Source organism: Phodopus roborovskii, unplaced genomic scaffold, assembly GCF_943737965.1.
Source record: "Phodopus roborovskii unplaced genomic scaffold, PHOROB, whole genome shotgun sequence".
In the NCBI taxonomy this organism is placed as follows: domain Eukaryota; kingdom Metazoa; phylum Chordata; class Mammalia; order Rodentia; family Cricetidae; genus Phodopus; species Phodopus roborovskii.
The window spans coordinates 8,176,631-8,248,719 of record NW_026126514.1 but is presented as its reverse complement, the minus strand read 5'-3'; the positions used below and the strand labels follow the sequence as shown (position 1 = coordinate 8,248,719).

The following is a 72,089-nucleotide window of genomic DNA, read 5'->3' as shown; positions in this document are numbered from 1 at the left end:
TTATTTTCTCTCTAAATTCCATACACAATAAATGCATGTTAAATTCTAGCCCAGTTTAGAAATGTTTAAGTTCTCCCTAGAAGAAATGTAAGCTCTCTAAAATACTGCAGCATTAAATGAAAGAGAAGGAGGGAAGGATGAAGGGAGAAAGAGACAGAAAGAGGAGGGAGGAAAGAAGGGAGGGAGGAGGGAGGGATGGGAAAACAAAAAGGGAGAAGGAGAGAGAGGAGATAGAAAGGAGAGAGAGAGAGAGAGAGAGAGAGAGAGAGAGAGAGAGAGAGAGAGAACAGAAGATTCAAATGCAGATCCCAAGACTACAGGAGATGAAGTCAGTTACAGGATTCTAAGTGACCATCCCCCACACCCTTGAAAAAGAACTCCAGTACAGTTAAATGAGAACAGATCAGACAATATGGAGAAAACTGGGTTTGTAGGAAACTTGAAGGACTATCCTTGGGCCAGAATTGCTAAGGTCAGAGCCTTGGCCCTGACAGCCTTAGCAAGCTAGGCTCAAACAGTTGTCCTTCAACAAGCCAACTAAAGGGTCAAGTAACAGAGAAAAGCAGAAAAAGATTTACTCAGTAAGGTTACATTGGGAAGAAGAACAAATTAAAGTTGTATGTTGACATTCCCACTCAATTATAGCTTAGGGTCTTGACATGAGATTTAGGTTTGAGTGTTAGAGATATGCACAGCCAAGAAGTTCTGGTCAAGATATGATCCTACAGATCATTTGTTAACATATCATTGTCTGAGATGCAGTCTGTCTACTGAGGTGCTCTGAGATATTATCTCAGTGCTATGATTTTTTTTTTCCTAGGAGACCAGTTCCCCTTAGGCTCATAAGAGGCTACAGTCATTTTGTTTCTCCAGAATGGGATTCCTGAGAAATTCTGTTTCTGAAGTCAAGGGCAAAAATAAGAGTATCTCTGTTAAGAATAGTTTCGTTAGTGCCATAATGATTACATCCTGTCACTGTAATATAACTTTAAAATGCCAAGTTTATTAAAGAAACGACTATTTTGAGGTACGAGTCAGGTACATATATTAATGAAAGGGTGTTAGCTAAAAACAGCCCAGATTTTTATTTAATAAAATTTGGAAAAATGAAGGGGTAAAAAAGTAAACATGTTAATTAAAAACATGGAAGTCAATATCAAATCACAAATATGAGGGGAAGTGGAGAATAAAAAATGTAGAGTGATGTTCAGGGGAATACTGATTTAGTAACAATCCTTGCCATTCATTTTGACTAAAGTATATATGTGTATAACTCAATAGAATAAAGAACTTTGAAAGAAGATAGGAACCCGTATTTCATCCAGCAGTTGACATCAAAATTATGGGAAATTTTAACGTCAAACAGCATATCCTACTGGCCCTCTGCTCCCCATTTTACCTTGCTAAGACATATCAGTGTTTTTTCAACAAATAATTTGTTCACACAAATGAAACTACCCTAAATTAAGCAAACTCCCTGTTTTGGATCATCTATGTGGCTTGCAAATTAGAATTGGCTTGGTATAAATGACAATTTTGAAACTTTATCTGGAAATGTTTTTCTCCATTTATGCATTAAAGAAAAGTTTTCTTTACAGAATATTTACTTTCATTTTCTAGAGGAGCATGTTATACTAACTCTCATTTTCCAAAAGCAAGATAAATTGAAATTTAAAGGAGTTTTAATAATTAATATTTGCTTAATCTGAAATTCCCAGGTATAAGACATACTTGGGTTTATATTTCCAAAAGACTTCTACATATAAATTTTCTGAAAATTCTTGAAAATAGTTCAGGGAAACACTGTGGAAAGTTTAACTGTGTCATTCTGCTCACCTTTGACTATCTCTAAATCATAAGCATATTGGTAAAAGTGAAGATCCATAAGATTTCTTTCTTGTAAACAGCATAACACACAGTTAAATTATTCATTCTAATCACCTTACCTGTGATGCACCTAGGAGAGCATACACTTGCATATATGAATTGCACTTAGAACATTTTGTTGCTTGGCATAGATTCCTATGTCTTTGCCACTTTTCTCCCAGGAAACAATGTCCTTATGGAAGCAGCACCCCTGTCTATCAGTCCATCTCTTGGCTCATACCCTCTCTCTGGTATCAAAAACACTCATTTCTTACATTGCTTTAGTTATGCTCCAGTAACTGAGCCCCAGGATTTCTTACATTATCTCAAACACGCCTCTTCTTCAGATTACACCACACAGCGCTTTCCTTGGTGTCCTGCTGGTTCCTAAGCTCTTCACATGATTTCACAAAGGCTGAAGTACCATGAGTACACAGAAGCCTGGTGAGAGACCAGAAATGAATGTCAAATCAAGGTCAAATGTCATCCTGGCTTTCCAAAGGAACTAAGGGCTTTATGGCTTTAAGATTTTTACGTAATCTTGCTTCCAGATTAACTTTATATAACATGAATTTGTTATGTTGTCTTTGAAATTTTAACTTTTCTGTGAAGAACTATAAGGCAGTATGGCTAATTTATAGTGAGGCTTAGTATAAACAGGATGGCTTATGAACAGTATAATATTTTTTTTAAGTCCTGGAGACAGAGAAGTTTAAGATCAAAGTACCGGCAGATTTGGTTCCTTCTGTGGGGTTATTTCTTGGTTTAAATATGACAGTTTCTTGCTGTGTTCACATGTAGTGGAAGGGTCTAAGTGGTTCTATGAGGCCACCCTTAAAAGGACAGTGTCCTTAGTCACTTGACAATCATCTTGCCTTCTAATATCATCATCAAATTGGTAATTTGGTTTCAACACATGAACTTTAGAAGACAATTCAGACCATCCCAGATACAAAAACCAAAGCACATGCATGACATATAACATGTGATGAGTATGGAAAGTGAATTAAATAAGTAGTTTGTGAGACAAAGGCAGAAGGTAGTAATAACACACATTAGCAATGATCATTAGGTAAACATAGAGTGCAACAAATAAGATTATTACATAAACGTGTGAGAATGTGGACATGTCACAGCCCTACTGCCCCCTGAGGTAAGTACATCCCTTTGAGGATTTTCATTATTTTATTTGAACTTCTCATTTGCTTCCCTTTCCAAATGAAGTACAGATCAAATGTCTCCATCTACACTTAGAGCTCTTAAAAAAGGATGTCCTCAAACCTGCAGCCTTTCTTCCCAGGAGCATTGGGCTTCCAGGGTATCCCTAGGTGACAGCCATATATTTGCATAACTGATTGTGTAACCTGGGCATTATAGCTAGAAGTCATTGCTTTTTCTTTATTATCACTTTCATAAAATTGTTCATCTGTGAAATAACTGTCATCAAACTTTGGGCATAATTTTCATCAATTTAATGTCTTCTGTTTTTAATTGATGCTTAGACACAGAGAGAGACAGATACTACTCAGATATAATTACTGTTACCTAAAGCAAACAAAAAGTAAATAAAATGACTTCACACATGTATACTAATGTGTTGTACTCATACTTGTGGTATATTAGTGTGTAGTATAGAGGTGGGACAGTGTAACAGTTTAAGTTATTGCATGCTCAGCCATAATGCAGGGGAGAGGGGCTTGGTCCTGTCTCAACTGAATGTGCCAGGCTTTGTTGACTCCCCATGGGAGCCTTACCCTTTGGAAGGAGTGGATGGGGTGGGTCAGGGGAGATGAGCGGGACAGGAGGAGGAGTGGGAGAACTATGGTTGGAATATAAAATAAACTTAAAACAAAACAAAACTGCAGGTTGAGTCCAAGTATATGGTTTCAGACCAGGATTTACAATTTACTAGCTCCATGGCCTTGAGAAAGTTTATTTTATATCTGCCTTCTCTCACTCCTCATCTATAAGTGTTGGGAAAATAAAATAGAAATGGTTTCTAATATAGGGTTCTTGTATCAGATAAATGGGTTAAAGCAGGCAAAAATGCTTGTGGCAGTGCCTGGTGTATAGGAAGCTGTCAATGCACGTTAGCTCTTATTATTATCCTACAAATCCATTTTAAACAGATTTCTTTCTGTATACTCTGTCCAAATAACATTCCAGCTAAGACTGCTTGTGTTTTGAAGACAGACTCCTGTCGCACCTCCTCCCTTGATAAGCAGATATGACCACACTCATTACCAAGGCCAGAGAAAGCTGAGAGCAGTGTTGCTGACCATTAACTCTAATAATACTCCCTTTATGTTTGTTTGCTCCTATTGAGCTTATGAACCATTTTCACAGTGATTGCATCATTTGATTTTTATACACCTCTGAACGAGCAGCAGCCAGTTACTTTCATTATTGAAAGATACAGAAACCAAACCACAGAGGGGTTAAAATTGCCCTACTCATCTAAAAGGCATGCAGGAACTCAGAACTTTGGAACTCCTGGCCAAAGCATAGACTTTCTGCCACTGGTAGGGCAGGTTCTGTTGACAAATCATTTGTGAATCTTATACAAACTATTTAATAATATTCATTTCCCCTCATTTTTTCCCAGATCAACTCCACTTTCAATACCCATCCCATATTATGCCCATTTTATTTTTAATTTATCAAGTACAATTGGTGCTGTCAAATATATTCTCCAATATGTGGCCTTATATTAGAGCATGGCCAACCCACCAGGAGCCATACCTTTAATCAGAGAAAATCAACTCTTTGTAATAGTTCCTTAGCTATGGTCGGGACATTGTATCCATCCTTCCTCTCCATGCTAGGAATTTGTCTGACTTGAGCTTGTCTTGAATCCATAAGTGCAAGTACCAAGCTGGGTCTGGGAGATTATTTCCTTATACTCTTAACTACCTCTGGCTCTAATAATCTGCTTGCTCCCTCTTCCACAATGATCCTTGAGCCTTGGGAGGAGGGGGTATGATATACAAGTCCAATTATGGCTGGGCATTTCACAGTTTCTTATTCTTGGCTAGATGTGTCTCTATGCTAATCACCATCTACTGCAAAAAGAAACTCCTCTTTTTGAGGGCAGAGACACAGTTACCTATAGAAATAATGATAAGTCAGTTTATTAATATGATCATTTAACAAATAATGATAGTACTTTCTCCATTATAGTTTATGACCCATCTAGCCACACATTCTCTGATGTCAGTGCCTGATATGGGTTTCATTGTGGAATGATTCTTAAAACAGATCATAATGTGACTGTGTACTCCCGTGACATTTATGTCACCACTTCACCAGCAGACATACCTTGCCAGACAGGTCATTGTTGTAGCTCCCAGGGTCCACAGCTTGGTAACACTGGTGATTAATTTTGCCCTCAATTAGCATGCATAACACCTTGAATCACTTTGAAAACTAGTCAGTAGGGATGAAGATCCCAGGTGAGTAGTAGCTTGCTTTCTACAGTGTAAGCTCGTGGTGTTTTGAGCAATAAGAGTCTCACTGTCAAGTTGCCATGGTAATCATGAGAGCTATAATAGCCTGGAATGTTGGGGTGGAGGTCCATGGGACTTCACTTGCCAATAACTCCAAAACAGGTACACCATTCCAGGCATCTTTTCATTTGCTAGTCTATATTATCAAGCAGGGTTATTGTTACCCTATCATTTAAGCTCTTGTGTGTGTGTGTGTGTGTGTGTGTGTGTGTGTGTGTGTGTGTGTGTGTTTTAAGAAGCTTCTACAGTAGCAGGTTTCCAAATGACCCTTCACTAATTGTGTTACCTTATCCACTGATGGTGGTAGTGCAAATTGGTGCAGTTACTGTAGGTATGGATGGGGGTGGAGAGGGGAACAGGAGAGATCATGTGGGGAAAGAGAAGGAGTACTGAGAGAGACAACTGGAATGGAGGTGCATATCTTGGAAAAGCCAACCTAGTGCAATGGAAACTCTCAGGAACCTATGAGTGTGACCTTAGCCAAGACTCCTAGCAGTGGAAGAAATGAAGCTTGAATAAGCCACCTCATACAACCAGGCAAGACTTCCAATGGAGGGATTGGGACACCATTCCACCCACAAAACCTGCAACCTACAATTTGTCCTGCCTACAAGAATCACTGTGGTAAAGGTTATACAGAAATTGTGGAAGTGGCCAACCAATGATTGGCCTAATTTGAGACATAGCATGAAAGGAATTCACTTCTGGCACTGCTTGGAGGGCTAGGACCCGGAGGCAGGGGTAGTTCAGAGAACCAGGGTAGAACCAAACATGATTTGGAAAAAAAAATGTCAATGAAATGATTCCTAATGATTTCCTGCTATACTTGTAGACAGGAACCTAAAAAATCATCAAGAAACTTAAGGAAACAGATGCATAGACCCACAACCAAACATTAGTCAGAGCTCTGAGAATTCTGTGGAAGATGGGGAAGAAGGATTTTAGGGCACAGAGGGGTCAAGGGCATCACAAGAAGATCCACAAAGTCAACTAACCTGGGCTCATGGGGCTCACAGAAACTAAACCAACAATCAGGGAGCCTGATTGGGACTGATCTATGACCTCTGTGTATATATATATTACAGTTATGAAGCTTGGTCTTCTTGTGTGACTCCTACCAGTGGGATCAGAGGCTGTCTCTGACTCTGTTGCCTTTTGAGGGGCCTTGTTCAGCCTTCATAGGAGAAGAGGTGCCCAGTTTCATTGCAACTTGATATGCTATGTTTGATTGGTATCCATAGGAGGTCTGCTCTTTTCTTAAGAGAAACAGAGAAGGAGTGGATGGAAAAGGTAGGGAGGGGCTGGGAAGAGAGGAGGGAGGGGGAAATATGGTTGGTATGTAAAAACAAACAAATAAATAAATACAAAAAGAAGGAATGGACTCAGTATGCAGGTTCTCCAAAAAACCTGGAAATAGTTCTGCCACATGATTTGGTTCTACAACTCTTAGACACATATCCAAAGAACTCCAAACCCTACATAGTGTATCTGCACATCCATGTTCACTGATGCTGTGTTCATAATATTCAGGAAGTAGAAACAGCCTAGACTTCCAACAAGTGATGAATGGATAATGGAAATATAGTTTATTTACACAATAGATATCACTCTGCTCTTCAGTAAAATGAATTATGGAATTTGCAGATAGATTGATGGAACTAGAAAGAAGCATTCTGTCTGAGGTAAACTAAAACCAGAAAGACAAGCATCGTATATTTTCTCTCATTTGAGGATGGTAGCTTTGAATCTTCAGATATTCCATTTTTAATACCTACTGTGGTCAGGAAACTATTTTTACTTAAATTAATAACAATCTTATTTTACATACCAATCCAAGTTCCCTCTCCCTCCTGTCCTCCCCTTTCCCCCACCAATCCCCCATCTTACCCCTCATCCATTCTTCAGGGAGGATGAGGCCTCCCAGGGGGGATCATCAAAGTCTGTCACATCATTTGGGGCAGGACCTAGGTCTTACTCCATATATCTAAGTGTATCTAGGCTGAAAGAGTATCCCTTCATAGGGAATGGGCTCCCAAAGCCCATTCGTGCAATAAGGATAAATACTGGTTTCACTGCCAGAGACCCCATAGACTACCCATATCCTCCAACTGATACCCATGTTAAGGAGGCCTAGTTTAGTCTTATGCTGTTTCCCTAGCTGTCAGACTGGGGTCCATGAAAGAATGCACATTCATACCACAAGAACATCTACATTTTTTGTAATAGCCAGAATCTGGAAGCAACTTAGATGCCCCTCAACCAAAGAATGGATAAAAAAATGTGGTACATTTACACAGTGGGGTACTACTCAGCAGAGGGAGGGGGATGACATATTAAAATCCACAGGCAAATGGATAGAACTAGAAGAAACCATCCTGAGTTAGGTAATCCAGACACAGAAAGAAAAACATGGTATGTACTCACTCATAATTGGATATTAGACACAGAGCAAAGGATTACCAAACTATAATCCACAAACCTAGAGAAGATAGGAAACAAGGAGGATCCTAAGAGGGAATATATACATGGACTACCCCAAGAAGGGGAAAGGGACAAGATCTCCTGACAGATCTTAAGACCTGGTATAACTTTAAGCCAGAATGTCTTATCTTATCTTTCCACATCTTTTTTATATAAAAAATTCCTAACATTAATCATCTTAGGCAAAACAGAGACATGATTACTTATCTCAGAGAATTTTTGTGACTATTTCAAGAAATAATTTGTGTAAAATATTAGAAATCATTACCTAGTGACATAGATGTGAGTTCCAATGTATATATGTAAATATATATATATATATATATTCATATACATATATGAAAATTATCTTAATTTTTAAAATTTTGGGTGGTATTGTACAGCTATATCATGCTGATTTATCAACTTATTACTGTGTAATTGAAAATGACCAAACCTCATTCAGATCAAATGCTTAACCAAAGCATCATGTTGCCATTTCTCACTAAAGCCTTTGATCTCCTGGATTAGTTCTTCCTTATATATATTAAGTGAAAACGATCATTATCCCATATTGCCTAAAAATACATCTTGACAAGTTTGCTTTTTGACTTTTACCCTTATCACCATGATAATCTTCCTGTTTTGCCTAAGGAATAGGTTGCTATGGCAACATCCACCACCCACGGTCAACAGTCAAATTTCATTTCACTGATACAACTATTAGAAAATAAATGGTCCATGTAACATTTTCTGCATATGTTTTCATGTTTATTTGCAAATCTTCTACCTGTTTAAAACATCAATTAGTATAATAAAAATTACATTTTAAACAATAATTTGTTAATTCAAACAAAACTACTACTCAAATTCTCGGTGTTTCTGAAGTGGCTTTCTGTCGATAAAAGGGGCGGAGAACCACAATCATAAGCTACATCACTGTCAGATACTCAGACAAACTTCTTCTCATGTTCTAATAGGAATGTGAAATAAATCATAGCATATTATGTCAAGAACGACTTACTCAGCCATTTATGAGCCAGGAAGAAAGGCAAATTTACTTCTTCTTATAGCCCTCCCACCAAATCTGTATTTCATAAGGAAAATGACATGCACATACTGGCCATCACTGGAGACACATATTTCCAGGATACCCTTCAAGGTAGATGGTCACGAGAGAGAGAGAGAGAGAGAGAGAGAGAGAGAGAGAGAGAGAGAGAGAGAGAGAGAAAGAGAGACAGAGAGAGATTAAAATGACTGGTGATTGACAGTTACAATCAAAACAACATTTACTAAGAACAGAAATGGATATGATGGCATTTAATAAATTTAAAAAGTACATCCAAGAAATATTTAGACAGTGCTCTCATAAGAACTTTCTAGAATAAAACTCTGGAATTTTGGCTTCATGTCATTTAAAATAGTGACTTTCAATTATCAGAATTAATAGACCTCCCCCTCTTTCATATTTTAACTTTGCTGGGGAGCCTTAGTTGCTTTGTTGAAACAATGAATGCTTGTTAATATATGGGCAAAGGAGACAGGTACAGATTTCAGAAACACTGAAATTAGGAGGCATTTAAAAGCTCTGGTCTTATGAGGTTATAAACATAGCAGGCAATAATAATTGTATCGATTTAGCCTTGCTTTGTGTTAAATAACAGCTGTAACCTGAAGTTTCAAAGGAATATGCTATTTTTTTTTAATCCAGAACAATGACTAGGGATTCTTACAAAATTCTAAATATCAAACAAATACTTCCTGCCATTATGACATTTTCTATTAAAAGTGAGTAAATATTACAGCTGAAAAATCAATGAGGTAATTGCTTTTGGCGAGGTAATGTGGGTATGTAGTAGCAGAGTTAAGGGAACTCACTCTATATGAGGAATTTTGTAATCTAGTAGTGGATTTTAGTAAATGGTCACACTTTAAATATAAAGAAACATAATGGTTTATCCTACTAAAATTTTTCCTAAATAGATCTTTAAGATTTCCCAACGTATAATAAGTATTTATATTTCTTGGTATCCAAAACATTATACCTAATGGTAATTACAAGTTTAAGTAAATTAAGAAACAGCTAAAATTAAACAGTTGAAAAATTAAATATAATACAAAAAGTTAATTCCTATGGTAGTTTGAAGGTAAATTGGCCCCCATATTCTCATAAAGATTGGTAATATTAAAAGGTATGGCTTTGTTGGAGTGGGTATGGTCTTGGAGGAAATATGTCATGGGGGGGGGGTAAGGTTTTCCATGCTCAGGAGACTGTTCAGTATCCCTGTTGACTTCCTGTTGTATGCAATATGATAATGAACTGAACCTCTGAGACTGTAAGGGAGCCACCTAATTTAAATAATTTTCCTTTATAAGAGTTGCCATGGTTATAGTGTTTTCACATCAATACAAACTCTAAGATAATCTCTTACCTTCCAGATAGGGAAATCTATGAAATTTCTTGAGATGAAATTGAATAACAACAAATCAATTGTAAATTTTTCATGATGAAATTCAGACTCTTCCAGAACTTTGTGTCTTAGATGTTATCCTAATGGGTCTCAAGTGGAATTGACTGGTACAATAATTGGTGCCAATAAATACTAAAATTTGTTTGTTTATTTAAGAACATATTATATTTTCAATAAATAAAAGTTATCATGTCATATACAGCATGAAAATTTGTCAAGAACTTTATAGCCGTGGAATTATGCCAATGGTGGATACTAAATGTAGAAAATGAATAATTATCTTTATGAATTAAAGAAAAGTATACTCTTCAGATTTCTTTTGTGTCCAATACTCATAAGAGGTAACTCAATTTGAATTCCTTTAACAGCATAAGTGATATAAAACAGATACCATGTTTGTTTGCCTCATACCCAAAGAATTAAAAAAAATTGTAAGGCTCATTTTTGTTATTGTTTTTGTTGTTGGTGTTGTTGAACTGCCTTGAAAAAAAAAAAAAAAAAAACAAATATTCCAGTGAGCTGAGCACTGTGAACAGTATCTTTTGTAACTGAGTGAATAGTCATTTTGGAATTAATGTTTACCATCACAAAAATAACCTCCAGTGTGTAGTGACCTGGGAAAGTTAGCTACCCCAGTCTGTGGTTGGTCAAGTAATGCAGATGTTTAATTACTCTAATTATGAAAAGGCAAATTAGGCTTCCAAGGAACTAACAGCAATAAAACAAGACTCTGATGAGCCTAATTTAATAGGTGTTTATATTAATTACACAATATACTCATTGCTTTCTAGTTACTCTGGAGAGTACATATATGGTCCCATTGAAAAGTATTAATGATGTCAAGAAATATAGTGATAGAGCCAGGGTGTGTAGTGGGATATTCACTTTGTTTCCTTCTGTGGCACTGATCACGCCCATTGGGGGGGGGAGCCAGGGGGGGAAGTGACCTGTGAAACTAGGTCTGAGGAGTAGGGAGGAAAATACTCTCTTGCAACCCTCACCGGGACAGGACTAATTCCGGAGGCATTCTTGGAAGCAGGAACCTGCTGGTGTTCACCTGCCTATGTTGTGAGTTATTTCTCCCTGACTAAACATCTGTTTGGCCTAATTGTTTATCCAGATCCTTATTAAACATCAATAAGGGTGGATATACAATAACAAATAATGCAAGGCAATATATTCACAGAGCAGAATGCGTATTTCTGTAGAAGGAAACAGAAAGCCATGCATCATTTTTAAGAAGGCATGGGAAATGGGGCAGGTTGATCTAAATGCAAGTGTACTTTATGACAGCCCTGGAGGTTTGTAATATCCCTGTGTGGGATAAAAGGGGGCAGAAATGAGCTGCAGGAATAGACATCGGGAACCTAGTTTGTAGGTAATTACAAGTCTAGGTAACTTGAGACTGAGATGTTGAGAACAAGAAGATCACAATGGATAGAGCTGAGACATGTCAAAAGTTGGGTGCCAACACAGCATAAGTAAACAACATTGTAAGAGAGTACAAAAGTATGAAATTATATGTGGTTTTCTTCTTGATTTCAGATGTGAAGCAGAAGAAAAGTAGATGAAGTTGGGTGGAAACTTTATTCCTACATAGAGATTTAACCTACGGGTATTAAGCATTCTTATATTGATTTGGATTTTAGAGTGAAGATTTGGGGAGGAAAGGCTGATGAAAGATAAACTTTAAAAATAGCATAGGTGGAAGAGATGTGCTGAAGACTGTAAGAGACCCAGATGCCAGCTCAGACTAAAATACCCAGAAAAACTTTCAATCATCACAGATGGAAAAAATAAGTAATGATAAAGTCAAATTTAAATAATACATATCTATACCAGTCAATCCAAGAGAAGAGAAACACACACACACACACACACACACACACACACACACACACACACCACCACCACCACCACCACCACCACCACCACCACCACCACCACACATGCACACACATCATTATCACCACCATTACCAACACCAACACCACAAAGCAACAACAGGAATCAACATTGCTCATGGGTATTTCTCTATATCAGTGGTCCAAATTCCCCAACAAAAAGACACAGACTGACAAAATGTGTGAAAAACAGGATCCATCCTCTGATACATAAAAAAAAAAAAAAAAAAAAAAAACAGACCTCAACATTAAGGATGAACATTAACTCAGGGTAAATGTTATAAAAATATATTCTAAGACTGCTTCCTGAACATAATACCTGTAGCACAGACACTGAGATCAACAAGTAATAAATGGAACCTCCTGAAATTGAAAGCTTCTGTAAGGCAAAGAACACAGTCAATAAGACAAAAAATGCAGCCCACAGAATGGGAAAAGGTATTCTCCAACTCCACATCTGAAAGAGGGCTGATTTCCAAAATATACAAAATACTTAAGAAGCTAGTTACCAAAACACCAAATAATCCAATTAAAAAGTGGGGTGCAGATCTAAATAGAGAATTCTCAATAGAGGAATCTAAAATGGCTGAAAGACACTTAAGAAAGTGCTCAACATCCTTAGCCATCAGGCAAATGCAAATCAAAACAACTCTGCTATACCATCTTACACCCATCAGAATATCTAAAATCAAAACACCAAAGAGAGTTTATGCTGGAGAGGATGTGGAGAAAGGGGTACATTCCTCCACTGCTTACCAGTTCAAATATACCCAACAGGGGAAAACCTAAAATGCTCAAGACAACCCTTCATTCAAACTCCCCATTAGCACTTGCGTGGTCACACAAAGAATAGCAATAGAAAGGCCATTACCAAATCATATCTTATTCCCAGTATATTTAAGATTGTGAAATACTGTGAGGCACTGAAAGAAAATCAGTTGAAAGTATTCCAATTAAAAGATGAATTTCAAAGTCAAATCCTCAGTGGAACCACTCACAAATAGTATAATTCCACACAATTATAATAAAGACCTTTGATTTTTATTAGATAGAAGCCTGTGTACAAAACTACTGTATATATTGGAGGCTGTTTTTTTTTTCCTTTCTCCCCATTGCTATAAATCATATCATTTTATGTGACCTCAGCACCAAAAAAGGTGGTAGTACAACAAAAAGATATATGGCCTCGAATTTGATTGGTATATTTGCCTAAATCACTTCTGTTGGAAAACAAAACTTCTTGAAGCTAAATTTGAAGGTCAAACAGAATTCCCTTGACTGTGTCAGGTTTGTAATGCTTTATAATCATGAGAATAAATCACATGTCAGGAAGAGGAAGCCAATAATATAGAATCTGTTGTGCAGGATGTGTGAGCTTTCAGAAGAATAAGCCTTAAAAGGAACCACCTATTAAGTCTAGCTAATAGTAATTGCCATGTTCCACTGGCTCTACAAGGTAAATGCTAAGGGAACTGCTGATTATCCCTGCTACTTACAAAGTGATAGCAGATAAGCCTAATAGGATTTCTAATAAGTAGTTGTGATTTTTTTCTCTCCCCTTTCCAGTTCTGTGAAGTGGAAATTGTGCAAGCACCAATAAAAAGAGCTTGCTTTGGTTCCTACAGTGTGCCTTGATTATCAGGCATAGTTACCACATAAAGCCTCGTAGAGTAAATCATAACAAAGGTACAGCTGGGTCAGGCATGGTGAACTGTCCAAAAGGATAAATAAAAAAAATCCTGCAAGCTGTGTTATGAAGATTGTTTGTCAGTAAAATCTCAAAGCAGCATTTGCAATCAATTTATTAGGAGTCTTGCCAAATGACAAGGAAGACTGCCACTCCCATGGAATTTAATCTGATTCTTGACACAAAACTAGAAAAATTTCTGATGTCCAATTGTCAACATACAGGATTTTTCCAAGTCATTTTCACTTTGCCATATGCATGTACTATGTAGGTGTGTGCTTGCCCATATGTATGCTCCTATCTATATTTAACTGTGTTGTGTGCCTGTCCACATGTTATCTGTGTGTACCTGCCTATGTATGTACTGTATGTCCATCTGCCCAAATGTCAATTCTGTTTGCGTGTTTACATTTTAGAACCTGTATCTTTTCACACATGTATTAGTATATGCCTGCCTACATGCACACTGTGCATGCCTGGCCATATGTACACAGGAAACATGTTTTATAAACTTATTACTTGAGTGTTAACTATGTCCCAACTACACTGTTTGTTACCTAAAGTAAGGAAACCACTGCAATCCACAAAACTATTGTCTGGCAAAGCAGTGTTTCATAAACTATTAATGGAGATACAGACCATATGAGGAATCAGTTTACATAGGAATTCTATCTTAGTGCATCAGGAGTGTGGCTAAGATTCTAGTTTTCTAATATGTAACCTTAACTGCTAATATTGCTAGCACTTTAATAGCAAGATATTGAAGAAAATTTGTTGAATTGCAGAAATAACTTATTATATGCTTATATGTATGACAATGCAATGAAGAAAACACAACAGGGATGAACAGGTCAAAGGAACAACAGTCCTAATATCTACTTCAGGGATAAGAAACGGGCTGTTTAAGCAAAACCCTGAAGCAAAAATAATGGGAATGTTACAAGATACTTCAATTGTCATTGAAACTTCAAGTTTTCAAGCATTCAAATGTCAAACATTCAAAGTGAATGCTACTTACAGTCCTTTATAAACAGATAACTTCAGGACCACAACTTATATGTACTCATATCCACAGGTGTCTACAGGAAACCCACTCAGGTGTACCCATATCCATAAATGTCTTCAGGATAACTTCTCAGAGGTACTCTTGCCTAAAGGTGTCTTCAGAACATTCTGTCAGGTCACATCTACCTACAAATATTCTGAAATGTCAATGTTTCATTGACGTGAGCTCAGAAATTGCCAAAAATATCTATGGCTCTAAGACTTTTATCAATTGAAGGATAATAAATTGCCAATACCCCAGCTAATCCTGGGACATACTGAATTGAGTTTCATCTTCCAAAAAAGGTAGAGATGATTCACTATAGGTATACTTCTAATATTGACTTCAGCTTTCTTTTCTTTTCTTTTTCTATTTCACATTCCAGTGGAAGCATATAAGTAAGTAAAAGATATGTTGTAAACATTGGGTATACATATATATGTGGGCATCATTAGCATAATGATGATATCACACCATGACATGGTATTACATGAGATTTCCTGGGAGAAAAGAATGTCCAAAAGAAGAAGACCTCAGATCAGGTCCTGAAGAACACCAAGATTTATGGATCTGAATTTTAAGATTCATAAGAACATAGAACATTTGCAACATATCTAGTGAAAGGGAACATTTTTCTAAAGTCCAATCCAATTCTGTGGTGCTCTGATTCAGACTGGCCTTCATGGGCTCAAATGTTTCATCACTTGGTTCCTAGGTGATAAAACCATTTGAGAAGGGTTAGGAGGTGTGGCCTCTGGGGGTGGGCTTTGAAGTTTCAAAAATCCATGCTATACCTAATTTCAATCTCTATCTATCATCTATCTATCTATCATCTATCTATCTCTATTTCTATCTCTCTCTTATTGTCTCTTATACATTTGGAAAGATGTGAGCTCTCAGCTACTGCTCCAGTTCCATGTCCACCTACCTGCTGCCATGCTACCAGCCATGATGTTCATGCCTCTGAAATGATAAGCTTTAATAAACTATTTTTTTTTCTGTGAGTTCCCTTGGTCATGACGTCTTGAAACAGCAATAGAATAGAAGTCATTAATTCACTATCTTTATAACTCCTGGTCTCTACAGATTAGCTTCTGAATAGGATGCTTCACTGATAGAATGATATGGTCTTTAATATCTTCTCTGAAATGTTTTTTTTTTTTTTTTGTATTTGTCAGGTGACTCACAAACACCTGTAATTCAAGTTCCAGCGAATCTGACACTCTCTTCTAGCCTTCACTGGCACCCATACTCACATGCACATATGTCCTTCTTTCCCAAAGACAGACATTTGTACACATAATTAAAAATTTCAGAGGTATAATCATCCCTGACTTCAAGTTTTACTACAGAGCTATAGTAATAAAAACTGCATGATATTATCATAAAAACAGACAGATTGATTGATGGACTACACTTGAAGACCTAGACATAAATCCACATACCTATGAACATCTCTGATTTTTGATAAAGAGGCAAAAACCATATAAGGGAAAAAAAGAAAGCATCTTCAACAAATGGTGCTAGTCTGACTGAATGATGGCATGTAGAAGAATGCAAATAAATCCATAATTGTCACTCTGCACAAAACTCAAGTCCAAGTGAACCAAAAACCTCAACACAAAACCAGACATACTGACTCAGATGGAAGAATATGTGGAGAATAGCCTTGAACAACGTGGCGTAGGAGATGACTTTCTGAATTAAACACTGACGGCACAAGCATTATAATTAACAATTAATAAATTGAACTTATGAAAGTGAAAATATCCTGTAAGGCAAAGGACACTGTCAGTAGGACAAAGCAACAGCTTATAGAATAGGAAAAGAACTTCATCAACCCCACATCAGACAGAGGGTTAATTTATAAAATATATAAAGAACTCATGAAACTAGACATCAAAAAAACAAATAATTTGATTGAAAATTGGATACAGAGCCAAACAGAAAATTCTCAAAAAAAGAAGTCTCAAATGGCTGAGAGAAGCAGTTAAAGAAATGTTCAACACCCATCAGAATTGCTAAAATCAAAAAAACAAGTGACAGCTCATACTGGAGAGGATGTGGAGCAAGGGGAACACTTCTCCATTGCTGGTGGGAGTGTAAACTTATTCAGCCACTTTTGAAATATATATGATGGTCTTTCAGAAAATTGGAGATTATCTATCTCAAGATAGATAATCAGCTTTATAACTCCCGGGCATAGATCCTAAAAATGCTACACCTTATCATAGGGACACTTGCTCAACTATATTCATGGCAGCATTATTCATTATAGCCAGAAACTGGAAATAAACTAAATGTTCCTTAACTGAAGAATGGATAAAGAAAATGTGGTACATTTACATAATAAAATATTACTCAGATGTTAAATAAATGACATCATGAAATGAAAAGTGCAGGCAAATAGATGGAACTAGAAAAAAATCATTCTGAATGAGCTAACCACACCCAGAAAGAAAAAATAGCCATATGCATTCACTAATAAGTGGTTGTTAGGTATAAAGGTAACAATGCTAAAATCCACAGACCTAAAGAAATTTAAGTAGCAAGGAGTCTTCAAGGGAGATTGGGAGTACACACGAATCTGCCTGGGAAGAGGAAATAAAATGGACATTGCAGGAAGGAATGGAAAGGACTGGTGGGGGCAGGAACAGGCTGGGTCAGGCTAGGAGAGGATGGAGGGAGAGATTACTGGGAAAGACAATTGGAACTGGTTGGGGGGGGTATCTTGGGAACACAATAGAAACCTATTTCAATGGAAACTCCCAGGAATCTATGAGGGTGGTCCTTGTTATGACTCATAGTTATTACTATGAGGGGAAATATGGAGCCTGAACCAGCCATCTCTGTGACTAAGAAAGACTTTCAATGGAGGTACTTGTACACCAATGAGCTACAAAACCTTTGACCTACAATTTATCCAGCCTACATGATGTGCTAGGACAAAGGTGGAACAGAAATTAGGGGAGAAGACAAACCATTGACTGAACCAACTTGAGACCAATGCCATGATAGGGAGCCCACCCCTGACACTACCTAAAGGGCCAGGAACTAGAGGCTCTATAGCCCAGAGGAAAAAGTGTCAGTGAAATAGTCCCTATTCTGCAATACTCAAAGACAAGGGCCTAGCGTAGTCATCATCAGGGAGGCTTCATTCAGCAAATGATGGAAACAAATGCAGAGACCGACAAACAAAGTTAGGAGAACCCTGTGGAAGATGGGGAGGAAGGAATGTAGGAACCAGAGGGGTCAAACACACCAAAGAAAACCCATAGCATCAACTAGCCTGTGATCATAGAGGCTCACAGAGACTGAACCAACAACCAGGGAGCCTGCAGGGGACTGACCTAGGTCCTCTGCATATATATTACAGTTGCATAGCTTGGTTATCCTGTGGGACTCTTTGCAGCAGGAGCAGAGGCTGTCTCTGACTCTGTTGCCTGTTTGAGGAACCCTTTCCTCCTACTGGGTTGCTTTGCCCAGCCTTAAAAAAGAGGAGGTGCCTAATCTCATTGCAACATGATATGCTGTGTTTGGTTGTTATCCATGGGAGGTAGGTATGTCATTTTCTGAAAAGAAAAAGAGGAGGAATGGATGGGGGATTGGAGGAACTTGGAGGAGGGGAAATGCAGTGGGATGTAATATACGAAGGAAGAAATTTTAAAATTAATTTATTAATTACTAAAATAACAAATAGAAGAAAGAAAATAATTTGATTATTATGTCCTTCAGATTAATAATAACTTCAATTTTGAAGTGTTTACCTGTAAAACTATGGGGTTAAAAGAAAATAGGTTGAAAATATTTTTGAAGACATGGCCAACAATTTTATTTTATCTTTATAATTTGAGAACCTGGCACTCTTGGTCATGTCATCCTTCCATCATTTACTCAAATATAGCTACTTTTCTTTATTTAGCTACTGATTAATTTTAAGGACCTAGTGGTCATCCACAAAGCCACTACCTAAACAAACAGTTAAGACTCTAATAACACACCCCATTAAAACACCAGTCTGTTTGACTGATCCATTCTCTTTCCTCCAATCTATGGACTCGTTGCCCAGCTTTATATATTTGTCCCACCTTCTGCCTTTTATCTTGTTGAACTGTAACTATTTCCTAAAAATTCAATGTATATTTAAAAAATACATTCTGTACCTTTAAAGCTATAAAAAGTTGTATATATATATATATATATATATATATATATATATATATATATATATACACACTTTTATCACTTAATATTTTGTTGCTAAGATGAAGTCATATTATTTCATTAGTTGGAGGAAAAATATATAATATGTATTGAATGAATACACTACAATCTACTTATCACCTGTTTCTGTGCACTTTGGTATACTCTGATATTTTTTAATATGAATACCATCATAGCAAAAATCTTTTACAAATGTTCTGTTTTGGGTGTAAGAATTCCTCTTGACTACACATATCTGCACACAAACAGACACAAGGACAGACAGACAGACAGACAGACACACACACACACCTATGTATATATACATACATACATTCACAGAGGCATGTAATTTACTTGTGTCAAGTATTTGAACTCTGATGGAGGAGTATGTAATATGGTCAAAAAAAGTAAAAGCTTTCTTTCTATTCATTATTTCAGGAATTGTATACATTTTGAGACATGTTAGTTGTATGTAAAATAATAAGCAATTGATTAAAATTATATATATCTTACTTTTGGGTGATTTTCCCCATATTTCTCTCACATGCTTTCAACCATGGCCAGAGCTATGATACACAATCATTAAGGCCAGTTTGTTCCTTTCATTTAATATCCCACTACACAGAATGTCAGCAAGTGAGAATATGCATTTACAAAGCTTCCAGTTATCTACTCTTGCTTACTCTAGAACAGTTCTCATGCCATGCGATTTTCAAAATGTCTAAGAACCCTTATCCCAGTTCATGGTCATGAGATTGCAAAAACATATAGAACTGATCCAGGAGATTATGTATTATAGAAATTCACTGAATTCGAATTCGATTTTCTGTTTTTTCATATTTCTTTTTCTTTTTCTTTTTTTTCAGCATCCATATGATATTATTGATAGAGGGGAGAGAAGGGGGGGTATCTGGTGGCCAACCGAAAGCAGAAGAGGGAAAAGAGAGAAAGAGAGAAGGGGGGAAGAGAGCAAGAGAGAGAGAGAGAGAGAAAGAGCAAAAGAAAGAGGTGTGCTTACAACTGAGTCCCCTGGCAGCCAGGTAAAGCTTGAGTAGCCAGGTAATTCATGACATAGAGAGAAGACATAGCCATGAGCATCCCGCCCAGCATCAGGGGGCAGGGTCAGCACACTGCTGGTTCCCAACATTCCCACCTCTTATTGTTATTAAAAAGATGGGGTTTGGGAGTGGAAGGTTAGGGAATAATGACTTTGAGTTCTCAAGACTGCTTCCTACTGATTTGGGGCAGTAATGGTCATCTTTGGGGGAATGAGAAAGTTGGGGTGCTGCCACATCCTGATAGCTGGTTGTTTCATCGCAGTCCTGACAGTATGGAACTCTAGTGTCTTTTTGAGACCTGGCAAGATGTTAGCAGAACAGAGGACAAGGTTAAGTTTAGAAAACAAAGTTTTTTTTCTAGGTCCTGGTACTTGAGGGGAGAATTTTAAGATGAGGGAGGGGTTCTTGGGGTGAGGGAAGGGAGTCTTGGGGCCAGGGAAAGGTTGAATATTTATTTGGAGTGAATATGACCTGTTTGGATGGGTCCAATTCAGCTTCCTTGAACTTACAAGAATCCTTTGAGTTTGTGAAAACATAAATATTAAGACACATTAGCAGCATACTCATGTTAGAAATAATTTAGCTTAAAGAATTAACACATACAACTGGCAGATTTTTAGCACAATGAAAAGTACCTTAATTGTGAGCTTATAGCTACAGTTATGATCGTATAGTGGCATAGTATGGTTTTTAGTCCTGTCAGAATTGATTAGTAGCTCATTAAAACTTTATGATTAATGTTAAGACTATAAAGAGTAGCAACCTTAAAATACTTGTTTGTGAAATCTGTTTTGTTATAGTTGGAGCCTTGGCTGCTGCTTTAAGCTGACAAAGCTACCAGGCGTTAAAAGCATCAGAGTTCATGAGAAGGATAAAATTCTACCTGAATGATTAGAGAGTAACAGAGACTCACTAGCTGGCAACATGGACAGCCACCCCCAGGTCCTCCAGTTGTTGAGGTTAGAGGCTTTAAGGACATCTGCCTTCTGCTGATGGCACAAGACCTGTGGATTAGGAGCTTTTGGAAGACTTACCTACTGTTGCCCAAGCAACGTGGAGAAAGTTGATTCCACTGCCTTTTTGTCCATGGTCCTTAGAGCCCTTTGCAGCAGTTGAGATGAAAGGCAGGATTGCTCAGTGGCTAGCATTGCCACTTTTGTGGGTGGAGCTTCTTCAGTGTCTATCAGTCTTCTTGGAGGAAATGGGTGGTGCCAGCAGCTGGCCTGTCTCTCTGTTATAAAAGCTTTTTAATGAAACATTTAAAATGTCATATTCTCTAGATCTTTGAGCATTTGAGGGCTGTCTGACTGTTTAATATACCTTGGTATACAAAATTTGTCTTTAGTTACTTGCCTTAAGCACATAGGTGGCTAGGTAATTAATTATTCTGTCTGGAAAACTGGATCCAAGCTGAGAGGCTATGGAGGGATGTTATACTCAGAGCCCTGAAGCCTGACTGTAACTGGTTTTAACTTAGTAGGTTAGACTTATACCTGTAAAGGACAAAGAGGTAGAGAAAAACTCCCTTTGATAATAGAGGCTTAACCTTTATAAACAGCTTAAAGGAAGGACTGGGTAACATAAATATTTTGTTAGTTTGAAATAGACATTTATAACCTTAAATGTTTACCATCATTTAAAGACACATACAATTTAGAAATATTTGAGACAGTACAGTTGACTTTAAGTTGTATAGAGTTAGCTTACATTTACATATAAAGTTAAATTTTTTTTTTTTTTTTTTTTTTTTTGCATATAGAGTATTTTTTATTTAATTTTATATAACAAAGTCCAATTAAATGAAAACAAACATTTATACACAATATTTGGGAATTTGGGCGTCGTTCTTTCCAAACTACTTCCTGCTGGTAAGGGCGCTGTCTTGGGGGGATTCGAAGAAGATTCAGATATCCTAGCTGTAGTCTGTAGGGCTGTTTTGTCCAGCTGTTTGGAATGTAGGATCAGCTTGTACTCTGTTTCAGGCGGTCTGGTGTGATCAAACCACATTAGTCTGGAAGGAATCCACATCTTTTCATTTTCTGTGGAAACAAAAATAGAAATACTTTTCCCCAGTAACTTGTTCTTCAACTTAAATTTTGGAGTCAAAGCGTTTTTTTTTTTTTTATTATTATTATTTTACATGTCGATCCCAGTTCCCTCTCCCTCCCTCCCTCCCTCCCCCCAAGCCCTCCCTCCCTCCTTCCCTCCCTTTTGCCCTCTCTACCCTCTCCCATGCACTCTAAACACCCTCCCCTCCCAACCCCCCACCACAATACAATATGTAGGGGAATGCCATCCAGTTGGGGTCATGTAGATCTGACAGGTCCTGTGAAGTAGGGACTAGGGCTTCTCTCCTATCTCTAGAATAAGGCAGTTATCCCTCCATGGGGGATATGTTTGCAAAGTCCTTTTGTGCACCAGGGATACATCCTGGCTCCACTGTCTGAGGTCTCTTAGACTGCTCAGACCTTCTGGCTGAGACCCATATTCAGGGGAGTCCGAGTCAGACCTCTGTTGGCTTCCCAGCTATCAGTCTAGTGGCCCTTAGCTCCTCCTTGTTCAGGTAAGCTGTCTCTATGTACTTCTACCGCATGGTCTTGTCCTCTCCATCTGCTTCTGGGTTCTAGTTTGACTCAGTGTTTATGTATGGGTGTTTGCTCCTGTTTTCAACAGGCATTAGTTGAGGACTCCATGGAGAAGTTAGTTGTTGATCTCACTCTCCGGGAAGGGCATTTATGATAGCCTTTCCACGGAAGCTGAGATTGTTAGTTGGGAGCAGTCTTGTAGTTCCCTCGACCTTTCTTTGTGTTCAACATAAAGTTAAATTTAAATCACATGTACAGATATATTAAACAGGACTGAACCTATGTGTACATTAAAACAATACAGCCACTGGAACCTGGAGTGGCTGATTGAATCATCTCTCACCTACAGAGTATTATTTTCCAAAATAGAATGTGTTTTGTAATAGGATAATCTATTTTTAAAAAAGATTTTTTTTGAGCTTCATGTTCCTTTTATACTATTCTGCTATAAATACAGGCAGACAATTATGGGAGCAATGATATTTACATAGTTCAAGGTTAAAATCACACACAGTTGTTCTTAGCCTTAATAAGATCATGAATTCATTTGCATATAACCTATTAGTCTGAAGAATTTTTGAGGCCATTTAGTGGTGAGGAAGCTTAATAAACTAATAGGACCTGAAGCTATTTGTCACCTCAGTGTAAATGCCACCCCACCCACATCAACCATCATAGGTATTTTAAAGATAAACAAATGGGAGAAAAATTAAACTTTTTGGGCAAGTGCTGACCAGAGAAGCGGTTTCCCATGGAAAATCACAAAGGAATTTTGGCGTCTTAGACTGGCAATTAGCACAACTGGATTTCCTCTGACATAGTAAAGAAGACGAACCCCTTCTTTAACAGTGAGCCTCAGAAAGAGGCATGAGCATTTTCTCACAAGATCCCTTCCTTGCTCAGGAAACCTCCCCAAGCTTGGAACAGTCTACAAATCATACTGACGCCAACTCCACAGTCCCCGACACAAACACAATGGGCGGGTGTGGGCTCATGGTCACAGTCAAGTTCCTCTGCTTGGGTCCTTCCTGCCCATGATCATCATTGCATTCTGAGATCCAAAGTACAGATAAGTCATGAGCAAGGAAAGAGACACACTTGATCTCAGTGGCAACTTTCTTTTCTCCTGCTTATCTAAGCGGGGCATTGGACCCGGTTGGCCCAGTGTTTTCCCAGGGCTGAGGCGCCAGCTGTGTTCCTGACCCCTGAATAAATCAGGGCCACACGGAGTCTGGCAGAGCTTGGACACATTTCCTGTCACGGCCTAGTGGAAGCAGTTGGCCAAAGGAGTCTGGTTTTTTGGCTGCTGGGGGATGAGAGTTCAGGAGAGGGGAGGGGAGGGGAGGGCACACATGGTGGTAGAAAGGGCTGTAGAGGGCGGTGACACCAGAGACAGCTGGGTTTCTTCGGACAAGTCAGAAACTTGGGAGCACTTGTGCACCCCGAGTTTCCAGGATGAGGCCAGCGCTTGCCTTGTGCCTCCTCTGTCCAGCGTTCTGGCCCAGGCCAGGGAGTGGCGAGCACCCCACCGCAGATCGCGCTGCCTGTTCGGCCTCGGGGGCTTGTTACAGCCTGCACCACGCTACCATCAAGCGGCGGGCAGCCGAGGAGGCCTGCAGCCTGCGCGGTGGAACTCTCAGCACCGTGCACTCAGGCTCTGAGCTACATGCGGTGCTCGCGCTCCTGCGTGCAGGTCCAGGGCCTGGCGGAGGCTCCAAGGACCTTCTGTTCTGGGTGGCTCTGGAGCGTGGACGTTCCCACTGTACCCTCGAGAGAGAGCCTTTGAGGGGTTTCTCCTGGCTCTCCCCGGAAGGAGGAGGCTCGGAGGACAACACACTGCCTTGGGTGGAGGAGCCACAACTTTCTTGCACTGTGCGAAAGTGCGCGGGGCTCCAGGTCACTGGGGAAGTGGAGCCTGCAGGCTGGAAGGAGATGCGCTGTCACCTGCGCGCTAATGGCTACCTGTGCAAGTATCAGTTTGAAGCCCTGTGCCCCGCTCCGCGCCCAGGATCTGCCTCTAACTTAAGTTTCCGAGCTCCCTTCCGGCTAAGCAGCTCCGCGCTGGACTTCAGCCCTCCTGGGACAGAGGTGAGTGTGATATGTCCTGGCGGGGACCTCTCTGTCTATGCCACCTGCATCCAGGAAGATACAAGTGCTCGCTGGGATGGGCTTTTCCCTGGGGCCCTGCTCTGCCCCTGCTCTGGGAGGTACCTTCGTGCTGGCAAGTGCGTGGAACTCCCTGACTGCCTAGACCACTTGGGAGGCTTCGCCTGCGAATGTGTCCCTGGCTTTGAGCTGGGGAAGGACAGACGCTCTTGTAAAGCCCAAGGGGAAGGACAGCCAACCCTTGCAGGGACCAAGCTACCCCCTAGGCACGTATCAGCCACTCCAGCCAGCCCAGCGACAAACAGAACATGGCTAGGCAGGGCCCATGAGAAGTTAGGAGAGATGCCCCAGGTCACTGGACAAGACAGTTTTGCAACTTCTATTCCGGAGATTCTTCAGTGGGGAATGCAGAGTACTTTACCTACTGCTCAAAGGTCGCCACAACCCAAGCCAAAAGTCACTGCAAGGCCATCAGGAAGCTTGATCCCCACATTGAACTATACATCTTCCCCTTCTGCTTCACCGAATTTCGACTCCTCCTCCACCGTGGTCTTCATACTTGTGAGCATAGCAGTAATAGTGTTGGTGATCTTGACCATGACAGTGCTGGGACTTTTCAAACTCTGCTTCCACAAGAGTCCTTCCTCCAGAAAAAGGAACAGTGCTTTGGACTCACGAGGTGTGGAGAGTAATGCTGAGGTCACTGCTTTGAGCCCCAATTCTGCACATTGCACTGACAATGGGGTGAAGGTTGGGGACTGTGGTCTGCGGGGCCGAGCTGAGGGTGCCTCACTGGCTGGGTCCTCTCTTGGCTCAGGGGACACCTAGGGAAACAACCCAATGGGCATGTCTTGTGCAGACTTTCAAATCCAAAAAAACAGGGAAAAGAGAGATATCCCTGCCGTGATGGTTCCTATAGAAGTTCCCCTTCCCATCAGTTCTCTTTACTCCACCAGGGAGCTCAATCTGAAGAGCACATCTATTCCCTGAAAGTGGAAGAGGTGACTCTGGGACCAAGGCTGGACCTGGAAGACAGGGTGGATAATGGAAGGAGGCATTTTCCTGTTTTCTGGGAATTTGAAGAAGTTCTTGAATATTTCCAATATTGGAAGCAAGTAAATAATATAATTTTGGGGACATTTGTTTTCATCAAAATGGGAAGGAAATGTCTATTTTATTTTGGCTAGGAATGCATAGACTAGAAATTTTGAGGCAAGTAATAAAACGTTGTGGAGAACCTAGATTGAAATGTTTTTGACTTTTGCAAATGGGGTTTATTTAGGAATACAACATGCTGAAGATAGCAACCGGCTACAGGGTATTATGGGAAAAGGACGAGTACATTCTGTGCTTTGAGAGGAAAGTCCTTCTACCTTAGCTCTTTCAGAACAAATGAACTTTTCCTTTATTCTTTTATCCTTTGCTTTCAAAGTCACCACGGCAGTGTGCTCTACTATAAATCCCAAGTGCAATGTTGCCAGTTTCTGACTCTAGAAGCAAATTACAGTTGACCACCAATCCAAGTGTTTACTGTGTGTCCTTGCCCAAGGAAACAAATGATTTTTGTCTTCCTTTCCAATGTTTGTGCTCGCAGTGTAATGACCTTTCTTTCCAAACCACCTTGCAGACATCAGGATGCTGATTCCCACTTCCAATTACGATGATGTTAATTCTCAATTAAAACGTTAATGTGAAGTATTGATCTGAAACCTTCTGGGTGCACTAAAGTAAAAGAAGCTTGGCTTTTTCCAAAGTTGTTAGATTCTTGTGATCTATTTAATCCATAGAAGGAAAAAAAAAAACCCCTGAATGTCAAGCTATTTCTGTTTCTTCTCAATAGAGTGTGTATACAATGACAATGTGTATGCATCAGGGGATTGTTAAAATTGAACAAGGGACAAAACTTTGGGCAACAGTTTTCTATAGAATTAATGAAAAATTAAAACTATAAACTTGTTATGACTTCAGGTATTAACAAGTAATAAAAATCACACATTTAGGTGGTAAATAATTAAGGCATAATAAAAATAATTTTGGTGGAATCCAAAAGTCTTGGGAAACAGTTCTGTTAGATTAATGTGGTAAGACTCTTCTTAAGTGTTGTAAAGGTTGATGTGTGAAGAGATATAGAGAAGTAAGCTTACCCATGGGAGGAAATTAAAGTAGGATAAAACTTGGGATATATTTTTGTAGAATCACTTTTTATACTCTTAATTGTAATGTGCATATTATGGAAGGTTAATTTAATGTTAGTAAATAGCCATTTATAAAATAATCCAGAAAATTAAGAGTTCAATATATGAATCTATGTTATAAATGTGTTTAATATTGAAGGAATAAATTGATGGATTGCTTCATATGTTGGATATGATTTTAAATCATTACAGTTAAATAAAATCACACATGACTGTGAATTAACAACTGTTAAGGCTCGTCAATTCAAAGCCAAAGTTAGCAATTACATGGGTGAATGACTCATTTAAAATTCCCTCAGCATTCAGCTCTGTATTTCAGTTTTACTTTTTCTTATCATTATAGTTGTCCATTCCACTATATGATCTCTCAGTAGTGATGACAACTATTCTAGTAGAATATATCCTGTTTAGTTTTATAATTTGAAAAATATTTTCATCTATTAAGTTTACTGAACACACACAAACTCATACACACATATGTGCATGCATATACTTATATGCACTTATATAGCTAAGTGCATGTGTGTATCTGCATATACATAAATATTTTGCATTAAAGAAGAATGCCCTTATATTCTTCTTTCAGTGAAACAGAGCATGCATAATTAACTTATCATACAACATGCAACAGATGACAGTGTGGATAAAGGGCTCTGAATGCCCTATGTGAAGAAAAATGTCATGTCAACCCAATTGCTTAGCTATTTGGGTTTTTATTCTTCTTTATGAATCAGAGAAGAATTAAAGAACATTATGTTTACATCTTAAATTTATTAACAAACCAGACAACAGAGAACTTTCTTAGATTTCTGGCTATGGTAATGATACAATGGCAGGATAAGGCCAGCCTTATTCTCTTGGGTCTCTTTGTAGCTAGGGGTAATGTTCTTATTACTATTTCTCTACTATCTATTACTTTCTCAACATCTTTGAGGTTAGTTCCTTTGCCAATTAAAGCCTTAAGCCTTCTGGTCTCACATTCATGTTTGTTTCCTACTTACTTATTTCCTTACAATTGAGCATGGAATCTCTCCTGTAGTCTTTCTACTCTAAACTTTGCCTTATCTTACACAATAAGATTTTTTTTTTTTTTTTGCACAAGATACAATGCCCATGTGCTTTCATTCTTCTATTCTTTATACCCAGTGGCCTGCACTTCATTTTAGTTATCCACTCCATAGGTACCGGAATTAAGGTGATTCTGTAGCTCTTCCCCATCCCAGACCTCAAAGTCAGACCTTCATGTGCAAGTGTTAAGAATTCTGCTTTAATGATTTTTCTTGGGATTAGAGGTAAACTGATTTTGGTTGAGCTTTGACATTCTTCGTTTTTTAAATTAGTGAGCCTTGCAAAGACTAGTTTGCCTTCTTTTTAAAAATATTATGTATACTGAGATTGCAAGTTTACTAAAAACAGTTGTTTTGTATGAATGTTAAAGGGGTAACCAAGAACCAGCAGGTTCACAATTGACTTAACATTTGCTCCACAGGAGAAAACTCATATGACCAAGAATCATAGCTAGGGATCTTGTAGGTTCTAGGTCTGAACCAAGTACCATTATTTTGCAAAACAGATATAGTATCAAGCCTTCTTCCAAGTACTGATTATTAGAACCATTAGATCTATGTAGCACCTACCCCCTTATTAGGGAAGCATTTTGCAAAGGATGGTGGTTAACAAAGAGATACACAACCAGTAAAAAATACAGGGAATGAGTACCCAGCTGCAAGTGGGCATCTGTGAACTTTGTATCATGAAAAAGAGAACAGAAAAATAGAGCTAAATGTTATGAATGTGTGTTGTAAAACTCTCTTTGGGACATGACAGAGCCATTGTTCTCTTGTATTCACAACAGCTGTAGTTGTCTGCACAAGACCTGCACAAGATCAAGCCAGGCAGCATTCTACATTGGACAAAGGGGAAGTCTACAGGTTTTACCTGTTATTGAGTAGTTAATGGTAGTTGGTGGTTCTGAGAGAGGGAGAATCAATCTTTTTCATGGGGATGGCTCTTAGTATGTTGCTCATTTTCCCAATGGATATTCCTACATGCATCTAGATTGGACAGCCCTAATTGAGCTCAGTGGATATGAAGTTTGTAGGAAGATGTAGGGGTGTTTTGTATAAGAGAAGACGAGGGGAATGTGAGCAGTGAAGGTGATTTAAATATTGTATATATGCATGAAATTACCAAAGAAGGTTTTAAAATGTAAAAAGAATGAATAAAATGATGACTTCTTCTGTAAGACAGACATTTTATGAGACAAGGATCTATTTTCAATAAATGTATATATATCCAATAATCACAGAAATATAATTGTTTCACAGAACTGTTAATGTGTAAATGGCCAGATAATGTTATACTTTGTCCCTGAACATCTTTCTGCTTACTTCTTATCCATCTTGCTATCATTAAATTACTTGTAGTATTTGTACTTATTAATATACCTCTTTCTTGTAAGTATTCTTTCTTTGTTTTTGTTGGTTTGAACCATGGATTAAAAGTCAGTTAATTTAACTAATGTTAATTAGCTTTTTGTTCTTCATGTTTGTTGGTCATTCGTTACCAATTTTAATAAAGCACATTTAGCATATCATATAATTCTCATGGTGCAAGTAAAGTAAAAATGTAGTCTATTTACAAAATTGTGCAACCATCATTGTAAATAAACTTAAGAACATTTTCATCACCAAATTTTTTTCAAGCACAATGATTTCTATTGACACATTAGTTGTGGAAATTAATAAGGTTCACAGGTAAATATTCAAGCATGTTGCATATAGATCACATCTGTTGTTATCTGATTCATGATTTATTTATCCATTCATCTGTTTGTAGACCTGTAAGCTATATCTTGGCTATTGATAAGAATGCTGCAATAAGCCCAAGTTTGCAGGTATCTTTTTTTGTATATTGATTTCATTTCCTTTGGATGTATACCCAACAGCAGTGTAGTTTGAATGTATGACATTTCTACTTTCAGTTATGCAGTTTTTATAGTGACTGTACTAGTTTACATTTCCATCAAAAGCATGCATAAATTCCTCATTTTTCACATCTTCAATTCCATTTGTCATTTTGTTTTACTGTTATTGTTGTTATTATATTACTACACTAATAGCAATTCTAACTGGAGTTAGATGGCATCTCATTACACATTTGATTTCTGATTTTCTGATGCCTAATTGTATTAACTTGTTTTTCATAAATTAATAACCATTTCTATTTCTTCTCCATAAAATTGTCTATTCAGACCTTTTACATAGTTTGAATTGGATTTCCTGTTTGCTATTGCTGATATGTTCTGGATATTAGTTCCTTTTTATATAGCTGGAGAAATCTGTTGCTGAAGTACAGAAGTTTCATCATACAAAAAGGTTTTTTTCTGTTTTTTGTTTGGTTTTTTGTTTTGTTTTTTTTTTTTTGTATGTTGTTATAGTCTTTGTAAAAATTTAAATTTTCCTGTGTTCTTTGCAGGATTATACAGAAAATCATTCCACATACCAATTTTTAAAAAGTGTTTAGTTAGCTATGCTTTTCTATAGTAGGTGTAGAGTGTAAGTAAGATTTTTGATCAATCTTAAATTGATTTTTGTACAAGGTGATAGATAGGTGTCAACATTTAATCTTTTGCCTAGGGATATACAGTTTCCCCAGAACTATTTGTGAAAGAGGTCAATATTTTTACAATGTGCCTTTTTTGTCACATTTGCCTAAATTCAGATAGCTGAAAATTCATTGTCTGTGTCTTATATCTTCTATTCTGTATCATTCATCTATTTGCCTTGTTCTTGGGCCAATACAATACTTTACTTGTTACTATGGTTTATATCCAGCCTTGTTCTTTTGACTTAAGATTGCTTTGCCTATTCAGAATCTTTTGGACAAATTTTAAAATTGTTTTCCTACTTATGTAAGGAATATCATTGATAATTTGATGAATGTTGTATTTAATATATAAATCACTTTGAATAGCAAAAGTATTTTAACAATATTAATTCTTCTAGTCTGTGAACATGGGAGACCTTTCTATATACTAGTGTTTTAAGATTATTCATTGTTATGTAATTTTCATTGTAAAGTTCTTTGTTAACTTTATTTCTATGTTGTTTTACATGTGTGTATGTGTCTCCTTTGTGACTTGTTTCACAACAAACTCATTATTGCTGTAGTACCTTGAAGATCTTTGAACCTATGATTATCGATAGCACTGAACTGTAGTTTAATTTTGTTTATGTCATTGTTATGTGTGGAAAACAGAGTAATGCTATCCTCTTGTAAAGAGTCCTTATTCTTTTAATTCTTTGGGATAGTTTGAGAGATATATCTGATGGCTTTTCTTTAGAAATCAGTTCAAACCTAACAGTGATGCCGTCTAGTCATGAGCTTCTCTTCATTGGTAAACATTTTGTAGCTGACAAGTTATTAGCTATATTCTAGTTATATTCTATAGTTGTTTAATTCAATTAGATAATTTTTCAAAAGTCCACTCATTTCTTTTAGATTTTGTCAAATTAATTAGCATGTAGTTTTCCAAAGTAACAGTCTGAATTTATGTAGTATTGCTTGCAGCATATCCCTTTTCATTTTTAGTTTTATTAGTAGTCTTTCTCTTAATAAAAATTGACAATTTTATTTCATTTTCCAAACAGTAAACTGTTTATTTCATTGGTCATTGTACTGTATATTTTGACTCTACTTTTTCCATATGCTCTGATTATGATTAATTCTTTCCTTCTAGTGATTTTAAGTAAAGTAATCTTGGTTGGCAGTTATTTTTCTTCAGGGCTTGAAATACATCATTCTACACCAACCTAGCCTATACTAGCTTGCTTAGAAATCTACTGTTGGTCTTAGGTATTTCCCTTAAAAGTAACCTGGATCTATTCTCTTTCAGATTTTAAAATTCTTTTTCTTTCTTGTACTTTTGACAAATTGGCATAATGTTTCATGTCAAAAATCAATTGCCCATATCTATCTATATCAATATCAGTATCTATATGTCATCTATCTATTCATATATATATATGTGTCTGTGTATCCATTATATATATATATATATATATATATATATATATATATATAATCACCCACTTGAAGTCTTCAACAGCCATTTTACCTATTTTGATATCTTTGAACATATTACAGTAGAAATGTGATCTTTATCAGGTATCATATTCCCCTTTTCATATTTATTATGTTCTGTTAAGATCAACACATCAGATACCCCCCTTTAACTTTAGTGAGAGGTTTTTGTTAATTAAATAATACAGTGATAGTTCTCAGTAAATGGGCTCTATGAATGCCCTAAACCTATTCTGACCTTTCTAGTGGATGATAGGATGGCTGTTTTCACAGCCACTTCCTCTGCAACACTGCTGGTCTTAAGCCTTATGGCATATGAGAAAGGATTGGAAGTGGGGTGGGGATAGAATCAGAGCAGATTAAAAGGTGAGAAAGCCCACTTATCTTAAAGCTACTTATCTTTAAAAAAAAAAAAAAAAAAAAAAAAGGTAGTTCTTACACCACTCCAAGCCTTTGGCTAATTTCCATAATCCTATAAAAAATTGGTTTTAGTTATTTCTCCTACCAGATTTCTTATTGCCTTTAAAGAGGAGCATATTGTCAGAGGGGCTAGAAAAATAGCCCAGAGGTTAAATATACACACACACTCCTCTTGCGGAGAACCACAATTTGGTTCCTACCTCCCAGCTCCAGGTGATCCAACACCCTCTTTTGGTCTCCAGGGGCACTGCATGAATATGCAAAAGGCTACTCCAGGACACTGAGGCATAAACATAATACAAATAAAAATAAATGAATATGAGCATATCTTCATAGAAATTCATTTCACACTTGAAAGTTCCACCTGTATGTACCCTGAGATGACATCTCTTTATCTTCTCCAGTCTGGAAGGTTTCCCACCTACATTGATTTCCAAGATACACACAATTTTGAAGATTATATGCTAAATTAGAACATATTTCCCATCCAGGCCTTATGTCTTTGTCTGTATTAATATCAGAATCGTGCTTTGTTCATTTTGCTTCTAAGAATTTGCCACAGAATTTCAACTTTTTGCATTATTTGAGACATTAATTTTGATTACTCATGAGGATATCTGAAAAATATATCCTTGCAAATTGAACTAAGGAATGTCTTGGGGCCACAATTTGAGATTCAAGAAAAACATTATTTCATGAAAATTTTAATATTTTCATGTGCTATCAGGATGGATTCATGCATTTCTGTTATTTAATAAGTTGCTGTAATTCTTTAGTTTAATATTTCAGTTGGCTTATACTTCTGCAATGTGATCTACAGGTTGTCGCCTGTGTCCTCACTTCTCCCACTTTCTCCAGTATTCCCCTGCTTTTAGTCACGAGAAGTTTGTCCAGACTCATTTTGTATTTTTATTACTCAAGACTAAGAGGACCTTATTAATTTTAGAGAAAAACGCTGACGTGGCAGTTGAGATAATACCATTACCATATGTCTATATATGAAAGACTTGGAGAAAAGATACTGTGTTTGTATGTGTAAACATACACACATATGTAATCTTATTTGTAATGCTAATTTCCCCATAGTTTTCCTTTTTTTTTTTAAATAATGTTTTTATTTAAATTTGAAACAAGCTTGTTTTACATGTCAATACCAGTTCCCACACCCTCCCATCCTCCACTGTCTCCTCCACCAAACCCCACTCCATCCCCTTTCTACTCTCCAGGGTTGGTGAAGCTTTCCATGGGAAGTCTTTAAAGTCTGTCATATCATTTGAAACAGGGTATAGGCCTTCCCCATGTGTCTTAGCTGAGGGAGTATTCCTCTATGTGGGATGGACTCCTGAAGTTCATTTATATACTAAAGATAAATACTGATTCACTACCAGAAGCACCATAAACTGCCTAGTCCTCCTAATTAACACCACAATCAGGGAATCTGGGTTGGTCCTATGCTAGTTTCCCAGCTATCAGACTACAGTACATGAGCTCCCACTTGTTCAGGTCAGCAATTTCTATGGGTTTTTTCCAGCCTGGTCTTGACCCCTTTGCTTATCACTCCTCCCTGTCTGCAACTGGATTCCAAGAGTTCAGCTCAGTGTTTAGCTGTGGGTGTCTGCTTCTGCTTCCATCAGCTATAAGATGAAGGCTTTAGAATGGCATATAAGGTAGTCATCAATCTCATTATCTGAGAAGAGCATTTAAGGTGACCTCTCCACTATTGCTTTGATGGTTAGTTGGAGTCATCCTTGTAGATCTCTGGACACTTCCCTAGTTCAGCTTTTTCTTAAAACCTATAATGGCTCCCTCTATTATGGTATCTCTATTCTTGCTCTCCTCTATTCTTTCCCTGACTCAATCTTCCTGCTCCCTCATGCCCACCTCTCCTGTCCTCTTCCTCCTAATTTCCTCTCACCTCCCCCAATTTGCTCGGGAGATCTTGACCCTTTCCCTTTCTTCAGGGTACCATTTATGTCTCTCTTAGGGTATTCCTTGATTCCTAGCATTTCTGGCAGTGTAGATTGTAGGTCGATAATCTAAAAACCATATATGATGAGTACATACAATATTTGTCTTTTTGTGATTGGGTTACCTCACTCAGGATGGTTTCTTCTAGTTCTGTCCATTTGCCTGCAAATTTCAAGATTCCATTGTTTTTTTAATGCTGAGTAGTACTGAGTTGTGTAAATGTACCACATTTTCTCCATCTACTCTTCAGTTGAGGGGCATTAGGTTGCTTCCAGGTTCTGGCAATTACAAATAATGCTGCTATGAAAATAGTTGAACAGAGGTCCTTGGTGTATAAATGCACATCTTTTGGGTATATGTCTAAGAGTGGAATTGCTGGATCTTGAGATAGACTGATCCCCATTTTCCTGAGGAACCGACATACTGATTTCCAAAGTGGCTGTACAAATTTGCACTCAAACCACTAGTGGAAGAGTGTTCCCTTTTCTCCACATAGTCTTCAGCATAAACTGTCTTTCATATTTTTTATTTTAGCTATCCTAACAAGAGTAAGATGGTATCTCAGAGTTGTTTTGATTTGCATTTCCGTGATGTCTAAGGATGTTGAGCACTTTCTTAAGTGTCTTTCAGCCATTTTAGATTCCTTTATTGAGAATTCTGTATTTAGATCTGTACCCCACTTTTTTTATTGGATTATTTGGAGTTTTGGTAACTAGCTTCTTGAGTCCTCTGTCAGATGTGGGCTTTTCTTTTCACATTCATTCATTCAAGGGTACACCCTACTTTTTCTTTTAAAAGGTTCACTGTCGCTGGATTTATGTTGAGATCTTTGATCCACTTGGACTTAAGGTTTGTGCATGGTGATAAGTATGGATCTATATACAGTCTTTTACAAGTCAGCATCCAGTTATGCCAGCACCATTTGTTGTAGATGCTTTCTTTTTTCCATTGTGAAATTACCTGCTTTCTTAAAAGTCAGGTGTTCATAGGTGTGTGGATTAATAGCAGGATTTTCAAACTGATTCCATTGATCTTCCTGTCAATTTTTGCTCCAATACCAAGCTGTATTCAAGACTATAGGTCTATAATAGAGCTTGAAGCCAGAGATGATGATGCCACTGCAACTTCCTTTATATACAGGGCTATTTTGGCTACCTTGGGTCTTTTGTTTTTCCATATAAAATTGAGTATTGTTCTTTCAAGGTCTGTGATGAATTGTTCTGGTATTTTGATGGGGATTGCATTGACTCTGTAGATTGCTTTTAGTAAGATTGCCATTTTTACTATATTGATCCTACCTATTCAAGAGTATGAGAGATCTTTTCATTTTCTGGTATCTTCTTTAATTTCTTTCTTTAAAGACTCAAAGTCATTATTATATAGATCTTTCACTTGTTTGGTTAGCATTACCTCAAGATGTTTTATGTTGTTTGTCACTAATGTAAAAGGTGATGGTTCTGATTTCTTTCTCAGCCCCTTTTTGGGTCACCTATCTAAACTATCATATCATCAGCAAATAGAGAGTACTTGACTTCTTCCTTTCCAATTTGTATTCCCTTGATCTCCTTTTGTTTTCTTATTACTCTAGCTAGAACTTCAAGTACAATATTGAAGAGATATGGAGAGAGTGGACAGCCTTGTCTTGTTCCTGATTTTAGAGGAATTCCATAGAGTTTCTCTCCATTTAGTTTGATGTTAGTTGTTGGTTTGCTGTAGATTGCTTTTGTTATGTTTAGGTATGTTCCTGTTATCCCTGATCTCTCCAAGACCTTTATCATGAAGGGGTGTTGAATATTGTGAAATACTTTTTCAGCATCTAGTAAAATGATCATGTGGTTTTTCTTTTTCAGTTTTTTAATATAGTTGATTACATTGATGGATTTTCATATGTTGAAGCATCCCTGCATCTGAGAAATGAAGCCTACTGTGTTATGGTGTGATGATGTACTTGGATGCTATTTGCATCACTGTTCATGGGGGAGTCCTCTTTCTTAGTTGTGTCTTTGTGTGGCTTGGGTACTAAGGTAATTGTAACATCGTAAAAAACAGTTTGGTAATGACTTTCTGCTTGTATTGTGTGGAACACATTGAGAAGTATTAGCTCTTCTTTGAATTTCTGGTAGAATTCTGCACTGAAACCATCTTAACCATCTTGCATGGTGAGTTTTTTTGTTTTTTGTTTTGTTTTGTTTTGTTTTTTGTTTTTGTTTTTGTTTTTGTTTTTGGTTGGTTGGGAGATGTTTGATGGCGGCTTCTATTTCAGGTTATAAGCCTATTTAAATTGCTTATCTGTTCTTGATTTAATTTTGGTAAGTGAGATTGTCCATTTCCATTGAATTTTTTAATTTTGTGGAGTTCATGTTTACAAAACAAGACATGACATGTCAGTTTCCTCAGTGTCCATTGTTTTGTCTTTCTCTCTGTGTTTTGGTTACTTTGGATAGAGGTTTATCTATCTTGTTGATTTTCTGGAAGAACCAACTCCTTGTTACATTGATTCTTTGTATTGTTTTCTTTGTTTCTACTTTATTGTTTTCAGCCTTAAATTTGACTATTTCCTAGCATCTACTTGTTGATTCTTTTTGTTTCAGAGTTTTCAGTTGTGCTGTTAATTCTCTAATGTGATTGTTCTCCAGTTTCTTCATATAGGCACTTAGAGCTATGAACTTTCCTCTTAGTACTGCTTTCAAAGTGCCCCATAAGTTTGAGTGTGTTGTGTCTTCATTCTCAGTGAATTCTAAGAAGTCTTTAATTTCTTTCTTATTTCTTCCCTTACCCAGGAGTGGTGTAATTGTGCATTGTTCAATTTCCATGAGTTTGTAGGGTTTCTTCAATTTGTGTTTTAAGGCAACTTTAAGGCATGGTGGTCTGATAAGATACAGGGGACCCTCCAATTTTTTTCTACCTATTTAGGTTTGCTTTATTCCAGAGTATGTGGTCAATTTTAGTGAAGGTTCCCTGTGGTTCTGAGAAGGAGGTATATTCTTTTGTGTTTAGATGGAAGGTTTATAAATATCTGTTAAACTCAATTGGGTCATAACTTGTGTTAGTTCCTCTGTTTCTTTGTTAAATTACTGTCTGGTGGACCTGTCTAGTGTTGAAAGTGGGTTGTTGAAATCTCCAGCTTTAAGTGTGTGAGGTTTTATGTGAGATGTGTTTTAGTAATGTTTCTTTTAAGAATGTGGGTACCTTTGTATTTGGGGCATAGATGTTCAGAATTGAGACTTCATCTTGATGAATTTCTCCTGTGATGAATAAGAAATGACCTTCTTTATCTCTTTTGACTGATTTTAGTTTAAAGTCTTATTTATTAGGATTGCTACTCCTGCTTGTTCCTTGTGTCCATTTGATTGAAAAACCTTTTTCAACCCTTAACTCTGAGGTAATGTCTGTCTTTGAACTTCAGGTGTGTTTCTTGTATGCAGCAGAAGGATGGATTCTTTGTATCCATTCTGCTAGCCTGTGTCTTTTTATAGGCAAGTTAAGACCATTACTATTGAGGGATATTTAATGACAATTGATTGTTAATTCTTTTTGTCTTGGATTTATTGGGGTTGGTAGTATTATGTGTGGATATCCCCCATTCTTCTGGCTGTTGGTAAAGTGGGATTATCTATTGCCTATGTTTTTTTGTGGGTGTAGTTGACCTCCTTGGATTGGAGTTTTCCTTCAGAACTTTCTGTATGGATGGATAAGTTGATAAGTATTGTTTAAATCTGGTTTTGTCATGAAATATCTTGGTTTGTCCAGCTATAGTGATTGAAACCTTTGTGGGCTATAGTAGTCTGGGCTAGCATCTATAGTCTCTTTGTGTTGGTACAATATCTATCCAGGACCTTCTGGTCTTCAAGAGTGTCCATGGGGAAGTCAGGTGTAATTCTGAAAGGTTTGCCTTAATATGTTACTTGGCCTTTTTCCTTTGCTGCTCTTAATATTCTTTCTTTATCTGTATGTTTGGTGTTTTGATATTATGTAGTGATGAGACTTTTTTTGTGGTCATCTCTATTTGGTATTTTGTAAGCTTGTACTTTCATTGGCATGTTTTTCTTTAGGTTGGGAATGTTTTCTTCTATGAGTTTGTTGACTATATTTTCTGCACCTTTGAGTTGGGTTTCTTCACCTTCTTATATATCTATCATTCTTAGATTTGGCCTTTTCATGGTGTCCCATATTTCTTGGATATGATATTTTGTGTTAGATTTGTCGGACTTAAGGTTTTCTTTGCTTGATGAATCTATTTCTCCCAGTGTATCTTGTATTCTGTTGGTTGTGCTTGCTTATGTAATTCCTGAACATTTACCCAGCTTTTCTATTTCCAGCATTCCCACAGTTTGTTTTTCTTTATTGTCTCTGTTTCAGTTTTCAGATCATGAACTGCTTGAATTGTTTCCTTCATCTGTTTGAATGTTTTTTCTTGGCCTCCCTTTCTTCCTTTTAGAGATTTGTTGATTTCTTGCATTTTTTTTTGTTTGTTTTGGTTTGTTTTTTTCTTCCATTTCTTTAAAGAATTTTTTTACTTCCTCTTTTGGGGTCTCTATTGTCTTTATGAAGTTGTTTTTAAGGTTGTTCTCTTCTGCTTCTTCTCTGTTAGGATGTTCAAGTCTTGCTGGTGCAGAGTCCCTAGACTTTGGGGCATCATATTGATCTTTCTGTTGTTGACTCTGTTCTTTTTATACTTTCATCTATCTATTCCATCTTCCAGTGCATACCAGTGGGGTCTCTCCCTCTCCTTGAGGGTATGGGACCAAAGTTCTCTTGCGGTGGATGCAACCAGGTATAATACTCGATGGCTCTCCTTTTCCAGTGAGTAGAGGTGGGACTAGGGCACTGTCAGACTGAGGATAGGCTGGTCCACTAAAATAGGTTACCCTGTGCACAGTTCCTTGTCCTCAGGAGGCTCTAAGCAGGGCACTGGAAGGTGGGCTCCCTCCTTGGACGGAGGCAGGAGCAGGATGCTGCAGACTCTGGACAGGCTGGTCTGCCTGATGGGCTTCCCCAGTGTTTGCACAATCCTCTATTTTCTATTTATGTATTCACTTATGTTAAAAGCCATGAGTCACACCAATGCTTCTAAATCTAATAGACATATGGCTTGTTATTTGTGTTTCTTTGTATGCAGACAGCCTTCTGTTGAAGATATTCTCCTCATAGCACATGCACAATGATCTCACACAGCAGTCTGTGTCCACACATATAACCTATATAAAAGTCTTTATTCTGTTGGGGATAAGCTGTTGAACAGGGTCACTGTCTGGGCTCCCGCATGGTGCTCAGACACAAACATTCTGCTTTTGGTCCCCATGCTCCTGCGTTGTCATGGACACTTACTTTATTTGACTCTACTTAAGGTTTTGTTTGTCATTTGTTTTTCTTTGTTTGGGTATGAATTGTTAAGTATGAAAAGCTACTTCACTCTTACCATAACTTATCCTTGTTCCCTGAATATGCAGTCACTTATCTTCAAGCAAAAAGGCTAGCTCCACTGTAAAGCTGACTATACAATATTCCTATTCTTCATCTTGTAAACACTCATCATTTTCAGGCCCCAAATAGAACATTATTTTACCTGAAAGAGATCTCAAAACCAAAAGTTCATGTTATGAGTAGTTTTTTTCCCTTGCCAGTACAAGCACCACTCAAGCCCCAAATAATACACAGAGACTCTATATTTGATATAATTCTGTTGGCCTGTTACTAGCATTTCTTGTTAGCTGGCTCTTTCTTAATGATTAACCCATTTCTATTAATCTAAGTATTTCCTTGTGGTCTTATCTTACTGGAGAGAGGGGCTGGTGTTCTACTTTCTGTCCTCCATCTTGGATCTTCTCCCTACTCTGCCTGAATCCTCCTTGTCTCCCAGTCCCACCTATCTGTCACTACTGGCCAACAGTGCTTTATTCATTAACTAGTAAGTGAAACATATTTACAGAATGACATCTCCCATCAAGTTCAGGCTAGCATCCCATAGTCTGACAATTGTAGTAGATCACATTAGTGCTTGGTACATAAGAGTTATTGCTTGGTGGGTACTTAAGTCACTGCATTTTAAAACTTGTATCTCAAGTATCTAATGGTTATCTAAAAGACTAGATATATGTTATTATCTTACCTTAAATTTAATGGGAACATGAGTCTTATTCTAGACTAACTATTTAGGTTTTGTCATAGCAACTGAAAGAAATTTCCAAGCATAGCTTGATTTTGATATCTATCCACTGCTAAAAGGAAAAAGTCTTATCAATATTAAGTAAAAAGTAAAATCATGTTCTTGGTTGATATCTTCCAAAATTATACATGATTGTTTTCGATATCTCTGCTTGTACCAAATTCATGTATAGTTCCCTGGAGGTACAGTCATAACTAAATCACAATGAGAGGATACATTGTGAGGTCATACTACTCAGTGCTAAATAATTTCCAGGAAGTTTACTGATATTTCTACTCAGTTAATGGAAGGCTTATTAATTAACAACTAGAACATTATTGGGCCAAACAAATCGACTGTTATAACCATAGATTTTAATTACATTGTTTCTAATAAAATATTTTGGAAATAGCCAATATATAAATAGCATTTATAAGTATTTTTTGTTTATATGTAGGTAATATATTTTATGGGCCTTAGAAAACCCACAGGACAAAGTTGTTTAACCAAAGAAAAACTATTTTTTATCCTTGTTATAAGATCTTATTCAATATGAGTTAAAATGTTCCATTATAGTTTCATGGAGATATTACTGAGATATGTGAGCTACACATGAAAAAGTGACTATTTAAAGTTTTTGACATGTTTATAATTGTAGAACCATCACTAAAGTCAAGTTGAATCCTACTTAGAGGCTTTCTTAGGTTCCAATATAAGACTTTCTTTCTACACATTCCCATATCTGAAACAACCATGGGCCTACTTTGTGTCACTACTGGTTTAAATTTTCTAGAATTTTGCATGAATTAAGTTGTACATGCATTTGTTTTCTGTTTGGCTTCTCTCACTTAGTATAATGACTTTGAGATTTACCTAAATTCTGTGTTCATTCTTTCATATTGTTATTATGAGACATAAATAGTATGTTTATTCATGCATGCCTGGGTACTTGGATCTTGTTCAGCACAGGGATATTCCCAACAAAAATGCTATGAATGTTAATGAACAAGCTTTTGTGTATGTGCATATGCTTTGATTTCATTTGGTTAAATATCTAGGAAGGAAACGATCAGATTATATAGCTTTAAGAAAACCATCTACCAAACTGTTTTCCAAAATTAATGAAACATTTTACATTCCCACCAGACTATATGCAATACCTGCTGCTCTTGGTCCTTGTTAACAATCAGGATGTTTAAGCTTGCCAATGTTAGATACCTTAATAAGTGTGGGTTGATGTTCCACCATAGCATTTTATAATTGATATGTATTCATTGCATGCAATGATGGGTCTCTTTATAACATTCTCATACTTGTACACTCATACATATATACTGCTTACATTTGTTCCAATTACTCCCTTTTTTTCTTCTCGCTTTTCCCACTGGTGCCCTTCCTAATCCCAAAGAGTTCTTACTTTCTATTCACTCACATATATATTTCATATAGATTGCATATGAGAGAAAATCTTTGCTAAAATATATTAATATGATGTTTATATATTGGCATTGTAGATGGTAACCTTACTAAACTTAGTTCTAGGATTTTTTAAAAATAAATATTTGGATATTTTACATAGATTATTCTGATTTTCAATAGGATAGTTTTATTTTTTTCTTTAATTTTATATTTATTTTACTGCCTTAATGAACTGGCCAAAACTCCCATTACAATACATACTAGGAGTAGAAAAAGTGGATAACATGTGCCTTCTTGACAGTCTTTAGGAAGAAGTAATACATTTTCACTATTGATTCCTCATATATGATGTTTAAAAACAGACTCTCACATAGCTCATATTTCACTTGAACTCACCATATAAACCAGGTTGGCCTTGAACTTCAGATCGTCCTGAGTGCAGTAATTACATGCATCAGCCACCTGGATCACCCTGGATGATAACCATGAAATTTTATGCAGATGACTTGTATTGAGTTGAACAAACCCTTAGTTATAATTTGTTGCAGTTTATTTTTTAATTAGGAATACATATGAGATTTTTTACATTGTTTTATGCATCTATTGAGATAACCCCTTATGTTTTCCTTTTAGTTCATTTGTAGAATGAATTATACTGACTAATTTTATAATTGGTCTTGATGTGTTATTTTATATATTGTAAGCTTTATTTAAATATTAAGACCTTTTACATCTTTGTTTCATGAGAAATTTTAACATATATTTTCATTTATAATTCCTTTGTACTTTTGTAGAAAACAATTCTGATCTTATACAGTGAAATGTAAGTATTCTAGCATGTATGAAATGAATGCATATTTATAGTCGTGTGTGTGTGTGTGTGTGTGTGCACGTGTATGTGTGCACGTGTATGTGTGCACGTGTGTCTGTGTGCATGCATACGTGTGTATCTTAGGTTATATATTTCTTTTTGACATAATTTTGGCTCTGTAAATAATTTAAGAAATTTATTTATTTTAATCAAGTTACTAAATTACATACATCATATTCTTCTTTAATAGCCATATAAACTGTTAAAATTACTCGTCTTGGTGATTAGTGTTTTCTTTTCTTTCTGATCAACCCACAAGGAGATTTTGAAGTTTATTCATCTAAAATAAGCATCTTTCTGTTTCATTGGCTTTCTTTCTTTCTTGTCCATGTGTTTATATTTCATTGATTTCTGCCTGAGATTCCTCTGTTGCTTCCTTTTCTGGTCTTTGGTTGGTAGTAAGTTCTAGGTGATGAGAGCCACAGTCATCAGCTTGAGATCTCTCTTCTTTATGATATAGTTTGAACTATAATTTCCTCTCAAACAGCACAATAATTGCATCAAAGCATCATGCACACTATTTTCTTTTTTTTTTAACTTCAGGATCCTTTCTCACTTCTCTATCTTTTGACTTTTGTGTTATTTAAATATATTGGTTTTCAAATACTGAAATATTTCATGATTTCCTTCATTATTCTCACTGTCTAATTTTATTATTACTTTGTTATAATTATAGTTAGAGAACATATGTGATTTGTGCCTTATTGATATTTGTTTAATATTAGTAATATAATTTATAAATGTGTACTTGAAAATCTTTATCCTTTTATGGTTAGGCAGGGTGTCTTAAGAACATAAATTAGGTCAAGTTGCTTTGTGCTGTTAGGTTTGCATCTTTTTTGCCCTTTTGATTATTTTTATTATTTTTGGTAAGAAGTACATCAGGTCCTCTATTCCATCTTGTTCAATCAGTTGGAGTTTGCATTAATTTTCGAACAACTTACTATAATCTAAAAACTAGTGATAGTGAGTTCTTATCCTGTGTGAGTCAACGTAATTTGAACTTTACATGCTGTTGTTTACTTTATCCTTTGGACAAATCCTATTTTTTCAGTGATATTTGTCATATTTTGGCATTTATTATTCTATAATATTAACTGTAATATAAAGACTCGCATTTATTTTGCTAAAATCAAAGGAAGATTAAAAATAACTGTAAAATTTAAAACCACATGGACTATTAATAGAGTTTATGTTTTAGTTTGGAACAACAACATTATAAAATTCTACTTTCAACATGTCTTCTAGAAGAAATTGATTCTTTGGGTAGATATTCTTGGCAATTAAATTTTAATTATTTAAAATACATTGAGATCTTCATAATAAATATTAAAACACAATATATTTTTTCAAATGTTTAATTAATCATTAAATTTGATTATTAAAATAAAATTCTGTTTAATCATTTAGATATTCTTAACAGTAATTCCTTCTTAAAATATATTTTTCATGGTAAAATAAAACCAGAATAATAGAGAAATGGCCTTAAAGTCATCTTTGGTAGAAATCAGCCCAATTTTCATTTTTTTTAACTTTCTGTCTTGGGGGGGCTTGATGTTGGGGACTATAATACCACACACTATCAGCCACCTATAGCTGAAAATGTCTCATTTGGCTACCATCCTGAGGACAAACTTATAGAGACAAAATTTTCTGTATTACCAGAGATACTGGGAAGAATTAGATCTGCTGAAGTATCTATATTCAACCTCCTGTAAAGAGAAAAAATAACTACATTGATTTTCCTTCCTCAACTGAAGATTTTTATGAAGAAACACTTCCTTTCATTTACAAGTTGATTGCTTAAGTTTACATTCCATATACAAAATCTCCCTGGAACAAATTTTAATTATACTTTTATATTCATATTATTTTCAAAAGTGGATTGTACCATTATTCTCAAAAGGTAACCAATTGTATTTTAAAGTATGAATATGAATTCACAAAACTAAAATTATTGGGCAATTTTAAATCCACCCCAACCCTGTTGGATCTTAAATTATCCCATTTTCAGGCAATGAGAACTTCTTAAGAAGCCTAAGAAGTCAGGGTCCTTTGACTATCTCCTTGCATCTGACACTACAGGGCATTTCAGACTCATTATGTGCTTATGCTATCCCAGATCTTGAGTTAGCATTTCTCTAAGACATCTTGGTTTCTTTTAATAGATGAGGGTATTTCTCAAGTATGCAAGTTGGATTCAAAGCATTCAGCTGCTAGAAGACTGGGCATCATTTGTAGGCTTTATCAGATGAAATTATAGTAAATCTTGAAATAGAATTCTATCAGAAAAAGTGAGGGAAATTGGCATTAATGCAATAGAAGTTGACATCGGTGAGTGCTCAAAAGTTAATTTTTAACAGGTGGTCACTTCTTATAGGTCCTGAGATCAAAGAGTGGTGACAGACCTACTGTCAAATTAGGGAATGATGCTTAAATTCCCCAGTCATGGACTAGAGATTGTGAAAATTTGCTCGAGGAGTAACAGTATAACAGGGCACTGGACTGACGACACATGGTGCTGTCTGAGGGAAGCAATCCAAGATCGTCAAAGGCAAAGACCGTTGTGTGCCCTATGTAAGTGTGGTTGGAGAGGTTTATTTCCCAAATAAGTAAACTTTCTACAACTCACACTGCTTCCTCCTAAGAGTGAAGAATTAGGAGGATGAAAATTCTAGAGTGGCTAGTCAATTCAAGCAGCACTAAGAAAAATCAGAAGAAAATGAGTTTATCTGATGTTAAAAGAACTAGAACATAAAAAACTGAAATCTGCTCAGAAACAGAAATAAATTGAGGCTTGTACATATTTGGGTTTTACTAGCAGTTTGTTTAGAATGTGTTGTATGCTTTGGCTCACTTTACAAATTAGAGAGTGTGAATAACTGCCTCACAAGAATATTGTGAGAAAATGCATAGAGATACTTGAATACAGTATACTTGAATAAATCGAGCACCCATCAACTATCTTGGAAGCAAATTAAATTAAAAAACTGGAATGCCTGTGCCACAGTACCACTCAATATACTCTTTCTTGATCTACAAAATCTTGTCATTATTGTCATTGTAAACAAGTGAGGTTAATTCAAATAACCTGAGAATAAGAAGGCAAGTCAGTCTACAGCTGGAAAGCAGAGCAGTTAAATGTATCCCGGGATAACAAATATTTCTAAATGGAATGCATTCTTTTCTCAAAACATTTTAATCTGCTGTGTGTTATGAGGTGTGACTGGAGCTAGTAGCATATATTTCAATTCCCACATTTCTCCCTCTTTCAAATAGCAGAACTAGGTGCATATATTATTGATTCAAAGGGTATTGAGTGATTGGATACTTAAATGTGGCCAAAAAGTCTTTTCTCAAAGCCCGAGAAAGAGGCATGCCCTCTACATTACTCACTGTGATTTGAAACACTCCTGGAATTGCTCTGTCTTGGAGAGCTTTGGTTGTAATTCATCTCCTAGTAAAGCCCCAGAGAGGTAATTGTGAATACTGCACCAGCGTTGGGCAGATGCCACTGTTATAGCTGGATCCTTATTGGTTTAAAACATTTGCATTTATTGTTCTTTTATTTTTTCTAGATAGTTTTGCTGTATAACCCAAGATGGTGTTGAGCTCATGATCTTTCTCAGTGCTAGAATTTACAATTGTTTGTCACTGTACTCAATTCTAAAATGTCTCTACCTCCATAATCTTTGTCTGTCTGTCTATCTGTCTATCTATCTATCTATCTATCTATCTATCTATCTATCTATCTATCTATCCATCCATCTATCTATGAAGTTCTTGGAAATGATAAGCTATATAAAACAACTTAGAATTTCTTTTGGCTACTGGGCTTAATACAAATTAAAAACAAGAAATCAGAGTATTCTGCAATTATAATAATTATGTGGCATTTTAATGTTTATATTGTATTACATACATATATGTATAATTCACATACCAATTTTTTGTAAACAAAATACTTTTGTGTGCATCATCTAGTTTTATTTATTTACGCCAAATACTGTGAAACTAGGGGAGGAATGAATGAGTAGTTATAGCATCTGTGGCAGCTCTTCCCAAGCTGGTGTCTGCAGAATTAGACAGTTTTCAAATGCAGGACTGTGAAACCTCTCATTTTAACAAGACATGCTCTCCTCTTTGGAATGACCAGGAAGTCAGGAGTCTTACATGAAGTAAAATGTACACAATTCCATGCATCAGTCACATTTGACTGAACTTTTTCAGGTTTCTGTGAAAGTTGAGTTAGAACTAAGATTCCCTTCTTGTTTATGTTGCCTTTGGTAGATGACTTGGAAAATGTGTGCTGATGCCAGGAAATTATTGGTCCCAGATATTAAGACTTTCATTTGAGCTTTGCCACATTACTTTTCAAAAATCTTTCTCGATCGATTTTATTCTTGATTGATTACTAGTGGTGTATTGAATATATAATTTTGTTTCTAAAATGTTTATGTGTTGTAGAAACATAGAATTCAATTAGCTCACTTATTTCTAAGTTTTGTGTGTTGAGAATATCAAAAAAGATACTTTTTAAGAAAATTTCAGATAGAATTTAAATTTTTATTTCCACTTTAATTCTCAGAGTGGATATGGGTGAGTTGGCTAACTCTTCCATTTATAGGCTAAATACTTTCCTTGATCATTAGAAGCACATCTATTTTTACATTCATTATTTTCTCTTCCCACTTCCTTTTTGATTATATATCTATGAAGTCTGCCCTGTTCTGAACTACCAGCACAAAGAGAAACATTATTCTTGAGCTTCTGTTTATTCTCTGCCTCTCTTCTCCAGCCTGTATCAGAACCTTCTTAATGCACTGCTGTAACATTCAACTGTGGTGCTCAAAGTGGTCCCATCCCAGACCTTCCCAGGCTGTAAAGTTAGGCTATCGAATCCACTATAAGTCCACACCCTTTGACAGATGGAATGACCAATGATTTGCTTTTGAGACACCTCTAAATTTAACATGTATTGACACATCTTGGAATGTTAGTCATAACAGCTGACATGCTAAAATAATTCCACACAAAATCTCTATTTCAAATGTTTCTTCCTTCAAGATTTTTTTGCCTGGTTACCTTAACCACAAACTAATTTTATGAAATCCACATCAATATTTTGGGGATGTGGGTCTCTCTATCTTACTGTGTGCTGTTGACATCAAGGGCTATATGCCTTACACAAACTTTAAAGAGTAAATCGTGTCCACATCAGAAGTCATCAATAGATGTTTTCCAACTAAGTTATAATTAGGCAGAGAAGATTAGTGAGTTTAAATTGCTGTTGGCTCTTGATTCTTAAAATAGCTTTAAGTTCTTAAAATAATTTAGTAACTGCGTTATTACTCAGAGGTCTCTTGGATGCCATTAGATTTTCTCCTTATGATATATACATATTAACTCAAACAAGTGTGGAACAAAGGTATTTTTTTGCTTATATTCTTCAGTGCCTTCCTATGTAATCAAGCATTCTTTCACATAATTAAAACACGAGGTACTCTCTTTTCTCAAGCCATTGTTTCTTATTGCAAAGATACTATGACTAATTTATTCAGATAGACTCTGTTTCTCTAAACAATCTTCCTCTATCTCTCCTGTTACACATCTGTCTCTCTGAAGACCAGTGTCAGACCCTTACAGAAGAAGGATAAGGAGTCCTGGAATTTTAAATTATGTTTGCTGAGGTGCCATTATTTGAGAAAGTAAGCAAGAGTGGTACAGATGTGAATAATGTGCCTGACCCCAAGCTGAAGTCTGGCAATGAACTCAATTTTCAATAACAGGATGATCTCTAATATATTTTGGGTACAGGTATCTGTAGGCACTCCAGCCACTTTATTCAAAGCCTATGGAACTAAGGTTTACAATAACAATATCAACTCTGCTATCCAATACATTTTTGAACAAATGAATAAATAAATGAAAAAAAAAACTAAATCAAAACTAATTTATTGTGTGTGGTGTTTTGGCTCTTATTAAAAAATTTTACTACTATCTTTCTTGTCCCTTTCTTCCACTCTAATCTTCCTTATTTCTTAAGATTAAAGGCTCCAGTTGGAAATAAAGGCGGAAAATACTGATGACAGATGAATATTTAAATGTTAATTGATGATAGGAACAAACAAAAACACATATAGATAATTCCAGTTCTCCAAATCTCATTGAACTTGTCTTTTGAACAAACTATTTGGGCTATGGACAAAAGATGCAGTAGAAATGATTCTAAACATTCATCATTTGTGATCTTGGTATCAAGCTATTATTACCCAAATGAGCTATATTCAAAATACCAACTGATTCAAATTGTTTTTGCTCCTGCTGAAGTATATCTAAACCTTTTTTACCTAGAGGAGGTAAAACCAGTAAAAATAAAGCAGTTAATTTTCTCCTTTTACATTTAACTATAATTTTGTTGAATTAATTATTATGTATCTTCCTTAATTAACATATCCCATGAAGTGGGCATTATGGTCTCCTTGTTTTGTTTTTTATCAGAAATACTGGATGCACTGACATTGCAGAGAAACCTTGGATGACTGTTCAGGGAGCAGGCTGTTTCTGTCCTGTCTTTTAGATTTGGAAGTTGCTTGCTCTGCACTTCCTGTTTATTAAGGTAACATTACATCCTTTTGGGCTATTTGATGGAGTTGAAGACAAAATGGTTATAATTATAGTTTTCCTTAGTTATGATAGAAGGTAAATTAGGTACAGAAATTTGGACTCACCAATATGGGATAAATATTGGAGTATTTTCTTCAAAATTACAAAATAAAAATAGACTGGACATTGCAAATGTATTTCTTACCTAGTGATTGTTATTATACATAGTTTTACTGTGTCAGAGTTAATCCCTTAATTTTTTTAGGCATGTGGAATAATCTTTTTCTACACTGTGAAGTTGTATCTTTGCCAAGCTATCTTCTTATTAGTTTAATAAAAAGCTAAACAGCTGTTAGCTAAGCAGGCAGTATGGGTGGGACAGCCAGACACAGAGGATGTTAGGAAGAAGAAAGGCAAAGTCACCAGCCAGATAGAAAAGAAGTAGCATGGGAAGTACAGAATAAAGCTAACCAAGCCACAAAAAGAACATAGATTAAAAGATATGGAATAATTTAAGTTATAAGAACTAGGTAGGGGAGATGAAGAGATGGCTCAGCCATTGAAGGCTAGGCTCACAACTGAAATATAAGAACTAGTTCAGAACAAGCCTAAGCTACTGGACAAGCTTTTATAATTAACAATAAGCCTCCATGTGATTGCTGGGGAGTTGGCAGCCCCAACAAAAAGGTTTGACTATACAGTGCATTGCAAATAAATGATGTTGTAAACCTTTTTATTGAGTAAATGGAGACACTAGCAAGTGATTTGAACAAGTATTGAGGGGAAGACACACTTTCTGTCCCCCGAGTATCTGTGCTTTGGCTTGTACAGACACTTATACAATGGTAAATAACATCTTTTATATTTATCTATAAAATTTATGTTTATATATTAAAGTTTATTTATATATAAAACTATATGTATATAGCTTTAGTTCTATAGGAGTTGCCAAATGTCTGCTTAGTGTTCTTTGCCTCTGACACACACCATCTTCTTTTCTGGAATGTGTTCTTGCTGCTGCTTTCCATATCTTTCCAGCCTTCACCTCCTACTTTCTTCTCAAGAACCTGACCTAAATAGATGGATGGGGGTTCTCCCAAGAAGAGGAGACTCTGTGGTAAGGAAAGACACTTGGCATTTGTGGTGAGGACTCTATTTAATCTCACACATGCAGGAAACCATTAGAGTTCAGCGGATGTTTATATGGGCCTTGCATGTCCACAGAAAGTGGCTTCCAAGGCTATATCCCTATTACTAAAGCCACTTGCTTCCCAGGCCTCAGCTGCCTGCCTAGCCTTCTCACATGGACATCATCCTGCCATGGCAAAGTAGCATATCACAGATTAAAATCCTCACAGATTCCTTGTGAAAAACCCAGTTACCTCTTTAGTTGTGTAGCACTGATTCCCAAATTCCAAGCTGGATAGGGAAGTATTCCATTCTATTTTCCCCCCTTAGCCTTTACACTCTGTGTCACCAAATCTATTGACTCTGTTTCTAAAACATCTACTTGGTTTAAATGTCCTATGCATGTCCACTATCATTATCCCTTATAGGCTTCCATTAGCAGAGTGTTTGCCAAATTACACACTTCACTCCAATATTTATTCTTGAATTTATTTGGCAAATCAACTTAGCTTCTCTATGTTAGTAAGTTTATCTAGTTAGTCCATTTTCCTAATTTTTTTTACTGTTATTTAAAGTGCATTGGTATTCTGCCATGGGTGTTGGGTTCCCTGGACTTGGAGTTACAGACAGTTGTGAGCTACCATGTGGGTGCTGGGAATTGAATATGGGTCCTCTGGGAAAGCAGTCAATACTCTTAACTGCTGAGCCAATTCATCAGCTCCTAGTTAGTTCATACTTTTTTATTTTTATTTTATATATTGACTCCAGTTCCTTCTCCCTCCCTCTTTCCCTCTCTCCCACTCTCTTATACCCCCGGTCCACCCTCCCCTCCCATTCTCCCCACTCCATATGTAGGGTGCTGCCCTCCAGGAGGGGTCATCTAAATCTGTCAAGTCATTTAGAGTAGAGACTAGGATTTCTCTCCTGTCTCTGGGTTAAGGGAGTATCTCTCCATGGGAGATGTGTGGCAAAAGTCCTTTTGTGCACCAGGGATACATCCTGGTTCCACTGTCTGAGGTCCCTTAGACTGATCAGGCTTTCTAGCTGAGACCCATGTTCAGGGGACCTGAGTCAGTCCCATGCTAGATTCCCAGCTATCAGTCTGGAGGCCCATTTCTTTTTCTTATATGTGAAGATCCAAACATCTATGACCGATTTCTCAGAATATAGTCTTATTCTGTATATGCATCCAAATTTTTACCTTAAGATTCTTCAAGGCTAGTGTATCTCATCTGTCTTATGTCCCTAATTCAGAGTTCTCCAACCTACAGGTATTCTTTCTTTCCTCACATCTAACACCTCCCTGAGAACATCCTGCAGAATAGGGACTTTCCATAGCTAAGCAACATATGAATATTAAGTGTTAAGTGTAGACCTTGTCATCAGCAATCAGCATGGGAGGTAAGGTAAGGAACAAATGTGATTGCTGACCTCATGTAGATCCAGTCTACCTTTGTATTTTCTCTCTGTTTGTGTATGCCAATAATTCTCTGCTACTAAGCATTCAGTTGCTTACTGACATGTTGTTGACTTATTTATGTGTTCAATCAAGAATTATTTATTGACTATGTAATTTAGGTAGGGCATTGTAGCAGGCATGAGGAAGCTATAAACTTTGGAATGGAAAGTGTTTCAACTTCAGCGTCTAGCACAATGCCCAGATATGGGCAGGTAGTTCATAACCCCTTTGAATGAACTGCATAATAAAAATTTATAAATATTTCACAATCAGAACTTAGGATACAGAGAAATTAGAGTCAAAGAGTTTTAGAAAGATGTGCTTTGAAGGCTAAGTAGGAAGCTGACATACTGAGAAGCAGGAAGGTGCAAGCATAATCCAGAGAGCAAAGAAGCAAAGCAGACTGCTAATTATCCATTCCAGAGCCTGATTTCCTCAGTGTCCATTGTGAGGGGACATCAGCAGCCCAGGTATCTGTTAAACCATGGGGCTGTTCTCAGAAATAGAATGTAGATAGAAATGTTATGTACAATTTCCACATCATCTGCTATAGGATAAGATGGTATTGCTGTGAAATAAACAATATATTTCCATAAAAGGAAAACAAAACTCTGCTGTAAGTGCAAATGACTCTCTGAGGTAGCTGCTTTACACATTGCTTGAGATTCCTACAGGCTTCCCATCTGCAGCTCCTCCACATCAATGTGTGTTTTGTAGTCATTGTGGCAAAGAAGGTTGGATGCTAGAGAATCATGCACCAGCAACTGAAACTTCACCACGGAAGGAGCTCATGCCATGCTTCTTCAAAACTTGTCACATGGCCATCCATTGCTAACCACAGAAATATAATCATCTATGTGCTCAAAATCAAAAGATGATATTTGGTTATGTTTATGATTTTCAAATAAAACTAAATTGCATACCAGAGAGTTAATCCAAAGACCAAAACATACAAGTGGCCTTGACGAGTCTTAGACAATAAAAGGCTTATGACCCCATAAGGGACAATAAGAGCAAAATTTGAAAAGAACTAGAGTCTTTAAATGGTTTTGAGAAGCAGAGCCAGCTCCAGTTTCCTGCTGCTAGATTATGGCATGTGGAAGAATAAATTCTTATTGGGTGTAAGTCCTTGGGTTTTGAAGTCTCTCTTAGTAGCTCAATCTATACCTCAACCAACAAAGGGAAAACTGCAAGAGCTAGCACCTCTCTGTGGTGCAGGGAGCAGTAGGTTGGTATCAAAGAAAGTATTATCAAGACAAACCTGTTTGTCTCCCTCCAACCCAAAGAAAAGTGATGGTAGAATGGAAAACAAACGTGTAATTTCTTCAAGTGCTAGCACATTTTTACACCGAAAAAGTATTTTATGCATACTGTTGATTTATTGATAATGCTAAACAAAGAAATAAGAAATCAAAGCTATACATATAGCTAGTTCAGAAGATGTGTACCACCTTGACACAAACAAAACAAAACAAAACCTAAAAACAGTTAATGTGTCTTCAAGTAGAAAGGGAGATAATACTTGGGTAAGGTATTCACTTATCTGTGTTCTTCCTAGTACACAATACAGAGGAATCTCCTACTTTTCAACACTGCAAGACTAAAAAAGCATTACCACCTGAGAGAAGCTCTTGTTTGCTTCCTTTTAAAAATGATTTTGTTTATAAATTTGTTCTCTTTCTCAAGTTATAATGATAAGGTAAAGGTTCTGGGTAAAAAAATGTGTTTGATATACAGTTTTATTTCAAGTGACCTTTTTTCCTTCATGTTTCTATAATAATCAAGGAAAGAAGTGGTGTCAACACACAAAGTCATGATTTAATTTCTGTATTCCAATTTCAAACAAAGAAAAGCCCACTTATTGGTCAGTGCCAGATAAAATATTGTTAAGTGTAAGTAACAGCACAGACTAATAATGGAAATATATGTGTACTGCGTGGTAAATGCCTCCTGCGGAGACATCACAAAAGTCTCTTCTCCTCAGGAAGGGAATCAATGACAGATCAAAGAACTGATTGCACCAAAGTATAACTTGGTGAATCAGTAAGTTTTTGTTGGAGTTACTAATAAGATTGTGAGGAAGGAGTTTCTTACAGGAATAGAGATGATATGAATAGCCTACCTCTAATGCATGAAACTCATGACAACTCCATTCCTGGAGCTTCCTGAACAACTTGCAGCCAGCACAGTAGATGGGTGAGACCTTGCCTGGACTGCCCAGCTGCAAGGAAACTTCTCTGGCTATACTTGTTTATTCCTTTTATAAAGCTGGGGAGAAACATCAGGAATCTCCCACTTCCACCTTCCCAGACAAATAATTTTAGTTTGTGTCTGGAGTCTTGAGAGCCATTTTTTTTTCTCCCTCCAGGAGGAAATGTTTCCATTTGGAGGAAAATACTAAACAACTTCCTCCAGCAGTTAATATTCTGTCCTATGCTCAGATTACTATCAAATTAAATTATAGCTTTAAAGAGGTCACATAAATCAGTGTAAAATAAACATTTCATGAAGTAGAGCCCTGAAGATGGAGGTAATACCTATGCATAGATAGTTAGATTCTCCATGGATAAACTGGCAATCAGAGTGCAGTCATCCTGCAAGATGGGTGATAGTAGAAAAACAATAATTTTATTAGCTAAGGAAGAAATGAAACTTAAGACAGAATGAAAGGAGAGAGTCCAGGATATATCATAGAGTGGCTCAGCTCCAATTTCAGAGTGTCCTCTCAGAGCATCAAGTTAAGCTACAGGGTGCCAGCCAAGTCTTCTGACACAGAGAGAGGGAGAGAGAGCTGCAGAAAATTGGAAGAATACTTTTGTTTTAGTTTGTTTTTAATAGTATTTCTCAAAGAACAGAGCCTGACTTCAGCCTTCAGAGTGCTAGGAATTTTTTCTCCAATTATATTCTTTTATAGCTTTCTCTTTTTATTCTAATTTTAGTTGAGTTGCCTTATTTCTCCTGTCATCTTTATTATCCTCTCTATTATTTACTTTACTCTCTTCTGTTTTTGTATTTGTTATTCAAATAATATCAGTAGTCTTACTATTATTTTTATTCCTAGACTCAATAACTAACAACATAGTATACAAGGTACTATGCTTATTCCTTTACTCCCTCAAATTATCATGTAGAAGAGGAAATAAGATATTAGTATATTTTTATAGAAACTATTTCAATCTGTTGGAGAACCTCCTCTATTTGGCCAATTACTTTCAGAAGAGAGCTATATATCAAACCCAATGCCCTGAGTATGTGGGCTCAGGGATTAGCTACAGAGCTGTATCCCAACCCACCATCAGTTCAGGGAGGAGAGATAACATTTCAGGCCTAATACACCCTAGATTTACCTGAATATCACAAGCACTTCCAATGAAAGAATATGATGATTGATAAAAACCCAACAACTGATTTAATCTTAGCTGTACAAGTGCCAGGACAATAATATAGGAAACATGAAAAATCAATATAACATGATTCCTCTGAAATTAATAATCCCATAGTAACAAACATCAATGAAGATGAAGTAGACGAAACACCATAAAATGAATTCAAAAGAATGATCAATTATAAAATCAAAGAAGATACAAATAAACTCCTGAATAAATTCAAAGAGAAAACAGTTAAAACTGAGGGAAATATGGAAGTTAGAATATGTGAAAGATAATTCAATAAAAAGAAATATTTTGAAACATTGAAATTGAAATGTTAAAAGTGAAAACCCCAATAATGGAAAACATCATCAGTAGAATGGATCAAGTATAAGGCAGACTTAAAGGTCTTGAACACAAGAAAGATGAGTAAGAACACCCAAACAATAACAAGGATAAAATAACAAAACGTATGAAAATACATAACACCTCTGGGAAACCATTAAAATACCAACTCTGTAAATCATGGGTATAGAAGGAAAAGAAATTCATGCTAAAGGTCTAGCGAACATTGTCTTAGTTAGTTTTCTATTGGTGTTGCAATGATCCTAACAAAAACCAACTTGGAGAGGAAAGGTTTATTTGGCTGCCACATCCTGGGTCACAATCCATTAAAAGAAGACATGGTAAGAACTGGAGCAGAAACGTGGAGGTATGCTGCTTACTGGCTTATTCCCCACAGGTGGCTCAACTTGCTTTCCTATACACTCCAGGACTACCTGCTCAGTGGTGTTGGCCCCTTCCATATCATTCATTAAGCAGGAAAATGCCCCCACAGACTTGCCCACAGGCAAATATCATGGAGGCTTTTTGTCAGTTGAGGTTTCCTCTTTCAAAATGACCCTAGCTTATGTCAAGTTGACCCGAAACAAAACATAAAAAGCAAAGTAAAAACTAACCAGCACAATATATTTAGTAAAATCATGTTTAAAACCATTCTAGATTCATGGTGGATATAGATATTCACAACAAGAAGTTCTTGGGTGCCAAACAGACAAGAACAGAAAAGAAACTCCCTATTTCATACTATAGTTAAAATACTACACATGCAAAACAAAAGAGTAATTCTGAAAGATGTAAGAGAGCAGTCACAAATACCTAGTCATAATGCATATGAATCAATCAGAACAAGAGCAGATTTTTAAATAGAAACTTTTAAAATCCAGAAGAACATGAATGGTAAGTCCATGAGCAAGCTTAGCATACATGACCTACAAAAATTAAACCAAAGGAAAAAAACAACTAGACTAAATACAAAGATAGTTCATGATAGGCCAATCAATGAATGTAAAATATCATGTTAGTTAGCTCATGAAAGGAATCATGCAATCATCTCAATTGATGCAGCAAACCCCAACATTGTTTCAACAGAAACAGAAGGAACACAACTGAATACAGTAAAAGTTATACAATAGAAACTGATTGTCAACATTGTACCAAATGGGGAAAAAAACTGAAAATACTGTCACTAAAATGCAAAATAAGACTAGGATTCCCATTATTTGTACTCATTCAATAAAAGTTTGAAAGTGTTTGTTAAAGGTACAAGAAAAGCAAAAGAAGCAAACATATCACAGATTGGAAATGAAAAGAGACAGACTATCTTATTTTCAAAGGAAATGATTCTGTTCTTAAAAGACCTTAACGACTATACCAGACTCTTAGGAATCACAAACATTTTCAACAAAGCATAAATTAGCATGAATATACCAATAATGAACATATTGAAAAAAAATCAGAAAAGCAATCCTGTTCACAATAGCATAAAAGAATCTAAAAATAAACCTAAACAAGGTTGTGAAAAACCTCTACAGTGAAAAATTTTAAACATTGAAAGGACAAAATTGAAGAAGACACTAAGAAATAGGAAGACCGCCAATGGTCATGAATTAATATTGTGAAAATGACTATGTTACTAAAAGCAAGTGCCATAAAAACCTCAATGGAATTCTTCACAGAAATAGGAGAAAATAAATCTAAACTTATATGGAAGCATGAAAGATCTAAATTAGCCAAAGCAATTCTGAGCAAATAGAATAATGATGAAAGTTATACTACAAGGTCATAATAACAAAAACAGCACATTACACACACAAAAAGACAAATGGAATAGAAACAACCAGAATTAAATGCACACAGCTATTTTCACCCTATTTCAAAAGTTTCAAAAATAGTCATTGAAGAAAAGACATCCCCTTTAAGAAATGGTGCTATGCAAATAAGACCTTTATTCACACTTTGTACAAAACCCCATCCCTTTGTATATATTTAAGGACCCTTAAATCTTGTTTTGCTGTTCATATATTGAAGTTATGGATCAGCCTAGGTACCTACCAAAATATGAGTAGATAAAGAAAATATGGCATATACATACATACAACGAAGTTTTATTCAGCCACAAAGAAAAATAAAATTATATTGTTTGTTGGCTAATGTATGCAAGTAGAGATCTTTATATTATATGAAATAAGCCAGACTCAAAAACTAGTGTAAGTTTTCTCTCAATTCTAAATTCTAAGGTTTTCATGAATATGGAGATATTAAACACACACACACACAATGAAATTAATGAGAGAGGGAAAGTGGAGGCAGAAGAAAGAAATAAAGCACAGAGGCTAAACATAGTGATCGATGTGATATACTTGAAACAAATTGTCTTTATAAATCCCAGAACTATGTGAAGTGAATGTAGATGAATAAAAAGTAAAATAAAACACATAGAACTGACAAAATAATTGGGGAAAATACACTTTCATAACCCAATTTATCATGAGGTCTTTGCATTTATCTCATCAGATGGCAATTGCCCATCTCCTATTAAATTGTCTTATTTATTGCATTCACCCCAAGATATGATCATAGTGAAATCGTAACTATTCCTTAGCCAAAGTCAGACTGAGGACAACATTTCAGGTGACACTGAGGTGTTATGGGATTGCCTGAGGTATATGCATTGCTCATTGGCATCATTGTAGGAGCATTGGGAGACTTAGATTCGAGTCCTCAGTTCCTCCAAGGAACAACTATGGAGCTTTGGTGTTGGGTGGGACTAATTTTATCAGGTTCTGAATCAACTAACACAGTTATATGAATCAAAATTTTTTGCTTATTTCTAGGTAAATGAAATTTCAATAAAAAGTTCTAATATACCTGTGGAGTGGGAGAGAAATGGGATGGGAGGGTGGTCAGGAGGAATAGGAGAGTGGGAGAGTAGGAGGGAGGGAGAGAGGGAGAGAGGAGAGGAGAGAGAGAGGGAGAGGGAACTAGGATCGATATGTAAAATAAGAAAAATTCATAAATAATAAAAAAGAGTTCTAATCTAGGTAATTAAATGTTAGAAAATTACTCAGTTATATAGATACCATCACTTTATATATTAATGTTAACACCACTTAATGTTCGGTTCATGAGAATATAAGAAGTGAATTTGCATGCAGTCCCCCAAATATAATACTTCATAGGATGGCTTTATACGTTATCAAAATTGCATGGTTTATGCTTTATATCCTTACTACCCTCAAAAGATGACACTTAGATTCTAAATTCTTAAGTTGAAGTTTTCCAGGAAGGTTCACCTCAGTCCTTCTTCCTGAGAATGTAGAAAGGGTTGATAGACAAATGGGAGATGTCATTCTGTATAGGTTTTTCTTATTAGTTAATGAATAAAGCCCTGTTGGACTATAGGAAAGCAAGGTAGATGGGACTAGGATACAAGGAGAATTCTGGGAGATGTAGTAGAGAAAGTCAAGATGTAGGACATGAGAGAAGAGGTCAAGACTCTCTCTCCGGTAAGATAAGACTATGTGGAAATACTTAGATTGACATACATGAGTTAATATTTAAGACAAAACTAGCCAATAAGAAACACTAGTAACAGGCCGAAAGTTTCATAATAAATACAGTGTCTCAGTGTGTTATTTTGGGGTTGATGTGGCTCTGGGACCAGGCTTGTAGGAAAGTGGTCATAATAAAATGGCACCTGAAACATGGGTATCAAGAGCTTCCACTTAAAACTTGACAAAAGCTTAAAAATGGATTTTAGAAACAAAAGAACAGAGACATGCAAGGCTTCTTGGTAGCAGCATTTTTCTTGGGGAGGGAAGGGGTACTCTGTTTTGCTAGAGACAAGCAGAGACTCATGTGGCTCCTTTAAGGGAGGATTCTTGCCTTGGCTTAAGCAGCAAAAAAACTGCAAGGCACATTTTAGAGGGCCTGCAAACAATTCAGTGGTGAATAGAAGCAGCTGGCAGTGGCAGTGACCACATCTCCAAGCCAGCAGCATGCTGCTTGATGGCAGCATAGACAAAGGCAGTGAGCACAGCTACCATATTGGAAAACAATGTGGTTGTTTAGCAGATAAAAGACTTGTGGCCAGAAAAAAGATAAAGGTTTACAGTAAAGACAGATTCAGATAAAGAAAAACTGTGTGTTTTAAAATATACATAGGCTTGGGAGAGAAAAAGAAACAAGATAAAGTGGTTTAAAAAAGAAAAAACAAAAGAAAAAAAGAGAGTTGCTGAGTATGTGGCACACACCTTTAATTCCAGCATTTAGGAGGCAGAGGCCAGCCTGGTGTACAGAGTGAATTCCAGGACAGAGAGCGATACACAGAGAAAACCTGTCTCAAAAAAATAAAAAAAATATCAGTAAAAGAAATAGAATAATAAAAGGCCACCTAAAGATGGAGAATACACATAGAGTATGGATACTGTATGATATCGTAATGTCTTTGAATTTCTGAACAACTGCTAAAATACATCTGATTGTCAATATTGTTAAATTAATCCATCTTATATATTTTTTAAATGCTTTGACTTCAAAAGTTAAGTCTAAAGACAGGTTACTGAAGAAAAGAATTTCTATGTGTGTTTCTACAAAAAATGAAAAGCTGTGGATTCCTTTTAGACTAAAATGGTTTGATCAAGAAAGACCCCCTAAAACAGTGTCCCAGGTGATCCAACATTCAAAACAGCTGGGATAAGGCAGCCTTGCATACTACAGCCAGGATTTCTGCATCTTCTTAGGATTCCCTTGATAGTACAGCATCCCCAACCAGCAGGAAGCAGTTCAGAAAAAAACAACAAAACAAAAAACAAACAAACAAAAAACAAACAAACAAACAAACAAAATGTTCAAATTCCCAAATATTTGTTTTCATTTAAATGGGGTTGGTTGTAAATGGTTAATGATCACAACCAATCTCTTTTTAAAGGTAAAAGGGGGATTATGGTATAGAAATCAATACTTTATTTTGAAATTGATTTTCATTTATTGACAAATTTAAGGTCAATTTTGTGACATGTATATTTCTCCTCTTTTTTAAATATTGTGTTAATATAGCCCATTTAAAATGTAATGTATAATTAAGTACAGATTGTAGATAGTTGCCTATGATAGTCAAAGCTTATAATTAAGTTTGTTAGGTTTTTATAAATATATAGAGATATATTTCAAATGGATAAGCATTCTTCAAGTCTTTCAAAGATCTACGATTATGACATTTAAAATGGTTTAGGGTTTTTCTCGACAGTGACATAACTGCTCCTGGCAACACCACCTGCATCAGAAAGAAAGATGGACATGGAAGAAACTCATTATGGAGTTTACTCCCAATATGACAAGACTAGCCATTTGTGCAAAAAAATTGATCTTGTCTGAACTATTTGACTTTATTCTGTATAAACTGGACATGCAAGACCCACAGAAAAGTGACTGCTGAAACAAGATGGACAGTGCTGCAGGATTCCTGCTTCATGGAAGAGTCTGCCAGACATTCCACAGGACCCAGAGAAAAGTGACTGACAAGTGCCAATAAAGGTGGACAGTTTAAAATTTCCTAATTTGCTGCCAGACACACTATGGCTTATAGGCTAAAGATGGAAAGTTACAAAAGAACTTCAGGTGACTGACCCAGCAGCAAGTTGTCTCTGTCAATTTTAGAGATTATATACTATCCTTCTGTAGTCTTTGATGGAGTTGAAGACAGATAGTTATGGTTATAATTTTCCTTAGGATTAAAGATAAGTTACATATAAGACTTTAGACTCACAAAGATATGATAGATGATGGAATACTTTCTTTAAAACTTGTTATATGTTAATGGACTAAATATTGTTAACTATAGTTCTTATTTGATAACTGTTTTGCTATATATTTTACTATGTTAAAGTTAAAACCATTCTTTTTATTTTGACAGAAAAGAGATGATGGGAGATGTCATTCTGTATATATGTTTCTCTTATTGGTTAATGCATAAAGCCCCAGCCTATAGGGAAGCAAAATAGATGGGACTAGGAGACAAGGAGGATTCTGGGAGATGTAGTGGAGAAAAGTCAAGATGTAGGACATGAGAGAAGAGGTCCAGACCCTCTCTCTGGTAAGATAAGACCATGGGGAAACACTTAAATTAACAGAAATGGGTTAATATTTAAGACAAAGCTAGCCAATAAGAAATGCTAGTAACTGGCCAACAATTTCACAATTAATACAGTGCCTCTGTGTGTTATTTTGGGGCTGATGGGGCTCTGGGACCAGGCTGTCAGGAAAGTGCTTGTCATAGTAGATTGCAACCCATTTATGTTCACTGTGGTGCTAAGCTTTCCCTGCAGGTAGGGGTGGTTAGCAGAACAATTATGACAACAGCCATCCCTCTCCTATGCAATACAAAAATATTGCATAGGCATGGATATTTCTAAAATTCTTCCTCTTCTTGCATAACTTTGTATAGGCCTTCTAAATGGAATCTAAGAGCATTGGTTTGGAAATGAGTTCAACCAAACAGACAGTAAGATGCTTTTATCTGTGTAACCTTAAAGTAATTAGAGTCGAAGTCTTCTCATCTTAGTTTTAAAAAAAAAGGAAAGGTAAGTGGACAGAAAAGGTGACTTATGTCCAGATGGTGTGTTTCACACCTCCAATTATTTCCGTAAGTATCAGCTGGAAGTAGCACCTCCTATCACCTTTCCAATTGTCCAGAAATGACTACCAGCTCGCACATGACAACAGTACCCATAGAAGATAAAAATGAAGGAGCAACAGAAAAGAGTCTGTTCCAACTCACCCAGCATCTTCCCTGAAGAAAACCGGTGTTAGGCAGAGCAGTCCTGACTGACTAGGGATAACATGGGGATAGGATGTGGAGAGAGGTGCAGTAGAGGAGCAACCTCCACCACCCATATTCCTGAGAACTCATAAGCAGAGCAACCATTTCCTCCAGTTGCTCGGCTTGCTTGCTCTAATGTTCACTCAGTGCCTCCCACAGTCATGGGTGAGAAAATTGATGTTTTCTTGCAAAGAACCAAAAATTACCTCAACCTGGTCTGCAAAAAAGGAATATGCCAGTTTACAGAATTCAATAGTGCAGTTTTTGTTGTTGTTAAGACTGAGGGAGAGAAAATATTTTTTTTGAAGCTGTCATTCTTTTATGCTTGTTCTTGCTTTCACTCTCACATGCATGTGTGTGTATGTGTGCATATGTGTGACATTTGTACACATGTGCATTTGTGTGGGGGCAGAGGTTAATGATCTTAGGTCTCTTTAATCACTTTCCACTGTTGTGGAATATTTGATCACACTGTGAAACCTGAGATTGTGCTATTTAATTGTGCTATTTAAATAAAATCAACCATAGGTCAAGAGGCAGAGCAAGCAACCAGCTGATTGGAAGTAACTGTAGAGAGTGGGGGTAATCAGGAGGCCTCTCTCTCTCTCTTTCTCTCTCTCTCTCTCTCTCTCTCTCTCTCTCTCACACACACACACACACACACACACACACACAGACAAAGTAGAGGGGAGGAAATCCAGTTAGAGGAGATTTGTTTCATATGGAGTAGGACAGAGGTCTCTTTGGGGATGATAGTGGAGAAGGAAAATCAGCAGACTGCTTTCTCTGTCTCTCTGTCCTAGAAGGCTTTCACCCCAGCATCTGATTTCAGAGTCCTTATTGTTAAAAAGAATGATAAAGACTTAGTCAAAAACAAATTTTGACCCCCTATGTAGAGGTAGATAAGGCAGAGGCAGGGGTGGGACTTCAAGCCCCCACCCCTACCTATGGCTTCAGCAGCAAGGTGATAGCAGCTTCAGAGGCACAGTCAGCAGCTGACATATTAGTAGTTTCAGGTGCAACCATTGTGCCACAGGTAGAACAACACCCCACCTTAGGCATTTAACGGAATCTCACTTGAACTCAGAGCTTGCCCACCATTTCAACCAATCTATTCTAGGAAGCCACCTTGCTCATGGGATCCCCTTCACATTTTGAATGCTCAACCATCACACCCACACAGCTTTTATTCATTCTAGACATGTGCTGGGTGTCTAAAGTCCTATCTGCATGCTAGTGCTTTACTCAATGAGCCTTATTCACTGCACATAAATCCACACTTTGACTCTGTTTCTTTGTTTACTTGTTTTTGTTTTTTTAACATTGGCTTCATTTTCCTAGATATATCTCCTTATAGGTAAGTGCTTCCCCCAAAAGTTTTAACCTCACGATAAGCCAAAGTGTAAATGGGGCCTTTCTTCTCCATTGTGAGAATAAAACCACAAGATTTGTTTTATCTTTACCAACATATTCAACAGCCCAGGAGCTAGGCAGCAACTTGTGCTTTGAGCAGTTAAGCCTGGGTGTTGTGCCCACCAGATGAGGGAAAATGTGGTGTTAGCTCTGTCCAAACCACAGGGGCAGTGATTACAAATAAACAAAGTAGGAATCCCTAAAGAAACCTCTGCTAGATGCCAGGAAAAGCAAAGAAGTCATTCTGAAGCATTACTAAGCAGCTCAAGAGGTTAAACAACTGAGTATTGTCCTTTCATCTTGTTTGTTGAAGGATGACTCTGCAATTAGTGCTGTGCCTGCAGTGGCTTCACACTTTGGCTAGCAAAGAGAATCACTGCTTATGAGTAATGCCCTAGAATAATTATTAACCCCACACCTCCTTGCTATTAAAATTGCCCCAGTTTGAACAATATATTCCAAGGTCACCTTACCTTACATTAATTGGGACACACTCAAGAAAACAGAAAAGGAAGGTTGTAAAGGAAAGTTGATTAGTTGTTTTCCATTACTGTGATAAAACACCTTGATCAAGGCAATTTATAGAAGAATGAGTTTCTTTGAGTTTATGGATCCAAAGGTTCTCCATGATGTAGGAACACAGAGGCAACTGTCACTGCCAGATGTGGAGGCTGGAACAGCAGATGAGAGCACACATCTTAAACTAAAAGCACAAATCAGAGAGAGGGTGCACTGGGAACAGTACATCTTTTAAAATCTCAAGTTCTGTGGTGTCATAGTTCTTCCAACAAGGTCATACTCCTTAAAGCTCCCAGACATTATAACCTGCTTGGGGCCAAGTATTCTAACATCTATGCCTCTGGGGGACATTCACATTCAAATCACCACAGAAAGGAAAGGAAAAAGGAATGGAACTGTGTGAGAGAATAAGACAAGAGTACAAAGCTAACACTTTACCTTAAAGGAGGCATTGAAAGAATCCAGATGGGTGAGGAGGTCAAATGTTTTCCAACAAACAAAAAAATTATGGAAATAAAAGAAATCAGTGCAAAGTAATTACTACCATATTGGTGTGAGATGATGTTCTTCATTTGTATTGATTTAATAAACCTTGATTGGCCAGTAGCAAGGCAGGAAGTAGAGGTGTGGCTACCAGACTAGGAGAATTCTGGGAATAGGAAGGGCAGATGCAGAGCTAGCAAAATGAGAATGCTTTACTGAGAGAGGGTACCAAGCCACGTGGCTAAATATAGAAAAGAACTATGGGTTGATCTAAGTTGTAGGAGCTTGTTAGTAATAAGCCTGAGCAATAGGCCAAACAGTATATAATTAATGTAAGCTTCTGGGTGTTTAATTGAGACTGAATGACTGCAGGACCCATAAAAGAATTATGGCTTGATTTAAGTTGTAAGAGCTTGTTAGTAAACAGCCTGAGTAATAGGCCAAAAGGTTTTTAATTAATGTAAGCTTCTGGGTGTTTATTTGGGATTGAATGACTGCAGGACTGGGCAGGACAGAAACGTCTGTCTATACCATACTGCAGGGATCTAACAGAATCAAAGGTGTGCAAAGAAAACATATAGAGCCAACGACAAGAGCAAAATGCTGTGAGACTCGGCTCTGTGGAAAAGAAATACCACCATAATTGTAACCAAACTTTGAAGTCTAAAAGTAAACTAAATGCATGTGATCTAGAGACATTTCACAAAACAGAAAAGCAAAACTGCCCCCTTCATTTCTGTTCTTAGTGAACACAGAGAGCCTGAGCAGTGACCTCAGGAACTTGTCTTTCTTTGTAGAGATTGACATTACCGCTCCTGGAGCTGTAACTCAGACTCACAGATGGAAAAGGCCCTCCATCAGGTAGGACACACATTATTGGTTTGGGTCATATGTCATTTGTGACTCAAGTAATCATGAATTTGACATGAAAACAAAAGTTGCACTGTAGAGTGTGTTTTGTTTATCCTTCCTATCAGATACATCATTTAAAAAAAAAGCAGAAGGAAATGTATCTGTTACAGGATGGCAACAGAACCAACACATCTGTCAAAAGAACTAGAATAAGTGTGTCTTGGGAGTTGTTCCAGCAGAATGTACCTCTGATATGCTGGTTATTTTGTGTTACTGTTTTAATTTGTATAAAAGAAAGATGAATTCTTTAGCTTATGTTTATAACCTGGGAAGGAGAAGAAATGTGCAAGCATGTATTTTTATTATCTGTGAGAATACACTGTGGTTTCTTCCTAGCCTTATCTTTTCTGGTCACTATATCACAATTCTCTATCCTCAGTGCAGTACTCTAGATCATCAAAGTTTGCTCCATTCAAGAAAATATTAAAATTCATAATGGAGTTGAACATATAACACTCTTAAATATTTAATGCATAACATCTAATTTTTGTTCATGGCACCTCTGTTAGTGAGGTAAATATATTTTTGTAGATGAATAAAAATGAGAAAGAACAAAACTCATAAGTTTATATCCCTTTTCTAGCTATGGATACCCAGATTGTTGGTATCCACATGACACTGATTATTTAGATGTAAAGGAAATAATTTGATCATTAATGTGAATAGTGAAGTTGGAGTCTAATTCTTTTTCCAATCTCAATTACATCGTCATCCTCCATCTATGAAATGTTCAGGTTTCTTTGAAGTTCATACCAGATCATATATTGCCTTTCTTGGCTCTGGCATTCATTAACCTTATGATTCCTTTTGCAATTCATAAAAGAGTCCACTATGTAAAGCTTAGCATAGCACTTGTGTATCATTATTCTCACTGATGATTTCAATATTTTAGGAAAAACTCTTTCAATATCCTTGCCTGAGTCCTTGACATCCATGAGTTTCATACTCAACTCCCCTATCACACAACAATAGCACAGACTAATTGGTATTTATTGACTTTGTTATTGACAACTGTGCTGATTCCACAGCTATCTGTATCCGATTCTCTGACCTCACTGACAATATTTCTCTCATTCCAGAGTATCTGTGCTCTGACCTCATCAAATACTAAAATTACCAGTCCTTACTCAAGTTCATAACTCACGATCTCTCACTTTTCTTTTATCCATAATTACCTGGTATTGAATATTTATTTTACTCTTTTATGATCCATCTCCCACTCCTGAAAAACACACTGATTGTTTTGTTGTCTCTTTTCTTCCATGGGCTGCTGAAGTAGCTTTGGAGAACAGCATGAACATCTCTGTACAGCCATAATGAAACTTAACATCACAAATCCCAATTTCTCAATATTTACCATTAGTTTTAGCTTACCATTAATCATTAGTAAAAGGTTATTTACCTTTTACATATTTTTCATGTCTCCTCAAAGTGCCAACTTCCATCCCAAGATGCTAGTCACCTTCTTTGTACCAATTTTCCCCTTCTTTCTATCACAGAAAATAAGGCACCCATGTTTCTACTAGACCAGCACCTGGGTGTGCACCTGCTAGAATCAGACACTAATCCTGGAATATTCCATTAATGTGTCCTTTTATTCTTCTGTCCTGAATAATTTCCACCAATATAATATTACCTTGATTTCTTCCCCCAATTTCTGCCATTTTGTTAGTTTCTTTTTGGAGAAGAAAAATATTCAGAAGTGTTGTCTCTATTGCTATCCCTACTTCCTTTCCAAGGTCATTGTTTTTTTCAGATCATTCCAAATGGCCTTTATCCCTCTATTTTTCTGAAATACCGAGGTTAGGCAAATAGTAGCCTATATTCTATCAAATTTAACAATGGTGTTCAGAATTGTTCATCTTACTACAGTTCTTATGGACCTTTTCCATTGTGGACCACACTTCTTAGATATACTTTTCTTCTTTCCTTATTTGGTGTTACTTCTTCTCTGGCCTCTCTTCCTCTGTTCAACCTGTAGTTGTTTCTGGAATCCATCATATCATCTTAATTTCTCATTGATACAATTCCTTTCCCTCTGATCTTCTTAGGCCATCCAGGTCTTACCTATTTCTTATTACTTTGTTTTTATTTTCATTGTAGTTCATGATGTATTTAAGTAATTTGCATATTATCTGTCTCACCCCACTCAGTAATAAATATAATAGAATTTAGAACTTGTCTGTCTTCTGGACTGTAGACAATTTGAAATATTTGTATGAATGAGAAAATTAATGTTGAGTTCGACATTGTCAAGCATTATTTGTTCACTTAAAACTGTATCTTCAGGCTGGAGTGATAGCTCAGTGGTTAAGAATGGCAGTTGCTCTTCCAGATATTCTGTGTTCAATTCCCAGGAAACACATGGTGGCTCATGGTCATCCATAATGAGATCTGGCATCCTTTTCTGATTTTCAGGCATACATGAAGGCAGAATATTGTATACAAAATAAATAAATTTTAAAAAACTGTATCTTCATATGTATAAAACATATATATTATATATAATATACATATATACACATTTACACATACACATATGGGATTTAAATGGAGTTTTCCTTTTATCCTATAATGGGGGAGACAGTGCCTCCTCCAGACACTCTTTACTATCAAATAAAAAGCCCAGTGCCAGGTATGGGTTGCCTTTTCTCAGGTTGTTGGTCAGTGGACTCCTACAGGCTCCCCCCAAAACATTAATGACTGTTGTTTCTCCTGGTTACCTTCTTAAACTTGATGGCAAGCACCTATTACTTATACAACTACCTAAAACACAGAACTTGGAGAAAGGAAGCTGGTATCTGGAGACTCCATCCCTACTGGCTAGCTTCCATAGTTCTGGAAAGTACTATGCATGCTACTTTGAGGGCCAGAGGTGGGATAGTAATGGGCAGTGGGCAGTTTTGTTTAGCTGTGAATCATTTATGTTTGATGAAATCACTACTGGTCTGGCAAGATGTGCCCCCGGTACAATATTGGCACAAGTGTTATGAAAATAACCAACCACTTTCTTAATGAATTTAAAGTTCATTCCATAAGATATGCTTCATACCTGATATCCTTAACCAGGCCAAACACTGCCATCCAGGTCATAGGTCCTATGGCAGACTTGGTACTATTATTCTGCTATACAACATGGGGATAAAATGACTCCAAGTTCTTATCTTTATACACATAGGCTAGTGTTTCTCTCAACCCTCATTAGGAAAGCTTAATTTTGCAGTAGATGATGACTGATACAGAGATTAACAACCAATACACATGCAAAGATTAAGAGACTTAAACATGCTTAACAATAAACGAGACAGATAGATCACCCTTCTCAGAAGGCTCAGAGACAAATGTGGGAAAAGGGAGCAGAAAGATAAGACCAAAAGAGAAGGAGTGTTTATGACAAAGCAGTTTTTGATGGACCTGACAATGTAGTGTACACATGAAGACTATATTATATACGGCCAAGCCCAAAACTTCCCAGATGGATGGAGGATGATCTCAGGATACCCCACACCTGTCTCAGGAGCCATTACCAACTAAGAGCTACTAAGATGAGTGAGTCTTTTTGTTTTGTGAAATGTGAGCCCTGAGAGGTTTCCCATGCTCCAATAGGTAGTCCCATATGAATGCATATCCACACAGCAATAAATTGAACTCAATGCAATTTTATTCATGTATAAATGTTAAATAAAACATTTAATAAACAAAACCTCTATCTTCATTATATTTTTATGTTTATCAAAACAGTCAGTGTTACATGGATAAATTATCTCTGGCCATCCACAAAATAAGCTTGCCTTTCTTTTAAATATTAACTCAAAGAGTATCTACAATTTGATAAAATTTTAGAAACCACTGCATTTTTTTTTTTCATTAATTTTAAATGCTGACCTTGGAACTACATACAGGTCTTAACTTTTGCAGGTCAATCTCAATTACTAAATAAAGTATCACAAAACTGGTATACAGATATCCCCACAAGAATGGCTTTGCCTGCCACTGACTTTAACTTACATTTAAAATTTACATCTAAGTAGTTGAAATTTAAATGCAGCTCAAGGTTACTTTTTATGATATTGCCAGTCACAGCCAGAACTGCTGCATTTTCCATAAATTATGCTAGAACCAGGAGCCTTCATCCCTGCATTCTAGTCTAAATAAATGATAAGTAAAGCTTTGATTAATTTTCCCTTTTCCACCCTGAAAAAGTGATACCAAAAGAGAATTCTACAAATCGGCATCTAGGAAACTAAGGTATACATATGAAAGTAGAAGTTAAACTGTCTGTAGAAACAAAGAGTGCCAACGTGTGGGGGAGGCAAGAGAAAGGGAGGCTTGGAGGTGATACACTTAAAGGACATGATGTACAGATGAAAGTGTGCTATGAAAACTAGTACTCTATACACTGACTATATTCTAACTAAGGTAAAACAATAGGAAAAAATAAAAGCATAGCACAAGTTATTCTTTTAAGAATTATAACACTGCTCCTGCTCAGGGCTGTCAAATATCTTTCCAAGATGTAAAAAAAAAAAAAAAAAAATAGTATTTCTTAGTGTCATTTCATTCGCATGACAAATGACAAAATTTACCATTAGGTTATTTACATAACTAAATAGGATCTATGACTAAAATAGGAACCCATGACAAGTTACTGAGAACAGGGGGTGACATTTCCTGACTACTTGATGTGATAACTTGTGCTAGATTCCCTAGAAGACAAGTCTTCAGGTCTAAAGGGCAACAGGTTTGTAGGAAGCTTTTTCTCACAGCTCTGTAGTGTCAAGTCTTCCTAGCCCACCATTTCTTGTCTAAAGCCAATCCACAAATGTGAATCGCCCTGTGATGAGAGAGCATATATTTAGTCCTTTCAAGCAAGACTATTAAGAATTTACAATTGCAGAACTGCAAACTAAGATTTAGGAAGTTTGTAAAATAAAGTATTGTTAGAGAGATGTACATGAAGCATGTATGTAGAACCAAACTGAGCCTTGATTTTAAAAATATTATTTTGATCCTTTAAACTGACTGGATGAAGTAGTGGGATGGTGTAAAACTTGGAAGTAATGATCAATTGTGACAAAATGATAGCAAGGAGCAGTAAAAAAATATGTGTAAAGTAATGAGGGGGAGGAGGAGGACAAGTAAGAGGTGGTGATATACAGCTCATAATAATTTTCTAGCACAGTCAAGAAAAAGAAGTATTCTTGTTCCTAAAGAATTTTTTGCAAACTGTTTGGTGCTTCACATTATTGGTACATGTTTATTTTTCTGATTTTATGGATCTTATGGGAAACAAATGAAACATTACAGCTATTTGAGCTAATCTTTGCTATTGTGCTAATATGCTTTTATACCTAGGCTAAATATTCTCTTGATAGATCAAGCACAGGACCTACATTCTCCCTTTATAGGCATATCTGCATTTGATTTTTTTCCAAGTCATTAGTCCTCCACTTCATTCTTTTTCATCTTAGTCTTAAATATCCAGAGAGACTCTATGGTTTTTCATCTGGATGTTAATAAACGACTCCTTTGAAGCTGCTTCAACTGCAGCTGTGGAGCCAAGGGTCATAATAAGGATGATGGAGGTAATAACAGTCCTTGTCATCGCCACCACTCGAATCCCACTGGACACAACCACAGCATTTCTCAGGTCTCAAAACGGTTATGAAATAATATGGCCAAGAAACAACGCCTCTTATTGCTGGGGACTATCAAATCACTTTCAGATTTAACTTTTAAATTGCTGATCCTGATCACATGAGATTACTGGAAAGAAAACACAGAAGGATACATTAAGGATAAGCACATTACATAGCCTTTGTGTGTGGGTAATTGATTGTGCTTATGCTCCAAGATAGAGCAGGGAGCCCACTGCAAAGAAAGCTGCAAGATTTTGTCCATTTTCCTGATTCCCTTGAAGAGCAGGATCTTCAGGAAGACTATGAGGAGAACATGTCTCAGTGTAAATGCCACATTTGAAAACTATACTGCTAAGGGGTTTGGGAACCATATTTCTATCCTAGAGATCAATTGCTAGTAATG

At 36.7% G+C, this 72,089-nt stretch overlaps 1 protein-coding gene across 1 annotated transcript; it reads left to right on the top strand.

The window, feature by feature from the left end:
* Positions 1-24,135: 24,135 nt before the first annotated feature.
* On the top strand, positions 24,136-27,253 carry Clec14a (C-type lectin domain containing 14A). Its single transcript, XM_051195885.1, has one exon. It carries the CDS (start codon positions 24,244-24,246, stop codon positions 25,720-25,722), a length of 1,479 nt encoding a protein of 492 aa, XP_051051842.1. The 5' UTR covers positions 24,136-24,243; the 3' UTR covers positions 25,723-27,253.
* The last annotated feature ends 44,836 nt before the right edge of the window (positions 27,254-72,089 follow it).

What these genes read in the sequence shown, in the direction of transcription:
- Clec14a (XM_051195885.1), top strand. Translation starts at nt 24,244, where the DNA reads ATGAGGCCAGCGCTTGCCTTGTGCCTCCTCTGTCCAGCGTTCTGGCCC.